The sequence below is a fragment of the Triticum aestivum genome, chromosome 6B (genome assembly GCF_018294505.1).
Source record: "Triticum aestivum cultivar Chinese Spring chromosome 6B, IWGSC CS RefSeq v2.1, whole genome shotgun sequence".
Classification (NCBI taxonomy): domain Eukaryota; kingdom Viridiplantae; phylum Streptophyta; class Magnoliopsida; order Poales; family Poaceae; genus Triticum; species Triticum aestivum.
Genome location: NC_057810.1, coordinates 55,160,000 through 55,232,088, shown reverse-complemented (window position 1 = coordinate 55,232,088; position 72,089 = coordinate 55,160,000).

The window sequence follows — 72,089 nt, the reverse complement described above, 5'->3', positions numbered from 1 at the left end:
TAAAGAACAATTATCATAATCAAATTCCTTGAAATCCGAGATAGTGGGTCCAATGCTATTCAAAGTTGTGACTTCTCCAATCTTACTTTTACCAAAATTAGCATCAAGATCTAAAAAATCTGAATTCTTGGGATGCCTTCTTGGCAAAGTTGATTCATCATCAGTCACATAGTCATCAAAATTCATATTGCAAAACATAGATCTAATAGGAGACGCATCAATAACTTTAAGATCCTCATCATTATTTTCATAGAAACTAGAAGAACACGCTTTTATAAAGCTATCTTTTTTAGCATGCAATCTAGTGGTTCTTTCCTTACACCCATCAATGGAAATTCTCATTGATTTGAGAGACTCATTGACATCATGCTTAGGAGGAGAAGATCTAAGTTTAAGAGAATCAACATCAAGCGAAAGTCTATCATCGTTCCTAGCCAAATTGTCAACTTTGAGCAATTTTTCTTCAAGCAAAGCATTAAAATTCTTTTGAGAAAACATAAAATCCTTCACACTATTCTCAAAATCATAGGGCATCTTATTGAAATTACCATAAGAATTATTGTAGGAATTTCCATAATTATTAGAGGAATTACTAGGGAACGGTCTAGCATTAAAGTTTCCTCTATAAGCATTGTTTCCAAAACTATTCCTACCAACAAAATTCACATCCATGGATTCATTATTATTCTCAATCAAGGAAGACAAAGGCATATCATTAGGATCAAAAGGAGTGTTTTTAGTAGCAAAAAATTTCATAAGTTCATCCATCTTTCCACTCAAAACATTGATTTCTTCTATAGCATGCGCTTTTTTACTAGAAGATCTTTCGGTGTGCCATTGAGAATAATTAGCCATAATATTATCAAGAAGTTTTGTAGCATCACCCAATGTTATTTACATAAACGTGCCTCCCGCAGCCGAATCTAAGAGATTTCTAGAAGTAAAGTTCAAACCGGCATAAAAATTTTGTATGATCATCCATAAATTCAAACCATGAGTAGGGTAATTGCGAAGCATCAATTTCATTCTTTCCCAAGATTGGGCAACATGCTCATGATCCAGTTGTTTAAAATTCATAATATAGTTCCTAAGAGTGATGATCTTAGTGGGAGGAAAATACAGAGATAAAAGCATCTTTGCACTTGTTCCAAGAATCAATACTATTTTTAGGCAAAGACGAAAACCAAACTTTAGCACGATCTCTCAGTGAAAACGGAAATAACTTCAATTTGACAATATTGTTATCCGTATCTTTCTTCTTTTTCATATCACACAAATCAACAAAGTTGTTTAGATGAGTAGCGGCATCTTCACTAGGAAGGCCGGCGAATTGATCTTTCATAACAAGATTCAGCAAAGCAGTATTGATTTCACAAGACTCAACATCATTAAGAGGAGCAATTGGAGTACTAAGGAAATCATTATTATTGGTATTCGAGAAATCACACAATTTGGTATTATCTTGCGCCATGGCAACAAGTAATCCAACACACAAGCAAACAGAAAAAGGCAAGCGGAAAAGAGAGGAGGAGATTGGGAAAAAGAGGGCGAATAAAACGGCAAGGGTGAAGTGGGGGAGAGGAAAACGAGAGGCAAATGGCAAATAATGTAAATGCGAGGGAGATGAGTTTGTGATGGGTACTTGGTATGTCTTGACTTGAGCGAAGACCTCCCCGGCAACGGCGCCAGAAATCCTTCTTGCTACGTCTAGAGATTGCGTTGGTTTTCCTCGAAGAGGAGAGGGTGATGCAGCAATAGTAGCGTAAGTGTTTCCCTCAGTTTTTGAGAACCAAGGTATCAATCCATTAGGAGGCTCCTCAACAAGTCCCACGAACCTACACAAACAAATAAAGAACTCGCAACCAACGTGACAAAGGGGTTGTCAATCCCTTCACAACCACTTGCGAAAGTGAGATCTCATAGAGATAGTATGATAAGATAAATATATTTTTGGTATTTTATAATATAAATGCAGAAAATAAAGATGCAAATAAAAGTAGATTGGAAGCAAATATGATAAGAGATAGACCTGGGGGCCATAGGTTTCACTAGAGGCTTCTCTCAAGAGCATAAGTATTACGGTGGGTGTACAAATTACTGTCGAGCAATTGATAGAAAAGGGAATAATTATGATGTTATCTAGGCATGATCATGTATATAGGCATCACATCCATAACAAGTAGACCGACTCCTGCCTGCATCTACTACTATTACTCCACACATCGACCGCTATCCAACATGCATCTAGAGTATTAAGTTCATAAGAACAGAGTAACGCATTAAGCAAGATGACATGATGTAGAGGGGTAAACTCAAGCAATATGATATAAACCCCATCTTGTTATCCTCGATGGAAACAATACAATACATGTCTTGCAACCCTTTCTGTCACTGGGTAAGAACACCGCAAGATTGAACCCAAAGCTAAGAACTTCTCCCATGGCAAGAAAGACCAATCTAGTAGGACAAACCAAACTTATAATTTGAAGGGACTTGCAAAAATAACTCAATCATACATAAAAGAATTCAGAGAAGATTCAATTATTATCCATAGATAAATCTGATCATAAACCCACAATTCATCGGATCTCGACAAACACACCGCAAAAAGAGATTACATCGAATAGATCTCCATAAGAGAGGGGGAGAACATTGTATTGAGATCCAAAAAGAGAGAAGAAGCCATCTAGCTAATAACTATGGATCCGTAGGTCTGTAGTAAGCTACTCACAACTCAACGGAGAGTCAAGGATGTTGATGTAGAAGCCCTCCATGGTCGATTCCCCCTTTGGCGGAATGCCGGCGAAGGCTCCAAGATGGGATCTCGCGGATACAGAAGGTTACGGTGGTGGAAATTGTGTTTCATCCTGCCCCTAGATGTTTTCGAGGTATGTAGGTATATATAGGAGGAAGAAGTACGCCGGTGGCCGCCTGAGGGGCCCACGAGACAGGGGGCGCGCCCTACAGGGGGGGCACACCCTCCTATCTCGTGGGAGCCTCGGCTGTTTCTTAACTTGCACTCCAAGACGTCTAGATCACGTTCGTTCCAAAAATCATGCTCCCGAAGGTTTCATTCCGTTTGGACTCCGTTTGATATTCCTTTTCTTCGAAATACTGAAATAGGCAAAAAACAACAATACGGGTTGGGCCTCCGGTTAGTAGATTAGTCCCAAAAATGATATAAATGTGTAAAATAAAGCCCATAAACATCCAAAAGGGGTAATATAATAGCATGGAACAATCAAAAATTATAGATACGTTGGAGACGTATCACATAGAATATCACATCCACCCTGCAGCTTAGATGCTATGGTGACACGAGTTTTTACACCGTTGGAAGTGAAATCCAATGGCTTGGGAGTAGTCTTTGTAATTATGCGCAATTTCCAAACTCTCCAAAGGTTTTTTTGCAAATAAAACATTCAGGCCTCGTGTGTGCCACTGCATCTTGGATCCAACGCCTCCCCATTCATATTGGGTGCTCATTGTAGCTTAATTACCCGCTATGGTGATATGAGCATCTAGGTCGTATGATCAGTGATCAGATGGCACATGCATACACTAGTAGAAAAGGGGGCATTGGTCCAGGCTGGGTCAGCCCATTAGTCCCGTTTCAATCCAGAACCGGGACCAATGGGGGCATTGGACCCGGTTCGTGAGCCCCGGGGGCCGGCCGGGCCACGTGGTCCATTGGTCCCGGTTCGTATGGACCTTTTGGTCCCGGTTGGTGGGACGAACCGGGACCAATGGTCCTCGCTCCTGGCCCACCACTATTGGTCTCGGTTGGAGGCATGAACCGGGACCAAAGGCCGCCCATTAGTCCCGGTTCATACCACCAACCGGGACTAAAGGGTTGGTCCTCGTTGCGGCCAGAGTTTAGTCCCACCTCGCCAACCGAAGGGGTCTCACACCGATTTATAAGCCCCTCCCTCTCTTCCTTGTTGAGCTCCTCTCAAAGTGAAAATAGATGCCCTTATACAGGGAATTTGACCTAAATTCATATTAAATTTCTCTGAAGTTAGTAGAAATTTATTATGAATTTAGTTCTAATTTTCTCAATAAGCGCATCTATGCTCATTTTTTTAGTAAAGTTAATCACAACTATTTTTTCTTCTATTTATTTCGGAGTAGTTTTTTATATAGTTTTTTTCTTTTCTGCTATATTTATTTTTTTCTATTTATTTCTGAGTTGTATTAAGTCATTAAAAATAAAAAAGATTTTAGTAAAGTTAATCACAACTACTTTTTTCTTCTATTTATTTCTGAGTAGTTTTTTATATAGTTTTTTTTTCTTTTCTGCAATATTTATTTTTTTTCTATTTATTTCTGAGTTGTAATAAGTCATTAAAAATAAAAAAGATTTTAGTAAAGTTAATCACAACTATTTTTTCTTCTATTTATTTCTGAGTAGTTTTTTATATTTTTTTCTTTTCTGCTATATTTATTTTTTTCTATTTATTTCTGTGTGGTAATAAGTCATTAAAAATAAAAAAGAGGCGCAATGCTAGTTAATTCGCTTCAAGCCTTTCGGAATAGTGTAAACTGCACTATACATAGCTCCGTGCAGTCTACCCTATTCCTCAAGGCTTGAAGCGAACCAAGCGAATCAACTAAAAAACAGCTACAGAAAATAAATAAGTAATTAGACGGGTCCAATGGTACCGGTTGGTGGCACCAACCGGGACCAATGCCACTCTTTAGTCCCGGTTGGTGGCACCAACCGGGACCAATGCCCCTCTTTAGTCCCGGTTGGTGGCACCAACCGGGACCAAAGCCCTCTGCTTCCCGCCCTTTGGGCTACTGAAAAGAGGCCTTTGGTCGCGGTTGGTGCCACCAACCGGGACCAAAGAGGGGCATTGGTCCCGGTTTGTGCCATGAACCGGGACCAAAGCCTTTGCTATATAAGGAAAATTTCAGAACCGCATCCCCACTTCGATCTCTCCTCCTCCTCAATCTCCCGACGCTACGCGCGTCGCCTACCACCACCTTGCCGTCGCCGCCCCGCCCCGATGCCGTCGCCGCCCCGCCCCGATGCCGTCGCCGCCCTGCCCCGACGTCGTCGCCGTCCCGCCCTGCCCCGACGCCGTCGCTGCCGCGCCCCGCCCTGCTGCCCCGACATCGCCGCCCCGACGCCGTCGCCGCCCTGCGCCGCACCTCGCCATCGCCGTCGACCTCGCCGTGAGCAACTTTTTATGATTTTTGTTAGAATTTTTAGATTTTTTTGTAGTTTATAGATTTTTTTGTTAGATTAGCTGTTTAGTAATTTAGATATGTAGTTCATAGTATGTTAATTTAGATTGTGTAATTAATTTGTTCATATTGTGTTAGATTTTTTCTGTTAATAGATTTTTTGGTGATATTATTGTTGAATATGCATGTTTGGTGATATTATTGTTAATAGATTTTTTTGGTGATATTTAGATTGTGTTAGTAAGTACTAGTTTATTTTTTTGGTAATATAATTAGTTAGAAAAATACTAGTTAGTTAGAAAAATACTAGTTTATTTTTAGTAAGTACTATTTTATTTTATTTATAATAAGTGCTTCATATATAGTTGAACTAGCTAGTTGATTTAATAAACTAATTTATTTTACTATATATAGAAGTAGTTTGTAGTAAGTGCTACTTTATTTATTTATAGTAAGTGCTACTTTTTTTTAGTAAGTACTACTTTGTTTTTAGTAAGTACTACTTTATTTATTTATAGTAAGTGCTTAGTAGTTGAACTAGATAGTTGATTTAATTAATAAAACTACTTTATTTAACTATATATAGAAGTAGTTTGTAGTAAGTGCTACTTTATTTATTTATAGTAAGTGCTACTTTATTTATTTATAGTAAGTGCTACTTTGTTTTTAGTAAGTACTACTTTATTTATTTATAGTAAGTGCTTACTAGTTGAACTAGATAGTTGATTTAATTAATAAAACTACTTTATTTAACTATATATAGAAGTACGTATTTCCCGCGTCGACGTCGGCGATGCCTATCCCACATCCTCATCGTCGTCGACTCGGCGGTGGAGGCCTGCTTGATCAGGGCCATGTTCGGGACTGGGCTCCGTTGGGCTGGTATTGGGAGGTGCTACCTTCTGGGGGACGTAGGTTGGTGAGGAGGCAGCCAGTGACGGTGCTGAGGCTTCCGGACACCACGGAGGTGGTACGTCACCGTGTCAGCGAGGAGGACGAGCACGTCCGTCGCTACATGGTTGCGTTGGAGGGCAGGTTCGACAATACCTGGCAGGTTCTTCAGGGATCTCACTGGAGCTATGATCCTGTGATCGTTCCTTATCTTTCGGTGTCCACCGCCCGCGACGATACCCGCCAGGCGCTACGGTTCTAGCTATATTAATTAGTGATGCTATATGTATGATAGTATTCGACGATGTACGGACACAAGAGATGATGTACTTTTGGTTATAATTGAATGCATGCTAATTTGAATACTACTTTATTTTATGATTTGGTTTTGCTTATTGAATGCTCATATTGGAAAAGTACTCCTACTTTGAATGCTAAAATTGAAGAGCACTCTATGCATAAATCTAGGAGCCCCCTCCATCATCCACGCCGTCGTGGGGGTAGCTTCTCCTTCATTCCCTTGTGCTAGACAATTTGTTGTAATAATGCACTCGGGAATGAAAGGAGGAGCTACATACCATCACCGATAGTCAACCCATGATTAATAATAATGATCTAATTTAGGTTTTTTAGTACATATATTTAATATTTGAATTATGAACTTAGGACGGAAATGTCATACTCGGAGGATGAAAACCGCCCGGGGGAGTGCGACTGGTGCCACGACGACCGAGGTATGTGCGGCAGTTTCATAGAGCTGGACGAAGATCGGCGCTTCAGCATTAAGCTCGAGGAGACCTTCGATGTTCATACGGTACGCAACAACGACAATAGTTTTTTTCGTAATTAAGCACGACTTCAACTATTTTAACGTGTATTTTCATCTTTTCCAATTCGACTAGCTTATCCCATGCTTTGCAAGACGCTATGTCTTGGAGAGGATGGGTTTTGAAGACCATGAAAGTATGGAAACAAAAAAAAATTATCCTAAGTACCCATCATGGTGTGGATTTTCAAGTAAAGCTGTACAATTCTCAGAGTGTAATCCATTTTGGTTGCAAAAACTGGGAAGCACTTTGCAAGATGTATGGTTTTGATGAGGGTATGCTTGTCACCATGGATCTTGGTGATCCTACAATCGCGCAAGAGAGACCTTCGATTTTCGTCCTTGTGGATACACCTCCAATTCTTCCCCCATGTGAGCTTAACATAGCTATTAAGTAATTTATATTGTTTATTTCAAAATAGTTGACAACTTATTTCCATTGACAGCTTATTTTCATTCTTCAAAGAATATGCGGAAGATGGTAGACAGAACCTACTACACCGAAGGCTCCGAATTAACTTATCAGGAGAAAAATCATCTGGTCACATTTTGTACTGATCTTGAGAATTACAATATCTACAATCAAACTCCTCAACATTATGGTCAATACGTGCCACTAGTGCACGTGTTGAACTACGGTAACTACCATGGAGATACCCTGGTAAGATTTTTTACTATTACGACATCCGTGCATCTTTTTTCACACGTCTAAAACTAGTACATCATTGCTAACTAAGAAGTTATTACTATGTTTTCAACAGATAATCCCGAATGATTGTGTGCCTCATATGATGTATACACACGGTAGCCTTCATGTTTTGAATATACAACCAGGTCTTCCTACGAATCTGAACTGTCCATACCGGGTTTCTAAAAGAAGTGGAGACATGACAATCAAAGAATGGAAAAATGTATGGACAGTCGTAAGGAGCTTCTTGGAAGCAACAATCAGCGAAGGGCAAGAATTGGAGACAAGATGATCACCATTCTTCATAATGGAGAGTCAGGGTCTATATTGTTTTATGATATTTTACCTTAAGGGTGTTTAGGTCATGTCCTACCTGATACTGATGATCATGTGCTAAGAACAATTATGTAGGGTTGGGTTCGATGACTATGAGGATGATGATCGTATGACTTATTATTAATAACGAGTAGAAGTTGTATGATGATGCATGATTAGTAGGACTTGTTATTATATATGATGATGTATGATGCAAGCATGCATGAGTTATTATATCAGCGGGTGAAATGAACATATATAGCAGCAGCGTTGGTAAACCAAGGACGAAGATATAAGAGAGGACACTTCTCTCTATTAGCTAGCTAATAACAACCTAAAAATAACCCCCAAAACCACTAAAGCAGCCACTTTTCTAAAAAAACATGGACTTTTGTTCCCGGTTGGTGCCACCAAACGGGACCAAAGGCCCCCTGACTGGGCTCGGCGCACAGGGCCACGCGGAGGCACATTGGTCCCGGTTCATGTTTGAACCGGGACTAATGGGTGGAGGTATTAGTAACGACCCATTAGTCCCGGTTCATGAACCGGGACTAAAGGCCCTTACGAACCGGGACTATTAGGTGTTTTTCTACTAGTGATAGTACTTGTAGTTTCTACGCAATTCCCAAACTCTCTCAACCGTATATTGCAAAAACGTTCAAACCTCCTACTGTGCGCTGTTAGATCTCCGTGAACTCGTATCACCATAGAATCTACGGTGCGGGAGAACCTCATATTCTCTCGTGCGAGAAAACATAAGCTGCTCTCGCAGCTTTGATGCTATGAAGATACGAGCTTCGAGGTCGTTTGATCTGAGATCCAATGGCATATGAGCAGTCTTTGTGCTTGCAAGAAGTGGCTGAACACTTTGGGGGCTTTTCTGCAAAAAACCATTCAAACCACCAAGGAGGTGTTGGGTTACAAATCCAATGGCCCCGGAGAGCTTGTATCACCAAAGCATCTAAGGTGTGGTAGCACATGATATTCTTACATACACGAGAATATGATGTCCTCCTTCATCTTAGATGCTATGATGATACGAGCTTCGAGGTCCTTGGATATGGGATCCGAGGGCATCTGAGTAGTTTTTGTACAAACTATGTGCAATTCTCAAACTCATCAAGGTTTCCTATAAAAATATTAAGACATTATATGAGCTGCTATATCCTAGATCTACAAGCTCCAAGCAACTCATATCGGCATATAGCATCTAAGGTATGGGGGCACATGATATTCTCCCGGGGAGGAGGGGTGGGGGGTGCACAACTAATCGGTCGTTGGGAGGGTGGGGACAAATATATTATAAACAACCCTAAACAGAGCTTCACAATTTTATCTAAGGTCGAGCGGTTGACCCCCGGCAACCATAGCTCCGCCTAAACACAACATTTGCATGTACTGTAGTGCTAGACTTAATATTCATATTTTAGTTTCTTGTTCATTTTAAATATTGAATTGAGGACCATGCATGTATTAAATTTTACTCCCTTCATTCCTAAATATTAGTCTTTTTAGAGATTTCAAATGGACTGGCACATACGGATGTATATAGACATATTTTAGAGTGTAAATTCACTCATTTTGCTCTGTATGTAGTCACTTGTTGAAATCTCTAAAAGACTAATATTTAGGAACAGAAAGAGTATTTTTGAATTCGTGTCATACATGCATGGTTTGGAAAAATAGATGCACTATACTTATTGGATTGTTGTTGTGTTCGTGTCTCTCTGTGTGTGTGTGTGTGTGTGTGTGGTCATATGCTTGATACATACAAAGTTTTCTCACCTCCATATTGTTCATGTTTTAAATTTTAATTTGCATTGAAAAACTTAAAAGGGATACCATGAAATGTGAAATCCATGTTGAGATCACTATATCACAAACTCACTCTAATTCAACAACTCGTCATAAATCAATTCCCACATTGAGATTAGTATTTGCAAGGAAAATATGGGCATTGTAATACAAATTGGTTCGTTCGGCAATTTAAAAGGTTCCTTTCGTATTCTCGAATGGTAGGACCCAATGGCGTACCAGCCAGACCTTGGCTCGTGTTGATCCTAAAAAAAATCGGGCTCGTGTCCTTCTGGTGGCGTGCGTGGTATGCACATTAGGCAACCCCAACTAGTCGAGCCTCCATGTTTTGAGTCGAAATATCTGGCGGCTAGAATTCCAGCCCTAGGAAATTCCCCTCATGTCCCCGGTCCATAATGACTAGCGATGAACAACGGAGGGATGCTTTAGTAACTAGACAATGTTACCTACCATGTCGAGCACGGTTCAATTCCCTTGGTCGCCGCTCGCCAAGGTCACCTGTCAAATGCATTGCCTAGTACTACTACTACTACACCAGGATGAGCACAGAATTGAGCATGTTTGTTCGTACCTAGTACTTGAGTTAATATATCAGGCAATGCACTGGTACGGAGGGATTATCCTTTTACTCTGGATATATAACTTGTCTGAAGTCTAACTAAGCAAAATGTTTGACCAAATCCTTTCTTAAGAAATACAACAGGACAAATGTATGGCTTGAAAATTTATTGCATGATGCAGGTTATGATATTGTTTCGAATCCTGGATCTTAAATTTCAGAAAATCCAAAAGTGACCATAAATTCTTGAAACTGAGCATGGTCACATGATATGGCACAAATATTACTTCGTAATTCTTTTCTTCAATTTGAGACAAGCTGCTTATGACAAGTTGCACAAATGAAGAGCCAAGGTATTTTGGAACAAAGACGTGTCACATTAAGGCGAACGCTTTCACTATTGAAACCGTGGGCGTTTACATGCCGCCACGAGTCCCTCTTCTCATTGGCAGGTGCCGTCCGAGCAAGCATGTGAGTCGACGTGAGGCGTGCGAGCAGACCGCTGTGCAGGCTCACCGGGAGGCAAGCCCTTTGACCAGGCTCCGCCGCCCACCTTCGTCCCAACTGCTCCCACTTTTAATGTTGCCGGTGCTGCAGTTTAAAATCAACCCCGCACTACGCGGTATCGCTACAATCTTCTCTCTTCCTCTCTGATTCTCCTGTCGTCTACCTCCAACCAGCCTGTCCTAAACATACGCCATGCCGGATCATGATGCTCTGCCCTTAGTCTTCCAGTTTCCTGAGGAACACACCCAGCTGGAGTCTCAAGAACATAAGTTGCTTTGGGACGAGCTTGAACTGGCCTTGCGGGATGACACCGCTCCTGTCCCCGCTCCCGTTATGGCTCCCGTCGCCCCGACTGTGGCAGCGCCCATCCCCGTGGCATTGATGGGTTGGGATCCGCACATTGTCGCCGAGCTTGATGCCACGGGATTGCACGAGGTCCCCGCCGACTTTCACGCGCCCGTGCACCTGCTAGCGCATGCGCCTGCGCGTGCACTGACACGCACGCCCGTGCCGGTGCATGTGCACCTCCCAGTGCATGCACCTGTGCATGCACTGACGTGCGCGCCCGTGCACACGAATGTCTCCACCGTGCCGTTGACAGCGCCTGTCCCCACGTGGGTGCCATGCCCCCCTCAGCAGCATTGATGGACGCAGTTGACCGCTTCCTTGCACCAACGCCAGTCGCCTCCTCCCACCAGTTGACTCGTTCCGAAGTCCAGAACAATTTCGCCTTCCTTGAAGCTAGGCCAACGTCTAGGAGTACGCCAACAACGGCACAAGACGCCACCATCGCCGTTGGTTAATGGCCCGACGACACACAGAGCACGGCAGAGGAGCCGCTTCCCACTGCAAGACGCCCCCGCCGCCGCCGCGTAATCTAAATTTGCCATGAAAAACGTTCGGATTGTCATGCTTAAAAGCTGAACATTTATCATTTCCGTTTATTTAGGTCGATCGTCGTATAATTTAAAGTCGGAGTCAAACTGCACGAAATATATGGTTTGATCGATCGAATGTTCTGCTAGAGCTATATCAAATTAAATATAAAACTTCATCAAGCCACATGTATTCCTTGTCATCCAACGACCTAGACTGCTTCAACGTCGAGCGCTCAACATGTTTAGTGTGCAGTTAATTTCATGCCAAAAATAGTGCTAATCACATCATAACACGTAAATAATATCCTACTTAATATCCGCATGCACTTAATATACTTCCAAATTAATGTGCATTGCACGTAGTGCCGTAACTTGTGAACGCGTCCAGATATGGTCAACGGCAACATCGCCCGCGAGTTCTTCGTTTTTGCCCATGCGTCTAAACGCAGAAGGGGAGGAGAGAGAGAGAGAGCACATATGGAACCCACTAGTAAGTGAACGTGAATAGTACTAAAAATAATATTACATGTTATCCATTAAATTGGTTGTGGTAATATAAAAACATTATGTGAACAAATGGGGGTACAACAAATATTGTTGTTCTATGTATGTTGCCTATTGGCGTGCGGCTTGAAGGCACTGGTCGCGTGGTCGATCCTGTCCTTTATTTTTTAATTTGTATATGGGTCCAAATTTGTTTCATGACATGTGGGCCCCTCGGTGTGTAGTTTGGAGCACTTTAATTTGTGGGTCGAAATTTGTTCCATTCCAAGTGGACTATCGGTGTGTAGTTTTGTAGCTTATTTGTAATAATTAAAGAGAACAACAGAGTCTCTTGCAATAATACCATGGTGTGACGTTGAAGGCAAGAAAGGACGTGCGAGAGAGGGATGACCGAGCTAGAGGGAAATCAACTTGGTGAGGTGCGGGGGTTGCAACGGTATTTGGAGTAGTTGTGGGCTGAATGCTACGAAAATATAATCTAAACCGACCGGAATAAATGCCTACACAAATTAATCCAAGGTTGGAGTGCCTCTCGCAATGTAAATAGCTCCGGCTTTGCGAGGGATGGAGAGGTAGCTTCAATGTGTGGAAGATACGGCATGAGAAAGCGAGGTCAATCGAGAGACATATAGATAGAGAGACAAAGTGAGTGTGGTCTGACATTCATTGAACAGATATATATGCTCTGGAGAGATATTGTCCGATTGAGCTTTTGGCAAGGGTGAGGGTTGTAAGATAGAGCTTGAGAGATGATCCAGTCATAGACGTGTAGATATATTTTGTGCGTGGGAGGAAGCAAGGTCAATCGATCACATAGGGTCTTCGTGCGATCGAAAGAGTGAGACGGGTTGGAGAGAGGGACCTAGATAGACAATGTGCATGAGAGAGTATACAATGTGAATAGGTCAAATTGGGCTCAAACATGGTGATATATCGTTTTTGACCGAGAAAGAGCAAGTTCAATCGAGACATACAAAGAGAGAGAGAGAGAGAGGGAGGGAGGGAGAGAGAGAGAGAGAGAGAGATTGAGCGAGCATGGCCCGCCATGAGGTCGAAGGAGTGGGGGCGGCTTGGATGGACTGACCTAGATAGACAATCTGCATGAGAGAGTATAGAGTGTATCGATCGAGGCCCGAACAGGGAGATATATCATTTGTGTGTGAAAGAAAACGAGGTTAAACGAGACTCGTATAAAGAGAGAGAGATTGAGTGGGTGTGGCCCGCCGTGCGGAAGAAAGACTGAGACAGACTCGAGGGAGTGACCTAGATAGACAACGTGCGTGCGTGCGCACGAGAGATTGGGGGGCTAGATAGGCAATGCATGTATTTAGTGCGAGAGGGTGAGAGGGAGAGGAAGAGAGAGAGAGCTTGGCGTGGGGTGCAATGGTGGGTGTGTGAGGTAAATACATTTGGTAAAAGAATGGAAAAGGGGGGTTGTATAGTTGAGAGAGTTCAAGATCGAAACATGGAGAGAAAGAATGAACTTATGTTGGAAACCGAAAGCTTCCTAAGGTGGTTAGGAGAGGAAGATTGACCGATACAAGAAGTATGTAGCTTGTGTGCGGGGGGGGGGGGGGGCTAAAAACAACATTTGAATGTGTCGGTGGGAAATGGCACCTATGGGATCACAAGGATCCCTTCTACGGTTGCGGGGCGCGGGATCGTGAAAAGGGCAGGATTAGTAATCAGCACAAAGGCGATTTACCCAGGTTCAGGCCGCAAGGATGTGTAAAACCCTACAGTCCTACTTTGGTGGTTGTATTCAGTGTTCTTGAACTCTCGAACTAGCTATGGGTGCTGCCTGGTTCCAAAGAGCCGAAATCCCTTTCCAGTGCGCCATGGGCCTCCTTTTATAGGCGAAAGGGGCTGCCACAGTGGCACATAGGAGGTGGAAAGTTCTACAGTGTTGTGGTCTTCTCGCTCGTATTACAGGACAAGGCGCATTTAATGCGAGGCTTAGGTGTCCCTTCACTTTATTGGGGGCGGGGCGAGGCCCATCCCGTCCGTCACCGCTCCTCCTCGCTTTGACACGCGCCCTGGCCAGCGATGCATGTGGTGCCATGTAGGCAGGCAAGCAGCTGAGGTGGCGCGGTGGTGGAGCCTCCACGAAGGGTTGCATGCTGCCACACAGGTGCCTGCCCAGCTGGTTGGGTCGGCAGCTGCATGTGGATGACGGTGGAGATTTGGCCGATGTGGGCCTGGCAGTGGCCCCGCTGGCGTCCTTGGCAAGGGTCTTGCCGGGTGGCCCGGCAAGGGTCTTGTCGTGGCGCGCTGTTGTCCCTGGCAAGTTCCTTGCCAGGGGTCTTGTGGGCCTCTTCGGCAAGAACCTTGCCGAGGATCGTTGCCTTCCAATCCTTATCTTATCTTGAACAATCTTTGTCTTCACAAAGATCTGCATGCCATCTTGGAGGTGCCTCCCAAGCCCTGTCCCCACATAGTTGTTGGTGTTGGAGACTATGGGCTTTGAGGGTGTCTCACTCTGTTGATATGGGCGAGCTGCCCCGGCAAGGATCTTGCATGGCCGCTGGGGCTGCCCCCGGGAAGGGTCCTTGCCAGGGAAACCTGCTTCGTCCGTCTGATCTCTGTGGCCTTGGTCCTTGACGTTGTTTTGTTTGTCTTGTTCCTTCGGTTTCTCTCCGACTTCCCTCCCTTGCCCTACTATGCGTGCCTATGGCGGGTGGCTCCGACTGCCCGTGCACAAGTAAAGGGGTCAAAAGGAGAGCCCCTACTTTTGCACACCGACAGAATGTAGATAGTACGAGACTTAATATTGATGTTTCAATTCGGTGTACATTGTAACATTTGAACTAAGGACCATGCATATGGGTAATTATTTTGAATTCGTGCCATAGTAGGTTTCGAAAAGTTGACATCGACTCGATTTGTTGTGCTATTTTGTAGGTCATATGTTTGAATCCATCCAAAAGTTTTCTCACTACCATGGTGTTCATCATATACATATGAATTTGTATTAAAACAGTAGTGTGGATACAATGAAATGCAAAATCCACGTCAGAATTGGAGACACACACTCTAATTCAAATAACTAAGTATGTGACACACACTCTAATCCACGTTAGCGTGGATACCGTGGATACCGTTCTGATTTTTTTTTCAAGTAACTCCTTATTAATTAATTTATAGTATCTTGTTTCGAATGACTAATTATTGCAAGGAAAACACGGGCATGGTAATACATACAGATTCATTTGCAAATGGAAGGAGATTCGTTTGCATTTTTAAATGTAGGCGCACCAGGCAGCCCACGGTCGTGTCGTGGTGGTCGCGTGTGTCGGACGGAAGCTTAACACCCAGCCACCCACCCCTTCCCTCCCTCCCCCCTCCCCCTCCCAAAAAAAGGACGACGACAAAATAAGTTCACGCTTCCATGTTTCGGATTGAAATATATGGCGGCCCCAATTCCAGCCCTACAAAATCTCCCTTCTCCACCGTCCCCTTCCGCGCCCAGATTGCTCAAATCCCTAATTCGCCGCCAACCCAAGAAAAGTTCGAATCGCCCCTCGTCCCGTCTCTTTCCCCACCTCTATGCCGGACGACGACGACGAAGACAATGGTCACGCTTCACCACCGCACCGGAGCTGCCTCATCTACGCCCTCGTCCACCGCACCGGGTGGTCCACCTACAATGTCGGCCGCCGCAACCGGCGTGCCTCACAGACACCGACTTCCACCGCATTAGGTGCGCTTCACCGACACCGTCTCCCAGCTCACCGGGGCTACTTCACCGAGCACGTCGTCGCACCTCCGCCCCCCGAGGCCGTTGGGGCTTCACCAACGGTCTCGCCCACCGCATCGTAGCGCTCCGCTTCCACTCAAGATCTGCATCCGTGCACGGCCAGCCAACGCATCACCCTCAACGGCTCTGAAGTGACCCGCACTCTAGCTAGGCGAGCATGCCCAAACGCCGGCCCGAACTAGGTATCCACACATCACTCCCTTTTGCACTATTCCGACGATGTTTGGATATCCTTTCACTGCTCTCTTAGCTTACACGCCTATGCAACTCTGACTTTACTCTTATTTCTTCTGGAGATATCATCTGAAACAAGCAAAACCATTTTTTTAGCGAAGCATGATGGCCCTATGGGATCTGGTACACATCCTGAACACCCGTATAACCTTGTAAGTATGTGTCCTCCGGTACAACAACAAGGTCGATTCCTCTTATTTGATCAACCATTCATCGTGTCAAAAATGCAGAGGGGATGCAAGGGGCACAAGGCCTGCACATCCAAACAAGTGGTAACATGGAATCGTACATGAAACATCCCAAGCGCAAGCAGAGCTGTAGTGAGCATGTACAACGAGCTAGTGTAAGTCCGTGCATTTCATTTAATTCGTACTAGCATTTGTGTATGATTTGTGTGAAGTGACGGATCCATGAATTAAATTTACCAGGGGCGAACATTTAACTTAAAAAATACAAAGGCACTTGCACTCCAAAAATCAACATAACTTGAGAAATGTGAATCTACATGCACTTTGAAAACCAGCTAATGATCCAGAGTAGTTCAGATTATAAACACTAAATGATGCAAGCACCAAAAAACACAAAATGCAACATGGTGTACAAGGACAACAAACATGGTCTGTACCTGCTTGAATGATTCATTCTCTGGCTGAAAATATCAAAGTGTAATTGCACCTATAACCAGTGTGCAAACTGCATATCAATATATCTATCCTACACAAGAATGCCAATAGTTTCACACAACAGATTAGAAAAGTATTTATGCTATGTTTTCATATGCCACGAGGACTTTCTAGTAGATGGCCTCGACGTTTCCTCAAGCCATGAAAATGCACTATAATTTGCTTGTCATCAATGCCTGCAAATCTCTATGTCTCTCTCAACATAGCAGATCATCATTAGACACTAAATCCTTCAATGGGAGCTTGCAAAATGCTTGCATTAGATCCCTCATTAGACACTATATGTTCATCACCAGGAGCATGTAAAATGTTTGCATCAAATCCTTCATTAGTTGTCTGTTCATTAGACACTTCAGGCTCAAGAACAACATGAGCTTGTATGTTTGCACCGGAAACTTGATTAGATACATCAGATTCAGTCGGTTCAGCATTGATTGGTGGAGTTATAAAATAAGTAGAAATTGGTTTCATTTTCTCATAGATTCCCTACATACAAGCAGTTTTACAACACTGTCAGGTTTAACTATTGGCCGGAAATTGAAGAGTTGAATTAGATATAATTAGGGATGTGATGTACCTGCTCGTTGCGCATGCTACTGTTGCAAGCTGCGACTGTCCGTTTGTGCAAGCTCGATGCCATGCCCGTGTTGCCGCCGCTGCCTCCCACGCAGGCCACACCCAGGGTTTGATCTTCATCTTCTTGTCCTTCCGTTCGCTTGAAGCCCGGCGACTGCCCTCCAATGAGGGCGCGAGGAATTGCTATATCGGTCTGTCCAGCGACGGCTAGGTTAGGAGCAAACCAGACTGGAGGCTAGAGCGAATGAATTGGGATTTTTCCTGCTGTCAATCGATATGGGAGGCGCTTGTTTGGGCCACGAGCCTCCTATAGGACCTGCCTTGCACTTATGTTATTGGCCCATCCAAATTGAAACATTTTTCTTCATTTTTTACATTGCCTGCTCATGTGTTGGGACGAACAAAACTAGCCTGGGCCAACCTGGACGACTCAAACTAGGTGCACACTTTCCAGCCACCCGAGGCGGCCGCCCATACCAGCCCCTATGGTGGCGTCGCCCCTTTTTGCATGTATGATTGGGGTAGTGAAAAATATTCCAGTGGCGCTTTTGATTTACCCACAGAATGGTTGAATTTCTTGTTTCTATGAACTGAGTTCGCCAATAATGTGAAGGATGCCAGTCTTTTTATAGATTGCTTAGATCTCGATATGCCAAAAGTAATCGCATGAAATATACATTAAAAGCTAGTGTGATGTGTGTGGCTACAACTAGTCTGACTACACATCCTCATATAATATATCAAGGACGCATCATCTTTCCAGATTAACCATTCGACTTACTAATGCAGTGTGGGAAGAAAGAAGCATTGGGACTGCGTATCCAAGCCATTGATGCCATGGACTCCTTTGTACAACCTTGTAAGCTAAAAATAAGTTGTAGTGTGCCTATACAAAGAGCTAGCGTAAGTTCAGTTACCTGCTTCTCGAAATTTTAGTTAGCCACTTATTGCAAAAATGTTCAATTACGTTGCTTGGCTTAATTTAGTTTGCTACTGATTACATAATGGCACAGCCTGTTAATCCTATTATAGATTGCGCCTATCTATGTGTTTGATACTTACTTTTAAGAATTACCTGTTTGCCTGAACATAAATAGCTACTTGTTTGTTTAACTACTTTGCTACTGCAACAACGGGTTACAATGATGTTAATAACTACTTTTCAGCATCCAATTGAAACTCTTTAATTCCTTGTTTGTTTAAGTAGTTTGCTGTTATAACTCCCAGTTGAGATGTTTTGCTAACTTCAACTTTTCTGAATCCAATCGGAACTTTAATGGAAAAACAGGTTAGCCCAAGATCAAACAGCGACGTCCCCATGGACGTTGTATCATCCCACAATAGTGGCACCGGCCCAATCGTGCATTATGAATTGCCAACTGTTGGTGCTCTAGAGGCTAAACTAGTGGTAGAAAGAGATTCTGCTTCTGCACTTAGAGATGAAGTTGACATGTTGAGGAAGCAAACAGCACAATCACAAGCAGTACTCAAGACAACCATTAAATATTTGGTGGGTTTCAAAACAAAGCAAGTTGAGACTGACCACATTGTGAAGGTCCTGAAGGAAAAAAGGAAATTAAATTCCCACTTAGTAAATCATAGGTGAAATGTTCTTTCGATCGTTGAATAACCTTTGTCTTGCTTGTTCATGTAATCAATAACCATTTGTTTTAGAGATCATGTAATAATTGTTTTCTGTTTTTTGTTTTTTGGTTTGTAATTTTATTTGAGCACAAGTCTGTATTAATTGGTAAGACTCGGAGACATTTCATTTTGATTGTTGTGCCAGACCTACAAATATGCCAATCGGGCTGAACGTGCATTCAACATTAATAATAGTATAGATGGACCATAAGTGGAACGCATCGGAAAGGGCCAAGATGTTGTAGTAGCTTGGCTAAAAAAATATGTTGTTGTAGCAAAAAAAAAGTACAGCGGCCTGGCTTATGTATGTTAATTGATATTATTGATCCATATACTCTATAAGTGTTTATATGTCTGTTCGTTCTGTACATTCTTGGTTGATTGACTCGGTGTTTGAATCTTGATACATCGCTTGTGTACATATCTAAATGGGAGTACACATTATGCTACATTTGACATTTGAGTTGGACATGAAGTGTTCCAAATATTCGAATTCACCTTAAACTGGATTCTAGCTTCTGAATTTGAGTATCGGCATTTGTAAACCATATCAATATATGATAGTGGAATACATCTTTGTCGTCCTTTTGAAGATATATAAAAACACATAGAATGATTTATAAAGATTCATATAGGAATACAAAATGGATTTGAATTTAGTTGCCATGGTAAACGTGGATGCTTATTGTCCCAAAATTTGAAAGAAGCGGCAAAATGTCCACTCCCACGTCGACTGCCCAAAGCCAAGTGTTTGGGAGATGGAAATTACTGTCTACCCATTACACGGACAATGCATCGGTCCGATTTCCATTGCTCTAAATAGGGGTAGGTTAGTAACTTCAATTAGACGTGACATGGCCGCCTCTGAGCTCATTCCAACACGGTGGGTGCCAAACATGGGAGGCAAACGCATTTGATTCAAGCTCGTCCGAAAGACCTCTATTTCTCCCTCCATTTCCCCATTCATACACGGTTGGCGGCAAAACAAACTCGAATCGACCAAAATTGATGTAGGCAAATTTTTTCAATAGGGGCAGGTTTGTAACTTCACTCAAACGTGACACAACCACCCTACCTGTCAGCCCCGTTCATACACCGTGGGCGCCAACCATGGGCGCCAACTACCCTCTCCTCGCCAGAAATCGGTCTGTGCAAATATTGGCGAAATGCGAGATTACCGTCGTATCCCCAACCGACGAGACATCCAAATTTTAAACGGGGGCTAAGTTCGTAACTTTCCCATATTTCAGACAGGCACGTCCCAAAAACATGGTTCATACTAAAGATAATAAACCTAAATATTCCTCAATGGGATTGTCAAGCAGGCTGTAGCAGCATCATGCAAGCCCATGGATTCGAGCACGTAGCACAAAAAAATTTCAGCAACAACATAGCCTCCAGATATCTCGCCGAAATAGTAAAGGGGTAACTCCGATATCTTCCAAATCACCACTTCACGACCAGCCTAGAGAATTGGTGAATATGAATTTATGTTAACCAAACTATATTAAGTACTAGCCCGCGCGAAGAGCGGGCCACTTTGCTAGTTAAAGAAAAGCGCTTGTTGGGAGACAACCCAATATTTACCCTTACTATTTTTGTGTGTTCATTTGATTAAGCTACTATAGTAATAATGTTTTATAGCTTTTTTTAATAAAATACCAAGTAAGACCTTTAGGATAGCTTGCAGTGATAGTTGTGTTGATCCTGCTGAAAATCAGAAACTTTTGCGCTCAGTAAATTAGTTTTGATAATTCACATAAACGTACTATTGATCTGATTCTTTTTGCTCTGGATTAGTACACAACTTTATCAGGTTTTCCTAATTTGGATAGATTTTAGGAGTTACAGAAGTATTCGAGAGTGGCAGACTACTACAGATTGTTCTGTTTTTGACAGATTGTGTTTTCTATGTGTTGTTTGCTTATTTTGATGAATCTATTAGTAGTATCAGAGGGTATGAACCATAGAGAAGTTGGAATACAGTAGATATTACACCAATATGAATTTAGAATGAGTCCACAATAGTACCTAAGTGGGGATTTTATTTTCTTATACTAACGGAGCTTACAAGTTTTTTGTTGAGTTTTGTGTTGTGAAGTTTTCAAGATTAGGGTAAAGATTCGATGGACTATGGAATAAGGAGTGGCAAGAGCCTAAGCTTGGGGATTGTTGGGGAAAACAGACACCTATGGGATCACAGGAATCCCCTCTACCTTCGGTGGGGGGGTCAGCTGCACGAAGAGCAGGTCCAGTAGTTAACACAGAGGAGATTTTTACCCAAGTTCGGGCTGCACTGGTGCATAAAACCCTAGTCTTGCTTGTGTGTATAGATGCATTCTTGAGCTTTTGAACTAGCTGCAATGTCTGCGCCATCCAAAAGTCTGAATCCTCTCTCTGTATGCCTTGGGCCTCCTTTTATACGCTTAGGGGTCGCCCAAGTGGCACACAGGAGGTGGAAAGTAAGCTACGGTGATCGAGCTTATCGCTCGGCAATGTAGGACAAACGCATTTAATGCACTACCTACGTGTCTTGTTACTTTATTGGGGACGACAATAGAAGCTATCTCGTTCGTCGCCGCCTCTCCTTGCTTTGACACACGTCCAGGTCGATGAGGCATGTAGTACCATGCTGGCTAACTAGCTGTTGTGTTGGCATGATAGTAGAGCCTCCATGAAGATCTACATGCCGCCACACAGGTGCCTGCTTAATTGGCACACTAGTCGCCGCACTGGAGTGGTGGTGAGTTGGCAAGTTCTTGCCGAGCGTGGGCCTGGTCGCGGCTCAGCAATCGTCCCCGGCAAGGCTTGTCGGGGGCCCTTTGGAGTCGTCCCCGACAAGGCTTGCCAGGGGGGCCTTGGAGTCGTCCCCGGCAAGGGTCTTGCAGGGGGTCTTGGTCTTCTGGTACCATGTGGTGTTGCAGGCCGCCAATCTCTATGGAGATCTGCATACATGTGTTCCCAAATCTTGTCCCTAACATTGTCAATGATGTCAGAGCTCTCAACCTCAAGGGTGATGGCCTTGTTGGTTTCTTCACAAGCTTCCCTGGCGAGGAGCTTGCCCGGGGCCTCGCAGGCCGCTCTGGCAAGGCCTATTGCCGGGCGAGGCCCTGCTAGCCTTCCGTTGCTTGTTGTCTTGAATGTTATCTTTGACAATCTTGTTTCTGTCTTGCCTACTGTCGTCCTCCTATGCCTTGCCAAGCCCTGTCGTAGGTGTGGCTGCGACCGCCCGTGCACAAGTAAGGGGTACATAAGTACCCACACTTTTGTACACCGGCAGGAGACCCTGGGCCTGGGCCACACATAAGCGCAAGGCGTAGTTGGGCTAGGCCCAAGGCAGTGTGCGGGCGGGCGTGGCAAAGATGAATAGCCACGATCTTTCTGGCAGTTGTGCTTCCCCATGAACCAAGTTGAGTGCTTGACATGGGGGTCATGCGTGGGACGGGCGTGGCACGCATGCGTCACCCTGCAGTAAATGGCAAAGAGGCGGCCCACGCCTTCCTCATAAAGAGGAATCTGCAGGGGCGCCGCTCATTTATCTAATGGATTTGGGTCGTGGCCTGCATGGCGCCGCACCCTAGGATCACGGGGTAAAACGGTCGCCCCACTTGTCTTCATGCTTCTGGCTTGCTCACCACGTGTTCTCCATGCGTCGGGAAGAGCAGGTGGCGGATGCGGAGGGTGTGAGTATTAATGCCGAGGCGGAGAATCAGGCGTCGCTGATTGGGGCAGTGGGTCGGTCACGATTCCCTGTGCCCCAGGAGGCCGCATCGGTCGAGCGGGGTGGCCGTCCCTGGGCTGGGAGGCCATGCCCCGGCCCTGCCCTTCTATACACAGGGGAGAGGGGCGACGTCTTTTTGCATTCACTTCCTCATTCTCCTTCTAGCTTGATAATTTTCTTCCATTCGCCATGGTGACGAGGCATGCTGGCGCTTCAACGGCGGCGACGAGGACTTCTGCTCGATAGCGTGTCCCCCTCGTCCGGAGCCTCTGGTGGAGGAGCCTGCCGCGAGGGGGACAGGAAGGAGATGAGGCCGAGGTCGCCGCGACACTCGGGGAGGAGGTGGACGGGGCGGTGCATCAGCTGCTCCTCCGCTGGTGGCCCTTCCTCCAATGGGCGGCCATGTTGGAGACTACCCCTACAAGTTCTTCATCAGGCTGTACAAGCCCGTGTGCAGTAGTCTATGTCTCCCGACCCCGTTCGCCCGGGAGATGGAGCAGGACCTACCGCAGGCCTTGAGGCTTCATATGAGAAGCTGCGGGAACAGCAGCATGTGGGCTGATGTTGACTTTCCCCACCCATACGTCATGTACCTTCGCCAAGGGTGGAAGAATTTTGCACGTGCCCACAGCTTGTCAGAGGGGCACGTTCTCCATTTCAAGTTAATGAAGAGCGGCCTGCTCTCCGTCAAGGTCTTCGGGAGCTCAGGAATCCGCTTAGGGTGCGGCGTGGAGTGTTCCATTAACGACGAAAGCTCCTCCTGTTGCGATAGTGGCGAGGAGGACAGTGTCAGCGGCAACGAGGACAGCGGGCGGGAGGACGACGACTCCGACTCCAACTAACCATCAGTTGCCGCACCATCATCTGTCCCGCCTCCTCCCCTGGCAACACGCCTTGCCGGGAGCTTCGTCATGTTGTCTCTCGCGAGGTGGTCGGTGGGCTTCCCCACAAGCTCTCTATCGCCCAGTTCCCCATGCCCGTCACCTTGCGCGGCATGCCATACCTAGAGAGTAATAGGGCAAGAACGGGGATTACGGGGCACTTATCGTGTTTTCAATATGTAGGAACTTGCCAAATCTCATATTTCTAGAAAATGTAATTGGAAATGTAATTTCACGAGCCCATGCTTATGTTCTGCAATATTCGTACATGTATCAGCATATCAATGAAAAAGATGAGCTTTCGCCAGAAACTCACGCATAGGAGAAACGCCTTTTACTAATGAGTTTTTTCGGCAAGCCATCTTGCCGGCGCCCCTTGTGCCTGCCGGAGAGTCACACCTGCCAGGTTTCAGACAAAAGGCCCAGCCCCCTGCCACTCCCTTTTTACTAAAGGTTACTTCGACCATTTCTGACCGAAGCAGTGTTCTGGTCAGGATGGTAGCACCTAGTTTCAAAAGGGCGGCAAGGGTTTCTAATGCACAAGTCATAAGTTACGAACATAAATGAACAAGAGGTATCTGCTTAGTATGTCGGGGACGACGTGTCGGGCGGTCTTCTCAATTTCTTTCGGAGTGTTGTCACTGCGGCCTAAAGAAGGAGAGGACGGGGGCACAAAACCTTGACGGTTGCCTAGTACTTGCTAGATTCTAAGACAACACAATATCCTGGACAAGCATGCATGCATACATATATGTATATATAAACATGAAAAACTAGCGGGAAACTACATATACTAAAAACTATTCAGTTGTGCATAGGATGTGCGCCTGGCTCTGTACACAGGGTTACATGCCTTGTCGGCAAGGCTAGTACAAAAGGTGGTTGCTGAGGCTCCCAGTAACCGCGCCTTATGGGTAAAACTTGCGAAGATGTTCGATATTCCAGGAATTGCTTACTGGAATTTGCCATCTTTGGTCTCCAGGCAGACTGCGCCGGGCCTGGTGACTCGTATTACCCGATAAGGGACTTCCCACATTAGTGTCTACTTGTTTGAATTCTTGGCGGACGGAATGCGCCAAAGAACAAGGTCACCTTCCTCAAGGCTTCGGGCATGAACCTGGCGGCTATGGTAGTGGCGCAAGGCTTGCTGGTAGCGAGCAGCTCGCACAGCAGCCCGAAGACGATCTTCCTCAAGGAGCGTTGCATCATCTTGGTGCAACTCCTCTTGCTCAAGCTCATCATAAGCGAGCACTCGAGATGACCCGTAAATGAGTTCCGGGGGGAGAACTGCTTCTGCCCCGTAGACCAGGGCAAAGGGTGTCTGGCCAGTGGCTCAATTTGGTGTCATTTTGATTGACCAAAGAACTATTGGCAATTCGTCAATCCAGCGCCTTCCACACTTGCGCAGCCTGTCGAAAGTCCTTATTTTGAGGCCTCGCAATAATTCAGCATTTGCCCTTTCTGCCTGGCCATTGTTTCTAGGATGAGCAATAGAAGCAAAGCAAACTTTGCTGCCAAGGTCTTGGATGTATTGCATGAAGGTGCGGCTGGTGAACTATGTGTCGTTGTCGGTGATGACTCTGTTTGGCACACCAAAACGGCAAACGAGTCCCTTGAAGAACTTGACGGCCGACTATGCTGTTACTTTTCTCACTGGCTCCACTTTCGGCCACTTTGTGAACTTGTCAATCTCAATGTACAAGTACTCAAAGCCCCCGACCACACGTGGAAAGGGGCTCAATATTTCGAGCCCCCAGACCGAAAATGACCAGGAAAGAGGAATCGTTTCTAGGGCTTGGGCTGGCTGATGAAGCTTCTTTGAATGAAACTGGCACGCTTCACACTTGGTTACTAGTGCCGTTGCATCCTGGAGGGCTGTGGGCCAGAAGAAACCTTTCCGGAATGCTTTGTCGGCAAGGTCTCTTAACCCTATGTGGGAGCCACATATGCCTATGTGTATCTCTGCCAACAGCTCCAGTCCATCCTCCTGAGGAATACACTTCAATTTCACACCGTTCAGTCTCCTTCTGTACAGGACATTGTCCACAAAGTAGTACAGGCTAGACCGACGGGCTACTTTATCTGCTTCTTCCTGATCCTCAGGGAGTTCCCCTGTTTGGAGGAAACGAATCGTACATTGTGCCCATGCTGGACCCTGAGGCTCGACGGCAAGGACTAAAGGCATGTCTTCTGCCACAGGGGTGGCTGTCTCTATGGCAAGGACCTGGGGCCCTGCCGAAGGCTGCCGCTCCTCGGCAAGCTTAGGATACCGGTCAACCTCTTTGTCGGCAGCTCCTGGGAGCTCAGTGGGGAAGTACTTGCCGGGGCCTGTCTTCCTTCGCTTGTTCTGCCCTGCTGATGGTTCGACGGATGGCTGAGTTAGCTGAAGCACAAAGGTACCTGGTTCCACAGGTAGCTTGAGGGCAACGCGCTTTGACAAGTCATCGGCAATGATGTTCTCTGCTCAAGGAACATGCTCTGCTTGCAGGCCGTCAAAGTGCTCTTCCAACTTCCTCACTTCATCCATGTAGGCCTCCATCAACGGGCTCTGATAATCCTTGTTAACTTTCTTGACAACAACTTGTGAGTCTCCTCTGACAATAAGCTTCCTAATTCCAAGGTCTGCCGCGATCCTGAGACCGATAAGCAACCCCTCGTACTATGTGGTGTTATTTGTTGACCTCTCTCGGGGAAAATGCATCTAGACTACGTACTTGAGGTGCTCTCCGGTGGGCGTGACGAGTAGAATGCCGGCACCACCACCTTGTAGCGAGAAAGCTCCATCAAAGTACATAATCCAATGGCTACTTGCCTCTTTGTCGGGGAGAGTGGATTCTTGAATTTCTTAGTCGGGCGTGGATGTCCATTCCGCTATGAACTCCACCAAGGCTCTGTTCTTGATCGTCGAAGTGCTCTCAAACTTAAGGCCAAAGCTTGATAGTCCCAACACCCACTCCACAATCCTCCTAGTTGCATCTGGTTGTGCAAGATCCATTGCAAAGGGAGGCATTTGACGATGGTGAACTCATGTGCTTGGAAATAGTGATGCAGCTTTCTCGAGACCATAAGGAGGCCAAAAAGCAGCTTCTGCATACCGGAATACCTTGATCTAGTCCCCTGCAAGAGGGAGCTGACAAAGTAGACTGGGTGCTGCATCACCTTCTTCTTCTGTTTTACCTCGCTCGCTTGCGCAGACACTGCCTTGTCGGGATCGGACCCTGTCGGGGGCTCTCCCTTGCCGGGTTCATGTCCTGCCGGGGGGCCTCCCTTGCCGGAATCGGGCCCTGCCAGCCCCGGTTCTTCATCTAAGGGCCTGACCGCTACTGTTGCCTCTTCCTCAACTTCTCTTTGCACTACTAGCACAGCACTGACCACTTGATTTGTCGCCGCCAAGTACAGCAGCAATGACACTTGTGGCTTGGGCGCGACCAGTATCGGCGTAGAGGAGAGGTATCTCTTCAAATCTTGCAGTGTTGCCTCTGCATTCGGTGTCCATTTCATTGGACCCGCCTTTTTCAAAATCTTGAAAAAGGGGAGGACATGCTCAGCAGATTTAGAGATGAACCTACTCAGGGCGGCGATGCAGCCGGCAAGCCTTCGGACATCTTTGACTTGTTTTGGTGCCTCGATCTGCTCAATTCCTTTGATCTTGTCGGGATTTGCTTTGATTCTGCTTTGGGACACAAAGAACCTGAGAAGTTGACGGATGGGATGACAAACACACACTTCTCTGGGTTGAGCTTGAGGTTAATCTTGCGCAAATTCACAAAGGTTTCTTCCAGGTCCTGCATGAGCGTAGCCTTGTCTTTCATTTTAACCACTATGTCATCCATGTAAGCTTCCATATTTCTATGGAGCTGGGGCTCAAAACCAATTTGGACTGCTCGAGCGAACATTGAACCTACGCTCTTCAACCCGAAAGGCATTCGTACAAAACAATACGTGCCACATGGGTTGATGAACGCGGTCTTTTGTTCATCTTCCTTCTTCATAAAGATATGATGGTATCCTGAGTAGGCGTCAAGGAATGACAGCAAGTCGCACCCGGTAGTGGAGTCCACTATCTGGTCAATATGTGGCAATGGGAAAGGATCCTTTGGGCAGGCTTTATTGATATCAGTATAGTCAATACATAACCTCCACTTTCCATTTGCCTTACGTACTACCACTAGATTGGCCAACCACGTTGGGTGGAGTACTCCCTTGATCAGACCTGCCGCCTCCAACTTCCTGATCTCCTCGATGCTGAACTCGTGTTGTTCCAAACCTTGCTTTTTGATCTTCTGCTTGACAGGTCGCGCATGGGGACAGACAGCAAGGTGGTCCTCAATCACCTCCCTGGGAACACCGGGGATGTCAGATGCTTTCCATGCAAACACATCGACATTTGCCTTCAGGAAGGTGACGAGCGCGCTTTCCTATTTGCTATCAAGGGTGGAGCTTAGGTAAAAGCTCCGCTCGTGCCATCCTCCTTGACGGACACCTTCTTGGTTTTTGGTGGGGACGCCTTGGATTCTTGCTCTTGCCGGTAGAGCTCCCTAGGACGTCCTCAACGGGAACACAACACTCCAAAGAGGAGCGTTTGTCGGAGTGGGTGCAGGAACCCTTGGCGGAGCCGATAGTCTTGTCGGCGGCCAAAGGCTTGCTGGTCTTCTTTTCGGTGGCAGGAGCATGTGCCTTGGCGGTGGACGCCGCAACCACCTCTCGGTAGAGCTGATCAGCGCAGATGAGCGCATCCTTCCTGTCATAGTTGATGGTGATGATGCCCATCGAGCCAGGAATATCCAGCTTGTTGTATGCATAGTGTGACACCAGCATGCACTACTAGGAAAAACCTAGCAGTAGCGCTGGTTTTGGGCCTATCAGTAGCGCGGGCAAGCGCGCTATACTGATAAGGCGCTATAGCTAAAGCTTAGTAGTAGCGTCGATGAGCATGCGCTATTGATATATCTTCTTAGTAGTAGTGCGTTCCATGCCAATCGCTACTGGTAATTACTAGTAGCGCTTTTGATAACAATCCCTACTACTATTATTCCATATTCCATTTCTTTTGGTTTTCAGGTCGTATTCACACACCTGTATACAATTTTTCATATAGTAGCAATTTAGAGATTGTCTTAACATCATAATGAGTTATTAAATCACTAGGTGAAAGAGCCTTGGATTAGTTTCAAGTGCATGGATCCAAAGTAACTAATGGTCACTTTGGATCCATCCATTTGAAACTAATCCGCGGTTCTTTCACCCAATGACATAATAACTTATCATCATCATAATAATATCATTAACAACTTATCATCATAATATATCATTATCATATAACTCCTCGTAAGCATCCTTTTCGTCCATGATGAGACATCATATAACAACTTCGTCACTACTTATAATAACAACTCCTCCTCATCATCATCATAGTAATCATAATCACTACTCCTACTCAGCATCACCGTCAAGTCTAAGACATTGTAGTCATATATAATCAACACTAACTAATTGTTCTTAATACCTAGGACCTACTCCTCTCTCCTAGCTAAAATACCATAAAACAAATAAACCGGTCCTTCACCATAATGAAGAATGGACATAAACCTATCTCCAACTTTTGGCTTGCGCATGTTCATTTTGTCTCCAATTATTTGCATATGCGCATTCATCACTTTGCTCCATTCTTTGATTTTAAGCCTTCCATCATTTGAAGAAATCGAGTATGCAGTATGGTAAGCCTCTGAAGGTGTTTGTCGTAAGCTAACCATATGCATGTCACCTTCAGTACATAGCATGTCAGGCACAACCTGCTTCGGGAGCCTCTGTTCAAAAACGAAATAGTAAGATATATAGTTAGCAATGTAGTTTACTTAAGAACTAGCGGTGTGCCCCACGCATTTGGCGGCTAGATTAGCACGTCGTTGTATTTATTTATTTGCATTTTATTATGTTCATAATTGTAAAATGTTATGTTTGTTTATGTACACATAGAAATTCCAAATTTTATAAAATCTTATGATCATATTACCACATGACAACAACTTATCTGCCACACATGTATTACCACATGACTATTAAGTTTTTTGTCTCACATGATCTACTGTCCTATTTAATTTAGGTGCACAATTCGATAATCTATTAACTAATCAATAGTGATGTTGTTGTTTAAGAATGGATTTCAAAGACCAGTGGATTGCGATGCAAAAATAACACTTCCATACTAATATGTATCTTTCACCTTACGCTCTTGGTCCCTTTGTTCCCTTTTAAGAGAATTTCTGCGTAAGATTGAGTAGCATTATTTCCCTTACTTTGCCTTATCATTAGCTATAATATATTTGTATCGTCCCTCTAGATGTTTCTTGCATTTATTTGCGGGGGCAATATTTATTATAATTGTTTGTCACTTGTCCGTATGAGGTAATGTAGTCTCCCTTCGTTGTACGTTTTTCCACAAAAAAATTGTAAAATGGCGTGGTATGGGTCTTCCCTAGTATTTTTGTTAAAAACAGATTTTTCATACCTTCATTCGTGATCACTCCTGGAGTGCCTTGCTCTTGTTGATCATTTTCATGTTTGTTTTTACATGGATTTATTTCGTTAGAATATTGGCATGATTTTGTTTATCGGCGATATTGTTTTTCAATCATGAAATTAATACACTTGCCACATACTTAATTAGGATATTGTCATTGTTTTTAGTCACCCAATGTCATCCATATCGTGTACTATCTGATTCTTGTCCTTTTACTACTTGAGGTATAATCTATCACCTCTGCACCCCCTCAATTTTGTGAACTCCGGGAATGATCGATGGTTCACACACGCTTAGTGTCGTCTTACTATGTGTACTCACCTACTATTCCTACCTTGTCTCTATGCATTTATCTATTTATAAAAAAACCATGCATGTTGATAGATATATATTATTGGTCCCATTACTATATATATTGCATGCTGCCAAATCCAGATTATATTGTCAAATTTATTTCAGTTTTCACCCAAGACTCCAAGATTCTTCTTAGAATTGTATTTTGAATCTAGCTATTTACAATGTTCAGATGGAGAACGCATAAAATAGTGTATTCAAATGTATATGTGACAAAACAATAGATCACGAATTTACATCACTTCCTTATCATACATAGTTACATTTATCACTTCCATTTTTTGGTGAATGTGCTTTCTTCTAAATTATCACATTTTTTCCAAATAACAGTCTACCACTAAGCGCTAATACATACATCCCTCCATTGAATATAGTGTGTATATCTCTCTTTAATCGCGTGTAAATTTTTTATAACCCGCAACAGTTCCATGTTTCAATTTTGGTGGGCCATATTCTGTTATACTCATATGATGCATGGATGTACACACGGCCTATAATTCAATTCAACTACATACTGATGTCATGCATGAATAGCCAGAATTGCTATTTTTCTAACCGACCCATACTGCACCTGTATTAACCGACTGATATTTTCTTCTCCTTGTTCGTTAACAGCCAACATATCTTCTATTTTTTTGTGGATGTCCTGAACTTATCATCTCGAGCGTTATAATTATTAGTTTTCCAAAACCGACGACGAAAGTAACGTTGTGATTTATTTGTCCTTGATTTAGTAACATAATATATTAGACATATAATACGACTCCATAGACTTCACATATAATATATTGTGACCGTTTTTTTTTGCAGGAATATATTCCGAAAGTTATATAGCTTCATATATGTGCGTCGCACGTAAATTATGTTTCTTTTACTGACGCAAGAGGTCACCAATTTTATTTTATTTTGACATCAAGTTTTGCTTTTTTAACTGCTTGCCTTGATCATATCCGTTTCACCAGGTTAGCTTTGGGAGGAGTAGGTTTATATGCAAGTCCGTGCATTGCTGCGTCCTAGTTTTGTAAGGAAAGGATGGCTTTGTCCTTTTCCCGTTTGAATTTGCTACCGGAGACTAACCCCAGAGGCCGTTAGATGTCCTATGCTTCTCCATGTTTTTGGCCGGATAGGCTCTTTTTTTCTCTCCAGAAAACTGATCTAGTCCTTTTGTGTCCGATGACAAACATTCCTATTTTTCTAACCGAGCCGTACAACTCCTTTATTAACTGTTGTTCCGATCCAACTGCTATTTTCCTTTCCTTGTTCTTTAACGCCTGAATATTTTTTTGAGGTAACGCCTGAACATATTATGTGAAGCGTGACAGGTTGAACATGATTAAAGTTGTACGTAACTTCTATTAGACTTTATATCTCAACCATTATTATTCAGATCAATGGTTCATATATTTTAAACCTATGTGGATCAACGTAATAGCTTGTTTGTCTCTTTCTTTAATTATATAATAGATAGATAACGTCTGTAATGAAGTTACCATCATTAACAAAATCTTACCATGTTTTTGGCAATGAAGTTACCATCAAACAATTTATGGACTAGTGGCACGTATCTAGTATAATTTAGGCTGATAGAGTGACTGGTTTTGAAGGCCTCAACATCATCTATGAATGAGACAAGATAACCTTTCTCCTCACAATTAAGCTTGGAGTCATAGCTGTAGTATGTGTTGTCTACTACCTTCCGAGTATTTCTTGAACATAAGAAATAAGCTGACAATCATAAATAAATAAGTTTAGTACGGATGAACACCAAATATTTTTAAATTAACAACATAAATTACTGAACTTAATAAATTAGTTTGACAAACTCACATCTAGGTAAAACTGGAGGCATATCCACATCCACCCAGATATCGATATTATCATTATCATCATAATCTTCGGGACGAATATCAAATCTTACTCAAATCTTATAATGTTTAGTTCTTAAGTGATCCCTCCTCATCTCCACATTCCCAAAGTCATCTAAACCAAAACCAAGCTTCTCCAGTACATATGGTCTAGCATGGCACGGGATGTACTAGTCGAATTGAAAAAAAATCCATAAATTACACGTTGAACAAAAGAAGCACAAGTGATGATATTTATTATGATGAAATGCTTGTCGTTGCGTACCATACAAACATCGAAGGTCTCTTCCAGCTTCACGGTGAAAAACCTATCATTTTGCAGGTGAGGAAACCTATCGCACACACCACAGTCATCGTAGCAATACCCGCACTCCGGGATCCCATCGTCATCAGACACCTGTGTTCAAAATTCAAAGATTATAACTCGACGGCAAAACCCAAAAAATCCGGCATGACCTTTGCTAAAAAAGGACATATCGAGCGCCTGAAATTTGCCGCAATGGAAATTAATCAACACTCCGGCAAAACATAGGCCACTTATCGATGGTCACTGCATTTCAATGGTTCAAAATATGAAAAAAAAACATTTGAAAATATCATATATAATCCTAACACTAAATAAATTAGTTTTATTAACTACTTACTAAATAGACTAGCTTTTTTAACTACTTACTAAATAAACTAGTTCTATTAAGCACTTACTATAAATAAACTAGTTCTATGAAGCACTTACTACAAATAAACTAGTTCTATGAAGCACTTACTAAATAAACTAGTATATTAAGCACTTACTATAAATAAACTAGTTCTATGAAGCACTTACTAAATAAACTAGTCTATTAAGCACTTAATATAAATAAACTAGTTATATTAGTCACTTACTAAATAAACTATTTCTATTAAACACTTGCTAAAAATTCTACTACCCTAGTTCTACCCTAAATTTTCTTACTTCTATTTTATTCAAAACACCTACGATTTGCAAGAACAGAGACAAGGGAGGGAGGGAGGAGAGAGGAGGGGGAGGGGCGGCCGGAGGAGGAGGAGGAAGGGCCGGCCGGAGGAGGAGGAGGGAGGGGCAGTGGAGGTGGCGGAGGGAGGGGCGGTGGGAGGAGGGATGCCGGCGGAGGAGGGAGGAGGGGCGGCTGTAGGCGGAGGGAGGAGGGTGCGGTGGGAGGAGGAGGAAGGAGGGCACGGTGGGAGGAGGAGGGACGGAAGGAGGGAGTACCTCGGTGGCGGACGGGCGGCAGCGGCGGCGGTGGCGGCCGGGCGGCGGCGGCGGCGACGACGCACGACGGCGGTTATCGGCGTGGGCAAGAGTGACTGAGAGGGGGAGAGTGAGTGAGAGAGAGGGTCACGCACGTGGGGATAAGGTAGGGTTAGTAGTAGCGCGTGTACCAAAATGCGCTACAGCTAATGAGAATAGCAATAGCGCTGTGCAGGGTTGTACGCTACTGTAAGTTGGACTATTAGTAGCGCTTTGCTACTAAAAGCGATACTCGTAAGTGTAAGCATGCAAAAATACGTCAATGCAAAAATACATTGGCCATCAATGATCTTTTTATGTACAATCTGAATTGTCAATATGAGTCCTCTCCGGTAGGAACAGGAGAGGACTCATATTGCGGCCACAAATTCTACACATAGGGTTCAGTGAAGACCAACTGTTTGTGATAGTTTCAGAAGTAACATATTTAAGGTGGTAAACACCCTGTTCGCGGAGCAAGGTGGGACTAAACTTGTGGGGTGAACTTAGCAGTAGCGATTTTTGCAGAAGTGCGCTGCTGCTAACATCTATAGCAGTAGTGCGGTTCATTATAGGGCGCTACTGCTATAACTAGTTGGACGGCGAGTGAGGGAGTCCTGGATAAGGGGGTATCCGGACAGCCGTACTATATTCATCGTCCGGACTATAGAAGCGTCAAGATGCAAGACTCAAGACTTCGGCTCGTGTCCTGATGGGACTCTCCTTTGCGTGGAAGACAAGCTTGGCGATTCGAATATTATGTTTCCTTCCTTGTAACTGACTCCATGTAAACCCTAGCTCTCCGGTGTCTATATAAACCGGAGAGCATGGTCCTTAGAAGGCCGATCACAATTACAATCATACCATCATAGGCTAGCTCTTAGGGTTTAGCCTCTACGATCTCGTGGTAGATCTAGTCTTGTATTACACATATCTTCAATATTAATCAAGCAGGAAGTAGGGTTTTACCTCCATCGAGAGGGCCCGAACCTGGGTAAACATTGGGTCCCTTGCTTCCTGTTACCATCAGCCTAAGACGCACAGATCGGGACCCCCTACCCGAGATCCGCCGGCTTTGACACCGACAGCGAGGTCATGGCAATTAGAGCAGTAGCGTGGTTTAGAGCGAACGTGCTACTGCTATTTTTCTTTCAGCAGTGTGTTTTGCTTGCACACGCTGCTGCTAAATAACAGTAGCGTCGTATTTTGAGGAGCGTTGCTGGTAAGATTCTGTGTATAAGGTTTTCCCTAGTAGTGATGAACTTGGCCAGTGTTGGACGGCCAAGGATCCTGTTATATGGCAACGGGATCTCGGCAACATCAAAGACAAACCCTCTTTGTCCTGTAATTCAGGCCGCCACCAAACGTGACTGGTAGCGTGACCTTTCCCTTGGGCTGGCTCCTCCATGGATTGATCCCTTGGAACGTACCCATTTCTTCAAGATCTTCGTCAGGGATCTGCAGCCTCTTGATCACATTCGGTGAGATCAAGTTCAATCCAGCCCCACCATCCACTAACATTTTCGTCACCTTGAGGTTGCGTATCGTTGGTGAGACCAACAATGACAAGCACCCGACTGCAGTTGTGCGATCAGGGTGATCCTCGGCGTCGAAAATGATGGGCCTGTGGGACCATCCTAGTGGCCTCTGGGCATCGGCCATTGGTTCCGCTGCATTGATCTCACGCGCCCACTGTTTAAGTTGGCGTGGAAAGAATGCAACGAGGCACCCCTGTCGACAGCAAGCACGGTCTTGCCCTTGCGCTTCATGTTGCATCGCCAGACCTTCTTTGCCGGGGCAACGACGTCTTCATCGTCTGAAACACTTCCCACGTCGGCATCCTTGCTGGGGTACTTTCTCCCTTCCTCTGCTCAGGCACATCTGTCGGCCAGAACATAAAGTTCAGCAACATCTGCAACCTTGTTCATTGCCAGCTCCTCGCGCATCTTACGATTGCGCATGTTCTGATGAAACACGCTGATGACAGCGGCGGGATGAACATCAGGGATGTTGTACTACACACGGACGAATCTTTGAATGTACTTGCGCAAGCATTCACCGTCCCTTTGAGGAATCACATGCAAATCGTTTGCCTCACTAGGAGCTACGTGGTCGTCTGTGAAGGTGCCAACAAACTCGTGGCATAGATCGGACCAAGATGAGATGGAGTCTATCGGCAAATGCATCAACCATGACCTGACGTTGGGTTTGAGCGCCAATGGGAAATAGTTGGTGAGTATGTTGTCATCTCGAGCCCCCACTACTAGGGAAAACCCTAGTAGTAGCGCAGATTTTGTGCCCACTAGTAGCGCGGGAGACCGTGCTACTAATAAAGCGCTACAGCTATTACTTAGCAGTAGCGCGTGCATACACGCGCTACTGCTAAGACATATAGCCGCAGCATGTGTCCTCTCCCGCGCTACTGCTAAGACATATAGCCGCAGCATGTGTCCTCTCCCGCGCTACTGCTAATCTAGCTAGTGGCAGTGTGTTTACTATCCGTCGCTACTAGTATTCTTTTTTTGAGTGTATTTATACGCCGTTATACAAATATTGGTACAATACCAGTTATGAGGTTTATATCATTATGTCCATAACATTGTGTCAAATGAAAGTGGATTAGGTTCAAGTGGAGGCAATATGTGGTGCATGTCAAAAGTATACTACGAATCCAAACTTGATCTAGTTTGGACTAGTAGTACTTTCAGTGTGCATCACATGTTGCCTCCACTTGAATCTCATCCGCCAGCACAAGGTATTTAATCATCATCATAGTCATAACACCAACAGTAGTTATTTAATCATCAGTCATAGTGTAGCACATCATCATCTTCAAACTCATTCTAGCTAGCTAATCACCACCAACACTAGTTGCGGTAGCTATCTAATAATAATCATCATAGTCATTACCACCAACACTAGCTATTTAGTCATCATAGTCATAGTGTAGCACATCGTCAGCTTCAAACTCATTTCTAGCTAGCTAATCACTCCCGCTGATCTCTCTCATGTAAAATAACATAAAACATGTGTAGCACTCCTGCTTCATCAAGTTGGAGCATGCAGATGAACCTGTCTCCTAATCGTGGGTTGCGCTTCTGATTACTACCCCCTAATACTTCTCTGCGATCGTTCACAATTTTGCTCCAGTCTTTCACTATTAAGCATTCCTTGCTATTAGAAATCTTGAATGCACTAAAGTGCATTGTAGGATATCTTGTCCGTAAGCTAACAGTTCTCATGCGACCTTTAGTCTCGATCCAATGAGGCACAACATTCAGCGGGAGTCCCTGTGAAGAACATCGTATAGTAACATACTTAGCAATAAAGTTTAGCTTAAAAATAATGTATGCAAAAGATGCACTAAAGGACAAATAGTAAAAATCTTACCATCTTTCCTAAATAGATGTGACCGTCATTCAGTACGAACACTATTGGTCGCACGTTTTGAGTAGTAAGATTTTTAAGTCCAGAAAAATAATTTGTCTTGACAGTATGAAGATCCTCAAGCCATGAAACATAATGATTTATCTCCTTGCAGTTTAGTTCAGCCCGGGGACAGTAGTAGGTCCTGTCTACCAAGCGCTGGACATGTTTGCTTGATTGGAAATAAGTTGTCAATAGAAATTAGTTGTCAACTATTTTTGAATAAACAATATCAAAGAGATAAATATGGTTGAGAAACTCACATAATGGTAGAACTGAAGGCGTCTGCACATCGACCTAGATGTCAATATTACCTTCAATATCATCTTCCGGACGAATATCAAAGGTGATAACCATATCAGGCTCAAATGCATAAGTGTTGCATAGTGCTTGCCAAGTTTTGCATCCAAAATAGGTATAGGAATCTCCGTTGTGTAATTTTGCGTGGAAAATACAACCATGCTCGGTCTTCAAGTAAACTCTCTTTACCTCCATAGTAGTTTTCATAGGAGTGAAACCTATCTTATCAAAGACAAAAACTCTTGCATGGCAGGGGATACGCTAGTAGAATAGTAAAAGATATATAAGTTGAAGCAAATGAAGCAGATGTCATGCTTAGTTATGAAAAAAGACTTGTCGTTGTGACTTACTGTATCCACTTCGAAGTTCTCGTCTGGCTTGATGCTGAAGCGCCTATCATCATCTAGGAAGATTCTGTCGCACCGGCCACGCTCATCTTCGCAGCATTTGCAAATACTGAAATCGTTTTTGTCGTCAGACATTTCCTATGTTCATAGTTGAAACATTAATTGAAAATCGATCGAAGACAACTACCAGGATACTCAACATACAAATTCGGGGCACTCGATATTCCCTACATATTTTGGCACAAGTCATGCCAAAATTCATGGAAAAATCTGGCATGACCTTTGCTAAAATAGGGCATATCGAGCGCCTGAAATTTGCCGCAACGGAAATGAATCAACACTCCAGCAAAACATAGGCCACTCAGAGGTGTAACCTGCAAACATGACCGGCCACTTGGGTAAGCATGTATCCTATTTGAGTAACAAAAGATATACATTTCAACATATCTTATAGGACTCTTATTGACATGAGCATTTAATAAGCAAAACCAAATCATAAAATAAATAAGTATTCAAATTAGCATGCATTCAATAAGCAAAAGTAAATCATCTCTTGTGTCCGTACATCGTCGAATATTATAACTAATACATCCCGAATAGTATCATACATATAACATCACTAATACAACTAAAACCCTAGCGAAAACGACGGGCATCGGCGCGGGCGGTGGACACCCAAAGAGAGGGAACCATCATAGGATCATAGCTCCAGTGAGATCCCTGGAGAACCTGCCAGGTATTGGAGAACTTGAGCTCCAGTGCAAACAAGTAGCGACGGACGTGTGCGTCCTCCTCGCTGACACGGTGACATACCACCTCAGCGGGGTCCTCAAGCCTCTCGACCGTCACTGGCCCACGCGAACGCCACCATAGAAGGTTCGGGTCAATGACGGGATGACTTCTCACCAAGCTGCGCCCCCGGTAGGTAGCGCCTCCCAGTACCAACCCAGCGGAGCCCGGTCCCGGACATGGCCCATCTGGTCAAGCAGGTGTCCTCCACCGACTCGACGACGAGGATGCGGGATAGGCATCGTCGATGTCGATGCGGGAAAAATTACTTTAACTAAAAGATAACAACAAATGTGACATGTTCAACTAGTTCTATTAATTCATCTACTTCTTACTAAAAATAAATTTACTATAAATAAAAATAAACTAGTACCTAGTTCTTACTAACTAATTAGTACCTAGGAACTACTGCCCTAATTACCATCTAATTTGATGAACCTAGGGGTGGAAAGTGGTAGCGGATATTCCAATTATCCAACTTAAAAGTGAAATAAGTGCTCAAATTTTACTCATTTTATGATTAATCTTAGAAATTATTATGCATTACGTCGGTGTACAAAAGTAGGGGCTCTCCTTTTGACCCCTTTACTTGTGCATGGGCAGGCAGAGCCACGCGCCAAGACCATGCATAGCAGGGCAAAGGAGGAAAGCCAGAGAGTAGCCGAAGGCACGAGACAAACAAAGCAAAGACCAAGGCCAAAGAGATCAGATGTACGAAGCAGGTTTCCCCGGCAAGGACCCTTGCCGGGGCAGCCTCAGCAGCCCCGGCAAGACCCTTGCCGGGGCAGCTCGCCCACACCAATGGAGCAAGCCACCCTCAAGCCCACGGTATCCAGCGCCAACAACCACGTTGGGACAAGGCTCGGGAGGCACCTCCATGATGGCATGCAGATCTTTGTGAAGATGAAGAATATTCAAGATCATATGAGGATTGGAAAGCAATGATCCTCGGCAGGGTTCTTGACGAGGAATCCCACAAGACCCCTGGCAAGGTCCTTGCCGGGGACAACAGCGCGCCACGGCAAGACCCTTGCCGGGCCACCCGGCAAGACCCTTGCCAAGGGCATCAGCAGGGCCACCGCCAGGCCCGCACCAACCAAATTACCACTGCTGCTCACATGCAACTGCCAGCCCAACCAGCTAGGCAGGCACCTGCGTGGCAACACGCAGCTTCCAGGCCGACTCAGCACACACCTGCGTGGCGTCATCCAGATCTTCATGGAGGCTCCACCACTGCACCACCTCATCAGCTTGCCTGCCAACATGGCACCACATGCATCGCTGGCCAGGGTGCGTGTCTAAGCGAGGAGGAGGAGCAACGAACGGGACGGGCCTCGCCCCCGTCCCCGATAAAGTGGAGGGACACCTAAGCCACGCATTAAATGCGTCTTGTCCTGTAATACGAGCAATAAGCTCGTGAGACTGTAGGCCTTTCCACCTCCTGTGTGCCACTGTGGCAGCCCCTTTCACCTATAAAAGGAGGCCCATGGCACACTGGAAAAGGATTCGGCTCTTTCGAACCACGCAGCACCCATAGCTAAATCGAGAGCTCAAGAACACTCAATACATCCACCAAGCAGGACTAGGGTTTTATGCATCCTCGCGGCCCGAACCTGGGTAAACAATCTTTGTGCTGATTACTAATCTTGCTCTTCTCACAACCCCGCGCCCTACAACCGTAGTAGGGATTCTTGTGATCCCATAGGTTTCGTTTCCCACCGACATCTTTGGCGTGCCAGGTAGGGGGCGCAATTGTGAGAATCTGGCCTGGTAGTTGGCCTAGCCGTTCTTCATCGCCATGGCTCCTAAGAAGAAGTCGACTGCGGCGATCAGTTCGTCCGGGGCCGAATTGCCAGTACCAGTGCAGACCAGTAGCGGGCCAGTCGCAGAGAGAACCCATGGCACGGCCCGCGAACATCCACATCGCCCTGGCAGTCCAGGCCTGGTGAGCGGCGTCGCTCGTACACCAGGCGACGAGCCACGTATCGCAGGCTCCAGAGACGGAGCCGGGCCCCCCGCAGGCGGCGCGGGGCCCTCCAGGGGCGCTGTCCTGCCGCTAGATGGCGGCGCGGCAACCTCCAAGACGCCAACACCAGCACCCACGGCACGCTCTTCTCAGGGTGTGTGCGATGAGCAGCGCCGCCCTGCTGGTGACCCTGGGCGCCGCCCTGGGAAGAGTCCCATGCGCCCATCACATGATGAGAAGGGCCAGCATGTGCACCGAGGTGCCGACGGAGGTGGCGAACGGCTGCGGGGCCGTGACGGGGCTCCTTCTAACACAGTTAGAAGTCAAGGCACATCGCGGTCCACATAGCTTTTGCCGCCGCCCACGCCAGCAGAAGCCCTAGCACACACGTAGCTGCTCCTCGATTTCCCTCCCGCTGCGGAGAAGCTTGACGAATGGAGGGCCACCATCCGGAGCCTCGTCGGCATCGCCAACAACGATGAGTTGCGGCCGGCGGGACCCGTAGGCCGTCGCTCCATCGAGCCACCACAAGCTAGTGGAGGCTGGGCCGGAGGCGATGCGGCCATAGTGCATTCCCCTCCTCCATCCCGGCCATAGAGAGTGTCAGTTCGTTGCGACGACGCTCGTGATGACATCTCTGTAGCATCGTCTGACCCGCGAACCATGCGCGACCAACGCCAAGTTCTTCGGGAGCAAGTTCATGAAGACGCTCGAACCACCATCAAGCGCCGGCGTGACGTGCGCCACCAGTCGGACAGGCGGGCAGGGCCCACTACGGACCACCCGGCGCCGGGGGGGGGGGGGGTACGGTGGCCTACACTACGAGGTGGGTTGTCCGGCCTTCACCCATGAACTGCGGCAGTTCCAGTGACCCTCCCACCGCATGTTCAAGCCCGACGTTGGCGAGAAGTACAACGGCAAGACTCACCTGTCGGAGTTCCTCAGCATCTACACCATCGCGATGCAAGCTGCTGGGGCTCGCGAGGATAAGGTGCTCGCCAACTATTTCCCATAGGCACTTAAGCCCAATGTTGTGTCATGGTTGATGCACTTGCCGGTAGACTCCATTTCTTTTTGGGCGGATCTGTGTCATGAGTTTGTTGGCGCCTTTACCAGAGGCCACCAAGCTCATGGCCAGGCGAGTGATTAACATATCATCCCCCAGAAGGAAGGAGAAAACTTGCGCAACTACATCCAAAGGTTCAGCCCAGTGTAGTACAACATCCCCGACGTACATCCTGCCGCAATGATCAGTGCATTCCACTAGAATGTGCGCAATCGTAAGATGCGTGAAGAGCTGGCGATGAACAAGGTCGGGGATGTGGCCGAACTCTATGTTCTGGCCGATCGGTGCGCTCGCGCTGAAGAGGGAATGAAGTACCCCGGCAAAGAAACCAACTCCATGGATGATGTCGCGGCGCCAGCAAAGAAGGGTCGGCGCCGTAACAGGAAGCGCAAGGGCAATACCGTGCTTGCCATCAAGCGGTCCGACGATACCGGCGCCACCAAGAAACCCAAGGCGAGTGACCCTGGCAAGGAGGTTGCCGGGTGTGCCGCTTGCCGGGCCTTGGCAGCTGCCGATAGGCCAGGGGGCTCCAACAAGCAGTATTCCAAGATCCTTCGCACCAAAGGCCATGACCTCCAGAACTGCCGGTAAGTGGAGCTGCTCGCTGAGAAGCAGAAATCCGAGTATGAGCGGCAGGATAAGGAGAAGGGCCAAGAGGGTGCTGAGGGATCCGACAAGAAGCGTGGCAGCCAAGGAGGCCGCGCGGCAAAGATAGTAAGCAGGAGAGGCCCACCCGGGGCCACGACAAGAAGCAGGAAGATGATGATCATGGCGAGGATGATGAGTCCAGCGACCACGAGTTCCAGAAAGACATGGAGGCCATGTGCATCGATGGTGGTGCCTCACTGCATACATCCCACCGCCAGCTCAAGCAGTGGGCGCGTGAGATCACAGCGATGCAGCCGTCACTCGATCCACGGAAGCCGCTGAGGTGGTCTAGCAAGCCTATCATCTTCGACACTGACGATCACCCTGACCGCACTACTACGGTCGGGTGCTTGCCATTGTTGGTCTCACCAACAATCCGCAACCTCAAGTTGATGAAGATGCTAGTTGATAGCGGGGCCGGTCTGAACTTGATCTCGCCCGTTGTGATCAAGAGGCTGCAGATCCCTGATGGAGACCTCGAGGAGACGGGCACGTTCCAAGGGGTCAACCCAGGGAGGAGCCAGCCGAAGGGAAAGGTCATGTTGCCCGTGATGTTCGAAGGCGAGCTGAACTTCAGGAAGGAGAGGTTTGTTTTTGATGTAGCCGAGATCCCCTTGCCCTACAACGGGATCCTCGGCCGCCCAGTACTAGCCAAGTTCATGGCGGCTTCACATTACGCCTATAACATGCTGAAGATGCCCAGACCGATGAACATCATCACCGTCCCCTCCGACAAGAAAGATGCGTAGATTTGCGTCGACCAACTCTACCAGGAAGCAGTTGCAGCCGCTGCCGCCAAGGCACCTGCTCCTGCCGATGGAGCCCCGGATGGGAAGAAGACCAACGAGACCCCTCACACCCACTCCGGCAAGCGCACCTATTCGGGGTTTTGCGCTCCCATTGAGGACGTGCCAGGGAGCTCCACCGGCAAGATCAAGAGGTCCAGAGCTGCACCACCAGAGACCAAGAAGGTGCCCGCCAAGGAGGACGGCACGGGGGAGCTTTTACCATAAGCTCCACCCTCGACAACAAATAGGAAAGCGAGCTCGTCACTTTCGTGCGGGCAAATGTCTGTGTGTTTGCATTGCAAGCCTCCGACATCCTCGGCGTTCCGAGGGAAGTGATTGAGCACCATCTTGTTGTCTGCCCTCATGTGCGGCCCGTCAAGCATAAGGTCAGGAAGCAAGCTCTGGAGAGGCAGGAGTTCATCACGGAGGAGATCAGAAAGCTAGAGGCGGCAGGCTGGTAAGAGGAGTACTCCACCCGACGTGGTTGGCCAATCCGGTAGTGGTGCGCAAGGCAAACGGAAAGTGGAGACTATGTATTGATTACACAGACATCAATAAGGCTTGTCCAAAGGATCCCTTCCCGTTACCACGCATCGACCAAATTGTTGAATCCACGGCTGGGTGCGACCTGTTATCATTCCTCGACGCCTACTCAGGGTACCACCAGATCTTCATGAAAAAAGAAGATGAGGAGAAGAAAGCATTCATCACCCCATGTGGTACGTATTTCTTTTTACGGATGCCTTTCCGCTTGAAGAATGCTGGATCAACCTTTGCAAGAGTAGTCCAAATTGGTTTTGAGCCACAGCTACATAGAAATATGGAAGCTTATATGGATGACATAGTGGTCAAAACCAAGAACAAGGAAACACTTGTGCATGATCTGGAGGAAACATTTGCAAACATGTGCAAGATCAACCTCAAATTGAACCCTGAGAAGTGTGTCTTCGGTGTCCCGTCCGGCAAGCTTCTCGGGTTCTTCGTCTCGCAGCGCGGGATTGAGGCAAACCCAGATAAGATCAAGGCCATCGAGCAGATTGAGGCACCCAAACGGATCAAGGACGTGCGTCGGCTCACTTGCTGCGTTGCCGCCATGAGCAGATTCATCTCTAAATCTGCGGAGCGTGCCCTTCCCTTTTTCAAGATCTTGAAGAAGACGGGCCCAGTGGAATGGACCCTAGAGGCTGAGGCAGCGCTGCAAGACTTGAAGAAGTACCTCTCCTCTGCCCCAGTGCTAGTTGCGCCCAAACCACAAGAACCGTTGCTGTTATATCTAGCGGCAACGAATCAAGTTGTTAGCGCCGCACTAGTAGTGCAGAGAGAGGTCGACGAAGAGGCAACGGCAGCGGCAGAATCAACGGATGGCAGGCCAGAACCCTCTGCAGCAGGGCACGGTCCCAGCAAGACTGGGTCCCCGGCAGAGGCTGACGCCAATGCGGCCGGGCCCGCACGGCCTGGTTAAGTGGCGCAAAAGAAGAAAATGGTGTAGCACTCGGTTTACTTCGTCGGCTCCCTCTTGCAGGGGGGCTAGGTTGAGGTACTCAGGTGTGCAAAAATTGCTCTTCGGCCTCCTCATGGCCTCAAGGAAGCTGCGTCATTACTTCCAAGTGCACGAGATCACCGTAGTCACCCGACTCCCGTTGCAACGGATACTGCATAACCCAGATGCAACGGGGAGGATCGTGGAATGGGCCCTGGAGTTGTCGAATTTCGGTTTAAAGTTCGAACGTACCTCGACGATTCAGAGCAGAGTCTTGGCAGAGTTTGTAGCAGAATGGACCTCGACGCCTGACGAAGAGGTACAAGAGACCACTCTCCCCGGCAAGGAAACGAGCCGCAACTGGATCATGTACTTTGATGGAGCCTTTTAGCTGCAAGGCACCGGTGCTGGTGTGCTGCTTGTCGCACCCACTGGAGAGCACCTCAAATATATGATCCAAATGCACTTTCCCGGGAGATGTCAACCAATAACACCACCGAGTACGAGGGTTTGCTTGCCGATCTCAGGATTGCGGCGGACCTCGGAGTCAAAAATCTCATCGTCAGGGGCGACTCGCAACTCGTCGTCACGCAGATCAACAAAGATTACCAAAGCCTGCTGATGGAAGCTTACGTGGATGAAGTGAGGAAACTAGAGGAGCGCTTTGACGGTATACAAGCGGAGCACGTCCCTCGGGCGGAGAATGACATTGCTGACTACCTGTCAAAGTGTGATGCCCTCAAGCTACCTATGGAACCAGGTACTTTTGTGCTTCAGCTAACTCAACCATCCGTCAAACCATCAGCTGGGTAGAACAAGCGGAGGAAGCTAGGCCCCGACAAGTACTTCCCCACCGAGCTCCCCGGAGCCGCTGGCGAAGATGTTGCCGTGGATGCCGATCCTGCCACAGGGCAACCGACTCCGGCAGGGTCTCAGGCCACGGCCGTAGAGACGGCCGCTCCCGTGGCAGAAGAGATGCCTCTGGTCCTTGCCGTCGAGAAACAGGCTCTGACATGGGTGCAGAACATGGTCTGATTCCTCTAAATAGGAGAGCTTCCTGAGGAGCAGGAAGAGGCAGAGAGAGTAGCCCGTCGGTCTGCTCTCTACCAATTCGTTGACAACGTATTGTACAGAAAGAGACCAAATGGGGTGAAATTGAAGTGCATCTCCCAGGAGGAAGGACTAGAGTTGTTGGCAGAGGTACATGGAGGCATATGTGGCTCCCACATAGGGTCGAGGGCCCTTGCCGGCAAGGCTTTCCGGCAAGGTTTCTTCTGGCCCACCGCCCTCCAGGATGCGACGGCACTAGTAACCAAGTATGAAGCATGACAGTTCCATTCAAAGAAGCTTTGTCAACCAGCTCAAGCCCTTCAAACCATCCCTCTCTCCTGGCCCTTCCCGGTCTAGGGGCTCGACATATTGGGCCCCTTCCACCGTGCCGTCGGGGGCATTGAGTACTTGTACGTTGCAATCGACAAGTTCACAAAGTGGCCAGAGGTGGAAGCAGTGCGGAAGGTGATAGCGCAGTCAGCCATCAAGTTCTTCAAAGGACTGGTTTGCCGTTTTGGGGTACCCAACAGGATCATCACCGACAACGGCACATAGTTCACAAGCCATGCCTTCATGCAATACATTGAGGATCTGGCAGCAAGGTCTGTTTTGCCTTCGTGGCACAACCACGGAGCAACAGCCAAGTGGAGAGAGCAAATGTTGAAGTTCTGTGAGGCTTAAGAACGAAGACTTTTGACAAGCTGCACAAGAGTGGAAGGCACTGGTTGACGAGTTGCTGGCGGTTCTTTGGTCGATCAGAACGATGCCAAATCGAGCCACCGGCCAGACACCCTTTGCCCTGATCTATGGGGCAGAAGCAGTTCTCCCCACGGAACTCATACACGGGTCACCTCGAGTGCTCTCTTATGATGAGCCTGAGCAAGAGCGGCAGTATGACGCGACGCTCCTCGAGGAAGATTGTCTCTGGGCGGCTGTGAGAGCAGCATGCTACTAGCAAGCCTTGTGCTGCTACCATAGCCGCAAGGTTCATGCCCGGAGCTTTGAGGAAGGCGACCTTGTTCTTTGGCACGTTCAGTCGGCTAAGAATTCCAACAAGTTGATGCCGAAGTGGGAACTCCCTTATCGGGTAACACGAGTCACCAGGCCCGGCGCAGTCCGCCTGGAGACCGAAGATGCCATTCCAGTGAGCAACTCCTGGAACATCGAGCATCTTCGCAAGTTTTACCCATAAGGCGCGGCTGCCGGGCCTCTCGGCAAGCCACCCTTTTGTAGAAGCCTTGTCGGCAAGGCATGTAACCCTTTGTACAAAGCTAGGCGCAGACCCTGAGCATAAATAAACAAAGCGCTGGCACCCTAAGTTATAGCATGTGTCGGTGTCAAAACTGGCGGATCTCGGGTAGGGGGTCCCGAACTGTGCGTCTAGGCGGATGGTAATAGGAGACAAAGGGCACGATGTTTTTACCCAGGTTTGGGCCCTCTCGATGGAGGTAAAACCCTACTCCTGCTTGATTAACATTGATGATATGGGTAGTACAAGAGTAGATCTACCACGAGATCAGAGAGGCTAAACCCTAGAAGCTAGCCAATGGTATGATTGTTGTTCGTCCTACGGACTAAAACCCTCCGGTTTATATAGACGTCGGAGAGGGTTAGGGTTACATAGAGTCGGTTACAATGGGAGGAGATCTACACATCCGTATCGCCAAGCTTGCCTTCCACGCCAAGGAAAGTCCCATCCGGACATGGGACGAAGTCTTCAATCTTGTATCTTCATAGTCCAGGAGTCCGGCCAAAGGTCATAGTTCGGCTATCCGGACACCCCCTAATCCAGGACTCCCTCAGTAGCCCCTGAACCAGGCTTCAATTACGACTAGTCCGGCGCGCAAATTGTCTTCGGCATTGCAAGGCGGGTTCCTCCTCCGAATACTTCATAGAAGATGTTGAACACAAGGATAGTGTACGACTCTGCAAAATAAGTTCCACATACCACCGTAGAGAGAATAATATTTGTACAAATCTAATCTGCTGACGTACTCTGTAGTGTGACATCATGCCACAGCCAAGCCTTTATTCGAATCTTTTTACTGTCCCACCTCAGCACGTTTAGTGAGGCGGTTTCCTTGGCACGTCTTGTCAAAGCAGAGATCATGTCCCCTTATTCCGGGATTCTCATCAATACGGGTGTCAGTAACCCAACTGTGCCATTAATCATGGCGCTTGGGAGATAAGCGAGTTTTACCAGGCTGGCGGGGGCACATAGTTTCGGCCGCCCATATAAGGGGATAAGAATCCACCCTTTCCATATACGCCTCCTTCCTCCCTTGCTTATCCATTTCCGCGCACTCGAGCTCCAGCGCCCAAGTCCGCACTTCCCACCTCAACCTTCTCCAACAATGTCCGGAGCGGGAGGCAGGTGGATGGCCTCCTCCGTCATGGAGAGGCACATCAAAAAGTTGAGGAAGGCCGGATACCTGTCTTACGACATTGCGCACCGGCTCCCAGATGAGGGGCAGCTCATCCCCACCCCCAGGCCCTATGAGAGGGTGGTGTTCCTCCCCCATTTCCTCCGTGGACTGGGCTTCCCTCTTCACCCATTTGTCCGGGGGCTCATGTTCTACTACGGCCTGGATTTCCACGATCTGGCCCCGAACTTCATCCTCAACATATCGGTGTTTATCGTCGTGTGCGAGGTTTTTCTCCGCATCAAACCCCACTTCGGCTTATGGCTAAAGACCTTCAACGTCAAGCCGAAGGTTGTGGGCGGCCGGTAAGCAGAGTGCGGAGGCTCCATGGTGGGCAAGATGGCCAACGTCACATGGCTCGAGGGCGCCTTTGTGGAAACCATCAAAGGGTGGCAATCGGGGTGGTTCTACATCACCGAGCCGCGTGACCCTGAATGGGAAGCGGCCCCCGAATTCCGATCTGGCATCCCCACACGGCTCACCTCATGGAAAGGGACGGGCCTATCGTGGAGTAATTCGGCAGAGCTGACCGGACTCCAAACCTGCGTCAAAGACCTGATCGAGAGGAAGGTTAAACTTGTCACCGTAGTCCAGGTCATGCTCTTCCGCCGGATCCTCCCATGTCAATGACGGGCTTTTAATCTATGGGAATTCGACCTGGCCCAGCACCAAACTTTGTCCAGACTCTTCGACACAACGCACGAAGATGCTTGGAAGGTGCTTTTCAAGAGCTCCGAGGTTCTCCCTCCCATTACCGAGGATCGCGGATTCTGTGCGAAGCGCCAAGCCAGCGCGGTAAGCTTGGTTTACCCATTGCAGGGTACTTGTTTTTCATAGTTTGACTCTATGCGGGATCTAAACTCCCATTCTTTTAACAGGACTGGCAGAAGAAGGCCGGACAGATCAACTATCCAGCTCCTTTGCCCGAAGGCCCAGCAGACACCCGCCTGGCGAAGATGCTGGCTCCGGCACCTCACGTGGTGCCGAAGAAGAAGGCCAAGAAGAAGGCCACGGGAACTCGAAGAAGCTCCCGGCGCCTGGTGGTGTAGGACTCATCGCTCAACGACCCCGAAGTGCACTCTTCCTCCAAAGACGAGGAGGAGGAAGAAGAAGCCTCTCCCCCTCCAACGGGGGGAGGAAAGAAAAGGAAGGCCGCCCAACTTGGGAGGCTAGAGGGTCCAAGAAGGGGAAGACCCTTCTTCCGGACTACGCCTCCGATGCCGACGACGACGGAGAGGAGTGGCCATCCAGGGCCAAGCCCCTGGCAAAATCGTAAGTATCCGGATACCAGAATAACTCATGGCGTTCCTTTATTGCATAGTACCTTCTAACACCGAACATAATCATGCAGTCTGCCCAAGGCTCAGCTCGACGATTCGTCGAGCGGCTCCCTGGATCCGTCGGTTGTGAATAGTCTTTCACTCCCGACTGCTACCTCCCCTCGCCCTACGGACGATGCCGAGGTAGAGTCCCAAAAGGGGCTAAGCCAGGAGGAGGTGGTCCTGGAGGCACCGCAAGGCGACCTCCCGACTCCAGGCCCAAAGGGGGTAAAACCCCAGAGGGATCTAAGTCCAGCCCTGGGCCGGACACCGCACCAGAACCTTCAGTGGTTCCGGAGTCCGGCAGCCGGCCCCCTCGCAAGAAGGGCAAGCCTACGACGCCAGCGGCCCCCGTCCAACCGGAGGCGCAGGACAATTTGCTGGAGGTGCTTAACGGCGCCTCCATCAACGAGGAGCACCGCACTATTATGAGTGCGGTGATCCAGAAGGTTCAGTCCGCCAAGAGCGGGCTGACAGAAGCCTGTGCCAGCCTTCTAACAGGCTTCGAGGTATGTATTTAAAACATGTAAAAATATTACCGCATAGACAGTAGCCCATGATGCTCAGTTTTGTGTTCGGAAAGAAAAGCCGGACTGAGGATCTAAAATATATATGCAGGAGTCTAACATAAATATGTCAATTTGGGAATGCAGGCTACGCTGCTGACCTCTGCCGCATTGACTGTGGAGGTCGATGCATTGAAGCAAAGCCTCGAGTGGTCCGAGAACGATCTCGGCCGTGCCAAGAAGCAACTCGAGGACAAGGAAGATAGGTAGTACCTTATATAAGTATATAAAAATACCTGGTTGCAAATAATGACAGGAACAACGTGAATGTTACAGGGGCCACAACCGAGGTGGCGACCCTGAAGGAAGCGTTGTCCAAGGCCGAAGACAACGCGGCCGTGGAGCGCACCGAGCGAGAAAAGCAGGAGGCGCGGGCGGAGGAGGTGCGGCGAGAGCTGCATGATCTTGTGAAGAAACACGAGAGATTGGAGCTTGACTCAAAGACTCGAGAGTCCGAGCTTGCCTCGGCCCTTGAGAGCGCCAAATCCGCCAAGGCCGAAGCCCAAAAGGCCCTCCAGGAAATTGAGGCGATGAAGAAGATAGCGGTGGTAAGGCATTCTTTATGCAAAGCAAGCACATGAGAGTAAATTACCTGTTACTTACCCGAGTCCTGAGCTCTCCAGGAGCATTCGCAGATCTGCCCTGCAGTGTGTCTGATGCCGCCGCATTCTACCGGGCCGAGGAAGGGAGCTCGACGGAGAAGGTGTTCTGGTCCCAGTATGCTGAGGCCGTACACCTGGTGCCCCTGAGCGACCAGTTGAAGCAGCTGGTCGAGCTCCATAAGGCAGCCGAACAGGCCATGAAGGGCCTTATGTTGGAAATATGCCCTAGAGGCAATAATAAAAGTGTTATTATTATATTTCTTTGTTCATGATAATAGTATTTTATTCATGCTATAATTGTATTATCCGGAAATCATAATACACGTGTGAATACATAGACCACAATATGTCCCTAGTAGGCCTCTAGTTGACTAGCTCGTTGTGATCAACAGATAGTCATGGTTTCCTGGCTATGGACATTGGATGTCGTTGATAACGGGATCACATCATTAGGAGAATGATGTGATGGACAAGACCCAATGCGTAGGGATAGCAGCCAGCCCCTAGTGGGCTTGGCGCCCCCCCCCCTTGGGCCCATGCGCCTAGGGTTGGGGAGGGAAAACCTAAAGGGGACGCACCCCCCTTGCTTGAGGGGCAAGCCCCCCACCCCTTGGCCGCCGCCCCCCCTAGGGTTTTCCCTAGAGGGCCGGCCCCCCTTGCCCCTTCCCCTATATATAGAGGGGTGAGGGGAGGGCTGCAATACACCACAACTCAAGGCGCAGCCCCTCCCCTCCCCAACACCTCTCCTCCTCCGTACATGCTTGGCGAAGCTCTGTCGGAGTACTGCTGCACCAACTACACCACGCCGTCGTGCTGCCGTTGGAGCTGCCTTCCTCAACCTCTCCTTCCTCCTTGCTGGATCAAGACGAAGGAGACGTCTCCCGTCCCATACGTGTGTTGAACGCGGAGGTGCTGTCCGTTCAGCACTTGGACATCGGTGATCCAAATCACGTTCGAGTACGACTCCATCATCACTATCCCCTTGACAAGCTTCCGCTCGTGATCTACAAGTGGTATGTAGATGCAAACTCTCTCCCTTGACTCGTTGCTTAGATGAACTCATAGATTGATCTTGGTGAAACCGTAGGAAAAATTTTAATTTTCTGCAACGTTCCCCAACAGTGGCATCATGAGCCAGGTTTATGCGTAGTTCTCTTTGCACGAGTAGAACACAATTTTGTTGTGGGCGTGGATCTTGTCAACTTGCTTGCCTCTACTAGTCTTTTCTTGCTTCAGCGGTATTGTGGGATGAAGCGGCCCGGACCAACCTTACACGTACGTTTACGTGAGACCGGTTCCACCGATTAACATGCACTAGTTGCATAAGGTGGCTGGCGGGTGTCTGTCTCTCCCACTTTAGTTGGAGCGGATTCGATGAAAAGGGCCCTTATGAAGGGTAAATAGAAGTTGACAAAGTCACGTTGTGGTTATTCGTAGGTAAGAAAACATTCTTGCTAGAACCCAATTGCAGCCACGTAAAAGATGCAACAACAATTAGAGGACGTCTAACTTGTTTTTGCAGCGATTGATCATGTGATGTGATATGGCCAGAAGTTGTGATGAATGATGAATTGTGATGTATGAGATCATGTTCTTGTAATAGGATTCACGACTTGCATGTCGATGAGTATGACAACCGGCAGGAGCCATAGGAGTTGTCTTTATTTTTGTATGACCTGCGTGTCATTGAAGAACGCCATGTAACTTACTTTACTTTATTGCTAAACGCGTTAGTCATAGAAGTAGAAGTAGTCGTTGGCGTGACAACTTCATGAAGACACGATGATGGAGATCATGATGATGGAGATCATGGTGTCATGCCAGTGACAAGATGATCATGGAGCCCCGAAGATGGAGATCAAAGGAGCTATATGATATTGGCCATATCATGTCACTACTTTATATAATTGCATGTGATGTTTATTATGTTTTATGCATCTTGTTTACTTAGGACGACGGTAGTAAATAAGATGATCCCTTACAAAATTTCAAGAAGTGTTCTCCCCTAACTGTGCACCGTTGCTACAGTTCGTCGCTTCTAAGCACCACGTGATGATCGGGTGTGATGGATTCTTACATTCACATACAACGGGTGTAAGACAGTTTTACACAGCGAAAACACTTAGGGTTAACTTGACGAGCGTAGCATGTGCAGACATCGCCTCGGAACACGAAGACCGAAAGGTCGAACACGAGTCGTATGGAAGATACGATCAACATGAAGATGTTCACCGACGATGACTAGTCCGTCTCACGTGATGATCGGACACGGGCTAGTCGACTCGGATCGTGTAACACTTAGATGACTAGAGGGATGTCTAATCTAAGTAGGAGTTCATAATTTGATTAGAACTTAATTATCATGAACTTAGTCTAAAAACTTTGCAAATATGTCTTGTAGATCAAATGGCCAACGCTCATGTCAACATGAACTTCAACGCGTTCCTAGAGAAAACCAAGCTGAAAGATGATGGCAGCAACTATACGGACTGGGTCCGGAACCTGAGGATCATCCTCATAGCTGCCAGGAAACAATATGTCCTAGAAGGACCGCTAGGTGACGCTCCCATCCCAGAGAACCAAGACATTATGAATGCTTGGCAGTCTCGTGCTGATGATTACTCCCTCGTTCAGTGCAGCATGCTTTACAGCTTAGAACCGGGGCTCCAAAAGCGTTTTGAGCATCACGGAGCATATGAGATGTTCGAAGAGCTGAAACTAGTTTTTCAAGCTCACGCCCGGGTCGAGAGATATGACATCTCCGACAAGTTCTATAGTTGTAAGATGGAGGAAAATAGTTCTGTCAGTGAGCACATACTCAAGATCTCTGGGTTGCACAACCGTATGACCCAGCTGAATATTAACCTCCCTGATGAGGCAGTCATTGACAGAATCCTTTAGTCACTCCCACCAAGCTAGAAGAGCTTTGTGATGAACTACAATATGCAGGGGATGGTAAAGACCATTCCTGAAGTATTTTCTATGCTGAAGTCAGCAGAGGTTGAAATCAAGAAAGAACATCAAGTGTTGATGGTCAATAAGACCACTAAGTTCAAGAAGGGCAAGGGTAAAAAGAACTTCAAGAAGGACGGCAAAGAGGTTGCCGCGCCCGGTAAGCCAGTTTCCGGGAAGAAGTCAAAGAATGGACCCAAGCCTGAGACTGAGTGCTTTTATTGCAAGGGGAAGGGTCACTGGAAGCGGAACTGCCCCAAATACTTAGCAGATAAGAAGGCCGGCAACACCAAAGGTATATTTGATATACATGTAATTGATGTGTACCTTACCAGTACTCGTAGTAACTCCTGGGTATTTGATACCAGTGTCGTTGCTCATATTTGTAACTCACAGCAGGAGCTGCGGAATAAACGGAGACTGGCGAAGGACGAGGTGACGATGCGCGTCAGGAATGGTTCCAGAGTCGATGTGATCGCCGTCGGCACGCTGCCTCTACATTTACCTACGGGATTAGTTTTGAACCTTAATAATTGTTATTTAGTGCCAAGTTTGAGCATGAACATTGTATCTGGATCTCGTTTAATACGAGATGGCTACTCATTTAAGTCTGAGAATAATGGTTGTTCGATTTATATGAGAGATATGTTTTATGGTCATGCTCCGATGGTCAATGGTTTATTCTTAATGAATCTCGAGCGTAATATTACACATGTTCATAGTGTAGATGCCAAAAGATGTAAAGTTGATAACGATAGTCCCACATACTTTTGGCACTGCCGCCTTGGTCACATTGGTGTGAAGCGCATGAAGAAGCTCCATGCTGATGGACTTTTAGAGTCTCTTGATTATGAATCATTTGACACATGCGAACCATTCCTCATGGGAAAAATGACCAAGACTCCGTTCTCCGGAACAATGGAGCGAGCAACCAACTTGTTGGAAATCATACATACCGATGTGTGCGGTCCAATGAGCGTTGAGGCTCGCGGAGGATATCGTTATGTTCTCACTCTCACTGATGACTTAAGTAGATATGGGTATGTCTACTTAATGAAACACAAGTCTGAGACCTTTGAAAAGTTCAAGGAATTTCAGAATGAGGTGGAGAATCAACATGACCGAAAGATAAAGTTCCTACGATCAGATCGTGGAGGAGAATATTTAAGTCACGAATTTGGCACACACTTAAGGAAATGTGGAATCGTTTCACAACTCACGCCGCCTGGAACACCTCAGCGAAACGGTGTGTCCGAACGTCGTAATCGCACTCTATTGGATATGGTGCGGTCTATGATGTCTCTTACCGATTTACCGCTATCATTTTGGGGATACGCTCTAGAGACAACTACATTCACTTTAAATAGGGCACCGTCTAAATCCGTTGAGACGACACCGTATGAATTATGGTTTGGGAAGAAACGTAAGCTGTCGTTTCTAAAAGTTTGGGGATGCGATGCTTATGTCAAGAAACTTCAACCTGAAAAGCTCGAACCCAAGTCGGAAAAATGCGTCTTCATAGGATACCCTAAGGAAACTGTAGGGTATACCTTCTACTTAAGATCCGAAGGCAAGATCTTTGTTGCCAAAAACGGATGCTTTCTGGAAAAAGAGTTTCTCTCGAAAGAAGTAAGTGGGAGGAAAGTAGAACTCGATGAAGTACTACCTCTCGAACGGGAAAGTGGTGCAGCTCAGGAAAATGTTCCTGTGATGCCCACACCAACTGAAGAGGAAACCAATGATGATGATCAAGGTACTTCGGATCAAGTTGCTACTGAACTTCGAAGGTCCACAAGGACACGTTCCGCACCAGAGTGGTACGGCAACCCTGTCCTGGAAATCATGTTGTTAGACAACGGTGAACCTTCGAACTATGAAGAAGCGATGGCGGGCCCAGATTCCAACAAATGGCTAGAAGCCATGAAATCCGAGATAGAATCCATGTATGAAAACAAAGTATGGACTTTGACTGACTTGCCCGATGATCGGCGAGCGATAGAAAACAAATGGATCTTTAAGAAGAAGACGGACGCGGATGGTAATGTCACCATCTATAAAGCTCGACTTGTCGCTAAGGGTTATCGACAAGTTCAAGGGATTGACTACGACGAGACATTCTCTCCTGTAGCGAAGCTTAAGTCCGTCCGAATCATGTTAGCTATTGTCGCATACTATGATTATGAGATATGGCAGATGGACGTCAAAACGGCATTCCTTAACGGGCATCTTAAGGAAGAGCTGTATATGATGCAGCCGGAAGGTTTTGTCGATCCTAAGAACGCTAACAAAGTATGCAAGCTCCAGCGATCCATTTATGATGCAGCCGGAAGGTTTTGCTTTGATGAGATGATCAAAGCGTTTGGGTTTATGCAGACTTATGGAGAAGCCTGCGTTTACAAGAAAGTGAGTGGGAGCTCTGTAGCATTTCTTCTATTATATGTGGATGACATACTCTTGATGGGAAATAATATAGAATTTCTGGACAGCATTAAGGCCTACTTGAACAAATGTTTTTCAATGAAGGACCTTGGAGAAGCTGCTTATATATTAGGCATGAAGATCTATAGAGATAGATCGAGATGCCTCATAGGTCTTTCACAAAGCACATACCTTGATAAGATTTTGAAAAAGTTCAAAATGGATGAGTCCAAGAAAGGGTTCTTGCCTATGTTACAAGGTGTGAGATTGAGCTCAGCTCAGTCACCGACCACGGCAAAAGATAAAGAAGGGATGAGTGTCATCCCCTATGCTTCAGCCATAGGATCTATTATGTATGCCATGCTGTGTACCAGACCTGATGTAAACCTTGCCGTAAGTTTGGTAGCAAGATACCAGAGTAATCCCGGCAAGGAACACTGGACAGCGGTCAAGAATATCCTGAAGTACCTGAAAAGGACAAAGGACATGTTTCTCGTTTATGGAGGTGACGAAGAGCTCGTCGTAAAGGGTTACGTCGATGCTAGCTTCGACACAGATCTGGATGACTCTAAGTCACAAACCGGATACGTGTATATGTTGAATGGTGGAGCAGTAAGCTGGTGCAGCTGCAAGCAGCACGTCGTGGCGGGATCTACATGTGAAGCGGAGTACATGGCAGCCTCGGAGGCAGCGCATGAAGCTATTTGGGTGAAGGAGTTCATCATCGACCTAGGAGTCATACCCAATGCGTCGGGGCCAATCAAACTCTTCTGTGACAACACTGGAGCTATTGCCCTTGCCAAGGAGCCCAGGTTTCACAAGAAGACCAGGCACATCAGGCGTCGTTTCAACTCCATCTGTGAAAATGTTCAATATGGAGACATAGAAATTTGCAAAGTACATACGGATCTGAATGTCGCAGATCCGTTGACTAAACCTCTCTCGCGAGCAAAACATGATCAACACCAGACTCTATGGGCGTTCGATTCATCACAATGTAACTAGATTAGTGACTCTAGTGCAAGTGGGAGACTGTTGGAAATATGCCCTAGAGGCAATAATAAAAGTGTTATTATTATATTTCTTTGTTCATGATAATAGTCTTTTATTCATGCTATAACTGTATTATCCGGAAATCGTAATACACGTGTGAATACATAGACCACAATATGTCCCTAGTAGGCCTCTAGTTGACTAGCTCGTTGTGATCAACAGATAGTCATGGTTTCCTGGCTATGGACATTGGATGTCGTTGATAACGGGATCACATCGTTAGGAGAATGATGTGATGGAAAAGACCCAATCCTAAGCATAGCACAAAGGTCGGTTAGTTCGTTTGCTTGAGCTTTTCCAATGTCAAGTATCTCTTCCTTCGACCATGAGATCGTGTAACTCCTGGATACCGTAGGAATGCTTTGGGTGTATCAAACATCACAACGTAACTGGGTGACTATAAAGGTGCACTACACGTATCTCCGAAAGTGTCTATTGGGTTGACACGGATCGAGACTGGGATTTGTCACTCCGTGTTATGGAGAGGTATCACAGGGCCCACTCGGTAGTGCATCATCATAATGAGCTCAAGGTGACCAAGGTGTTGGCCACGGGATCATGCATTATGGTACGAGTAAAGTGACTTGCCAGTAACGAGACTGAACAAGGTATTGGGATACCGACGATCGAGTCTCGGGCAAGTAACGTATCGATTGACAAAGGGAATTGTATATGGGGTTTGATCGAATCCTCGACATCATGGTTAATCAGATGACTTCATCGAGGAGCATGTGGGAGCCAACATGGGTATCTAGATCCCGCTGTTGGTTATTGACCGGAGAGTCTCGGTCATGTCTGCATGTCTCCCGAACCCATAGGGTCTACACACTTAAGGTTCGGTGACGCTAGGGTTATCAGGAAGACAAGTATGTGATTACCGAATGTTGTTCGGAGTCCCGGATGAGATCCCGGACGTCATGAGGAGTTACGGAATGGTCCGATGGTAAAGTTTTATATATGGGAAGTTGTTAAACGGGCACCGGAAAATTTCGGGGTCATACCGGTATTGTACCGGGACCACCGGAAAGGTTCCGGGGGTCCACCGGGAGGGACCACCCCTCCCGGGGGGCCACTTGGGCTGCGTAGGGATAGCAGCCAGGCCCTAGTGGGCTTGGCGCCCCCCCCCCCCTTGGGCCCATGCGCCTAGGGTTGGGGAGGGAAACCCTAAAGGGGGCGCACCCCCCTTGCTTGGGGGGCAAGCCCCCCACCCCTTTGCCGCCGCCCCCCCTAGGGTTTTCCCTAGAGGGCCGGCCCCCCTTGCCCCTTCCCCTATATATAGAGGGGTGAGGGGAGGGCTGCAATACACCACAACTCAAGGCGCAGCCCCTCCCCTCCCCAACACCTCTCCTTCTCCGTACGTGCTTGGCGAAGCTCTGTCGGAGTACTACTGCACCAACTACACCACGCCGTCGTGCTGCCGTTGGAGCTGCCTTCCTCAACCTCTCCTTCCTCCTTGCTGGATCAAGACGGAGGAGACGTCTCCCGTCCCGTACGTGTGTTGAACGCGGAGGTGCTGTCCGTTCAGCACTTGGACATCGGTGATCCGAATCATGTTCGAGTAAGACTCCATCATCACCATCCCCTTGACAAGCTTCCGCTCGTGATCTACAAGTGGTATGTAGATGCAAATTCTCTCCCTTGACTCGTTGCTTAGATGAACTCATAGATTGATCTTGGTGAAACCGTAGGAAAAATTTTAATTTTCTGCAACGTTCCCCAACACCTTATAGGCCGGCTGTGGCTTGGGGAGGCCACGCCTGGGAGCTACTTTGTGTTGGTGAGGCGGCTGGTGGATGCCTGTCCACGGCTTGAAGTCATCAAGCGCTCCGTATGCATCGAAGGCGCCCATAGGGCACTTGCCCGTGCTAAAGTTCATTGGGGCAAGCTGGGTGCTGAGAAGCTGGTGAAGGATGGGCCACCAGAGGGGAAGGAGCATCCCGAGCCCGAGTTGTATTATGAGGGCGTCCTAAAGGGTGCCTGCCTTGTGGCGAATGAGTGTTCCAAGGATTTAATTTTTGAGTAAACTCGCTCGTGTTTATCATGTGCGCTGAAAACTTTGTTCATATGCGCTAAGCAACTCTTTTTTAATTTAAAATATTACCTTCTGTGCGGCCGTTTATTAAATCTAAGAGATGCAAGTCGTCGGCTTCTACCCCCATGCCACGAGTGCTGGGGTGTTCGGGATAAACCTGAGTGCTCTTGTTCCCATTCTTGGGTCCTTCGAGGGAGGCGCTCAGCACAACGAACAAGGCAATCGGACTTATAATCCTTTTATCACTCTCACTTAGCCATACAATTCTATAATTTTAAATTTCGGTGAAGCCCCTAGTATTCGGAAGACCGAGTTCGGGGCGCTATCCACGCCTAGGACGGACAAAGCCAGCTCCTCGCTCTAAGCGGCATAAGTCTTTAGGGACTCGAAAAACCTCTCGAACAGCGACCGGCTCTCACCCTATCATGACGGTCAATTTTAGCTTTCTCTACTGAGGTGTTAACCCAGCTCAACTGGGGCACAATCGCAGTAGTTCTCCCAGCGCTACCTTAGCCGATATAGCGGAACGTAAGGTACCAAAACATGGGAGCCGGGCAAACCCAACTATTGACCCAAGACATGATTCGGAGCCGATGCATATAGTGCTATAAGTTCGGGGTGCCGCACTCATGAGAGTGTTTGGTCTTCTCACACCGTATTCTGGGGTACTTAAACCCCTGGTGTATTGGTCGTACCAAAGTGTACGGTTGCATAATGTCATAACTGAACATATTTATAAAAAATGAATGCAATAATAGACAAGAGCTATGTATTGTTTAATAAAGGGATGCTATGAAAGCAGAACGATACAAATAGTGCGATAAGCAAGAGATGGGATAATTTGACATGTCCCCCTCCAGGGGTAAGCTGCGAGACATTAAGTAAGACAGGTATTTAGCTCTTTATAGAGACCACCTGGACATTCGACGTGGCTTGCTGTCTCCCTGGCTGTTGCATCGTGTGTTCGGCGATGTACTACCGGACAGGCCTTCCGAATAGTGGAGTCCTGAAAGTAAGAAAAGAGAAATGACAAAATCGGGAGCCCCTGGTGCGGTTGAGCCGCATTCTGGGCATGTCGTGGTTGTACCCCTCCCCTTATGCCCATGGTATTTCCAGAGCGTAATTATGTATGCGTGGTACTGGTTTCGCGAGTTTGCGAGGGCTGGGGTTGGGGCCGCACTGCTATGCTTGCTCGGAACGTGCCAGACGGTCTTGTTGTAGGTTACTCCGGGCGCGCTTGACTGTGTCCAGGCGTTTAATAGCCGGACTGGAGAGTTTCCTTGAGAGGCTACTTTGTACTTCCGCCGCGAGGGCCGCCGTGTGCTCCACTGTTCGGAGAGAGCGTTTGGTGTTTCCATTGACCGTAAGGACTCCTCGAGGGCCTGGCATCTTGAGCTTGAGGTATGCGTAGTGCGGCACCGCATTGAACTTTGCAAATGTGGTTCGCCCGAGCAGGGAGTGATAGCCACTGCGGAACGGGACTATGTCGAAGATTAACTCCTCGCTTCGAAAATTATCCGGGGATCCGAAGACCACTTCGAGTGTAACTGAGCCTGGACAGCTGGCCTCTACACCCGGTATGACGCCTTTAAAGGTCGTCTTTGTGGGTTTAATCCTTGAGGGATCTATGCCCATTTTTTGCACTGTATCCTGATAAAGCAGGTTCAGGCTGCTGCCGCCGTCCATGAGGACTCTAGTGAGGTGAAATCCGTCAATGATTGGGTCTAGAACCAATGCGGTGAATCCACCATGACAGATGCTAGTGGGGTGGTCCCTTCGATCAAAGGTGATCGGGCAGGAGGACCATGGGTTGAACTTTGGGGCAACTGGCTCTAACGCATATACGTCCCTGAGTGCATGCTTCCTCTCCCTTTTGGGGATGTGGGTTGCGTATATCATGTTCACTGTCCGCACTTGTGGGGGAAAATCCTTCTGTCCTCTGTTGTTCGGTGGCCGGGGCTCCTCCTCGTCATCGCTATGCAGCCCCTTGTCTCTGTTTTCGGCACTTAACTTGCCCGCCTGCTTGAACACCCAACAATCCCTGTTGGTGTGATTGGCTGGTTGTTCGGGGGTGCCGTGTATCTGGCACGAGCGATCGAGTATCCGGTCTAAACTGGACGGGCCCGGAGTATTTCTTTTGAATGGCTTTTTCCGCTGACTGGGTTTAGAGCCTCTAAATCCGGCATTAACTGTCATATCCTCAGTATTGTCGCCGTTAATGCGGCGCTTGTGCTTGTTGCGACGCGACCTACCATTGTTGTCCTTAGTATCCGAATTACCAGGGCTCTTGGTCATGTTATTACTACGAGCTAGCCAGATGACTTCTCCCGCGCAAAAGCGGGTCATGAGTGTTGTGAGGGCTGCCATGGGTTTCGGCTTTTCCTGTCCTAGGTGTCGGGCAAGCCATTCATCACGGATGTTATGTTTGAAGGCTGCAAGGGCCTCTGCGTTCGGACAGTCAACTATTTGATTTTTCTTCGTTAGGAACCGTGTCCAGAATTGTCTGGCCGATTCCTCTGGCTGCTGAATTATGTGGCTTAGGTCATCAGCGTCTGGTGGTCGCACGTCGGTGCCCTGGAAATTGTCGAGGAATGTGGATTCCAGGTCCTCCCAGCAACCAATTGACTCTGCTGGCAAGCTGTTAAGCCAATGTCGAGCTGGTCTTTTAAGCTTGAGTGGGAGGTATTTGATAGCGTGTAGATCATCGTTGTGGGCCATGTGGATATGAAGGAGATAATCCTCGATCCATACCGCAAGATCTGTTGTGCCAACGTATGATTCGATGTTTACGGGTTTAAACCCCTCGGGGATTTGATGATCCATTACTTCATCTGTGAAGCATAGTGGGTGTGCGGCGCCTCTGTAGTGGGCTATATCGCAACGTAGCCCAGATGAGCTTTGTCTGATGTGTTCGGCCTGGCCGTATTTGCCATATCCGGCGTGACGGTTATCGTCACGTGTCGTGGGGCGCCCACGCGATCCGTAGATCGATCTTGTTTGCCTTGCCTAGTCCTCTAATATGTCTCACAGGTCTGGCGCGTTTCCCCGTGCCTTGGTTCGTCTTTGGAGGGAGGCATGTAATTATCGTCCTCTACCTCTCTGTCTGCCGCTCTCTTATGCGGGCTGGCTTCTCCATCCTCCTATGCTGAGTCCTGCTGGAGGGGGTTGTCTTCGGCACTGTCCGGGGTATTATAGTCTCCGGTGTCGGAATCGCCATTTTTGCTTTGGCAAGATTTAGAGCGGCGCCGCTGACGCCGGCGCTTAGGCTGTTTCTTGGAGGGGTCATCCTCCGTTGTTCCATCGCCATTCCCTTCTTTTGGGGTGTCCACCATGTATATGTCATATGACGAGGTCGCTTTCCAGTTCCCTATAGGCGCTGGTTCTTGGTCGTCTCCTTCATCGGCGTCCATACCGTCGATGTCTTCGGAGTTGAAGTCGAGCATGTTGGTTAAATCATCGACAGTGGCTACGAAGTGGGTGGTGGGTGGGCTTCGAATTTCTTCGTCGTCCGCATCCCAACCTTGCTGACCATAGTCCGGCCAGGGCTCTCCTGATAAAGAGAGAGACTTTAGTGAATTCAGGATGTCGCCAAAGGGCGAGTGCTGAAAGATGTACGCGGCGGTGAACTCCATGATCGGTGCCCAATTGGGTTCGATCGGAAGGGGTGTGGAAGATTCGGAGTCCGGAAAGGAGTCCGACACCTTGGAGTCACGAGCTTCGCAAAGGACAAGGCTGGTATTCGGCTCGATCACCGTAGAGATTGCAGCCAACGAGGCGGTGTCCAACCATCCGTCCTAGATTGGCGCAATCGGCTCCGAGCTAATGGTCACAGTGGACACCTGAGCGGCCTTCTGGACACTGTCCGGTGGCAGAGCTAGATCATGCCCATCATGATAGTGCAGCGCACTCGGCTGTGGCTCGAATCCGTCGAAGATCAAGTCTCCGCGGATGTCAGCCGTGTAGTTCAAACTTCCAAATCTGACCTGATGGCTAGGGGCGTAGCTTTCAATCTACTCCAGATGGCCAAGCGAATTGGCCCGCGGTGCAAAGCCGCCGAATACGAAGATCTGCCTGGGAGAAAAGTCTCACCCTGGACCGCATCGTTGTTGATGATCGAAGGAGCCATCGGTCCTAAAGGTGATGACACATAGGAACTCTCAATGGAAGCACCAATGTCGGTGTCAAAACCGGCGGATCTCGGGTAGGGGGCCCCAAATTGTGCGTCTAGGCAGATGGTAAAAGGAGACAAGGGACACGATGTTTTTACCCAAGTTCGGGCCCTCTTGATGGAGGTAAAACCCTACTCCTGCTTGATTAATATTGATGATATGGGTAGTACAAGAGTAGATCTACCACAGGATCAGAGATGCTAAACCCTAGAAGCTAGCCTATGGTATGATTGTTGTTCATCCTACGGACTAAAACCCTCCGGTTTATATAGACACGGGAGAGGGTTAGGGTTACATAGAGTCGATTACAATGGGAGGAGATCTACACATCCGTATCGCCAAGCTTGCCTTCCACGCCAAGGGAAGTCCCATCCGGACACGGGACGAAGTCTTCAATCTTGTATCTTCATAGTCCAGGAGTCCGGCCAAAGGTCATAGTCCAGCTATCCGGACACCCCCTGATCCAGGACTCCCTCAGCATGCATGCTAGGTTAAGTCTCCTCCTCGGTTAGGGTTGATAGTGCTTGGCGGTGGCTAACCCCTAGCTTAGAGGTCGAGTGTGCATCTCTCTGTTCTTCTCTGTCCTCTTTGGTTTGCAGGGAACATAAGCATTTCTGCCGAGCTGTTTGGAAGGAAGGAACGGACCAGTGCCCTGACCCCGACAAGCCAAAGCTGCCAGGGGCTGCAAATACAAGGATCCAACCACGGCAAGCCAAAGTTGCCGGAGGCTGCCGATCTAGATAAGTCGTTTATCTTCTATCATGCATTTCGTTATGAACTGGGATATGTGAAACCTCGTTTTGTCTCTAGGCTACTGTGATCCCCTCTTTTCGTACCCAAGGACTATCTCCTGGGTCTGGATTTGATCGTAGTCACGGCGGCAAGGAGATGGAATGAGGAGCCTAAACCCACCTCTTCCATGCCTCCACCAAGAGCATGAGGAGGGTCGAGCAAAATGGGGGGACGGCAAGGCCTATTGCCGGGCGAAAAATGTTTATCTTAAACAATAACAAGGATTCGCTCCTTGTTATGGGTTTCACCCGCGAACGAAAAACCTGGCAAACATCCTTTTTTCATTAAAAACATCCTGTACACGTACAGTCCGTATGAAATGAAAAACATGAGCAAGAGGATTACAAGTTCTAAATTTAACAAAGGCCCGAAGGCTTACAAGATTAAAAAAAGATAAGGTGTCCTTAATCCCTTTCTTGTCCCTCTCCTCAAGAAATGAAACAAGAAGGCAAAAGGGCAAAAGGGGCGCCAAGGCAAGGTACAAGCAGGAGAAGGCACCAGGAGAACATCCCGGTGGCCACCCCGAAGGAGGCTGGTGATGATGATGACAGGAGAAGAGATGGAAGACGAGGCGGCAGGACCGTCAATACGCTACGAAGGCGTCGGTGCCATCGTACTCCGACTTGACAGCCCGCCACCCGCCTTCTTCACCTTCTCCGGCCTCCCCATGCCAGCCTACCAAAGAGGCGACCCCGAGAAGTTCAAGGAGCCGGCGACACGAATGATGGGGTCATCGGTGTCGCCTCGGAGCAGCACGCCTGACGCCTAGTCGGACCCATCATCCTGCCGCCCGCTACCCTCGTCGTTGTTGCCGCTGTCCTCCTCGTCACTCTCGCTCGAGGAGGAATCTTCATCATAGGAGGAGCTCTCCACGCAGCACTTTAGACGAGTGCCAAGGTCTCCAAAAACCTTGACGGAGAGCAGGCCGTCCTCCATCAACTTGAAGAAGAGAACGAGCCCGGGCGTCAAGCTGTGGACACGGGCGAAGGTCTTCCACCCACGACGGAGATACATGATGTGAGGGGCAGGGAACTCGACATCGGCCCATGTGCCATTGTTCCCACAACCCCTCATATGCAGTCTCAGCACCTCCGGTGGGTCCAGCTCCATGTCCCGAGCAAACGGAGTCGGGAGACAAAGACGACGGTGCGCCGGTCGGCGCAGCCTAACGAAGAACTCGTAAGGGTTGTCCCCGATGTGGCCCTCCGTGGGAGGAAGGCCTGCTGGTGGAGGCGAGGCTAATGCACTGCCCCGTCCTCCTCTCCCCCGAGCACCACGGCGGCCTCGGCCCGCCCTCTCCCTCTTCCCCTCGCAGCCGGCTCCGCCGCCACAGGCTCTTGGGAGGGAGCAACGCGCTGTCGAGAAGAGACCATCGCCGCCACCGATGAAGCGTCGCCACACCCCCTCGCCATGACAGAAGGAAGGAGGACGCAGGAATGGGGAGAAGCGGATGACGAAGGATAGAGAGGCACCGTTCCTCCTCCTCCCCTCTTTATAAAGGGGTGGGGACGAGGCTCGGCCGCCCCTCTCTACCGGCGGTGCCTGTATTACACGGTGCTTGTATACAGTGCGGTTTTTGCAATATAACTTTTCTAGCTCATGTGTCCGAATGATCATCAGTCTTTTGCCGTCGTCTGATCGAGCGAGGAACCAGTTGTGCTTCCCTATTTTTGGCAAAGGTGGTGTAATTACAAAGGGCAGTAACTGTAGGGACACTACATCATATCAAAAAGGACATGTGTTGTTAATGTAAGATCAGCATTGTTCAGAGTATGAGTAGGATAATGCAAGAAACAACATTGATATGTCCCTGTTGGAACTGGGAGGAAAATACAGGAAATGTATAATGGGTTCAAAAATATAGAAGTGCCATGCATGGTTATACTCATGTTATCTCGCAATCGATTCTTCACAGGAAACTACCATGTCATGCATGTTATGTAATCATGTTTTGTCCTCAGAAACAAATTCTTCAAGGTAACTAACAGAACATGCATTGTTATATACTCGTGTCCTATGGGCAAAATTTTTGTGAGGATATTATTCTAGCCATTGATTGCTGAAGGGCGAATATAGGTATGTACACATGGTAAGCATTGCAGGATTTCACTACTTCCAAATATAGAGTTCTCCATATGCACATTTACTTCCCTAATGTATGGTTAGATGCAGTGTGGTGGATGTTTCTACATCATGAAAATGAGGAAACTAACATGGCCATTGATACACACTCATATTTAGTAGTAGTATATAGATTACTGTAAAATAAGGATAATATCTATATATTCCTAACCGTTTCATTATTCAGGGTACAAATTGGATGTAATGACATGGTCACAATCACATGAATTAACTCATTCCAAATATAGCTGATTTACGGCGTCTCTAGTATATTGCCATAGTTCTACTCAAATTCTGATCAAACAGGGATATGCCAATCATCACAAAAAGTTCAAACAGTGTCATGGCGTCATCATTAACATGAGACAGAAACAACTTACACGCGCCGTCCCAGCAATACGTGGTGCCATCTGCTTTGTCGATCGCGTAGATGATGTCATTGTGTTCAATAGCATCACAGAGGTGTGTATCAGCTATGACAATGATCCACTGCGAGCCGAGTTGTCTCCAGCTAAAAAAGGCACCGGCATGAAGATAAGCGAGTCCATAGTCGAACAAGGCAATTAGCTTAAAGTCTGCGTAATTCGCATGTCGTGTGGGTACTTGGAAGATTACAATCTTCTGCAAAACAAGGTCCGTCCAACTGACGTAGTAATCTAGATCACTTGGACCGCGATGGTAATACTCTATATAATCCAACGGAGGAAGGATAATCTCATGGGAGGTCTGGAAGTTCATGAGCACCAACTTTTTACCGTCTTCTCTGAAGGAAGCCATCCAGTGGGAGTTCATGCCGACCCAGTACATACCTGCCAAGAAGTTTCGGGCGATGGTGATCGGATCGATGTCGAGGGAAATGATGTACAGCGACACACTACATATCTGCAAAGAAGTTTCGGCTAATGGAGATCGGATTGAAGTCGAGGGGCATCATGCACGCCTCCGTATCATGGTGAGCCGATCTCACAAGACCAGATAGTAGCAAGCAGGGTGTCTTGAAAAGCTTAGGCCTCTCTTCGATGACAGCCGTGTGCATGTCCCTCGAGCATGCAGCCAGCCGCAGGGAGGTCAACATATCCATACACGAACAACAGAGGCCGAGGATGTCACCAGGGAGATTTCTCCAATTGCGGCTCATATGGATGCTGCGCGGTTCGTGTTCGGCCATGGTGGAGTTTGGATGGGGGCTTGATTTATGGGGGAGAAGGATGTCGGTGCTGGAGCGGCTAGCGAGGGAATAGTGGTACTGGCGGAGGCGAGTGAGGTGACGGTACACGGGGGCACAGTGAGATGGAGACGGAGGCGGAGACGGAGAAGGAGATGGAGATGGAGTGGTGCTATGGGAGCGGAGAGGGAGACGAGGCGAGGCGCCAATGTGCTGTACAGCGGCGGTGACAGACTGCACAGTGCACAGGGTGAGGCTGACTTTGGTAACCCGAACACGCTGCCTCTCCTGGACTAGTGTCAGGCGCAGGGTGTTGTCACTTCACTGTGAGGACTGGATGAATAGTGTTTTGACCATCAAGTGTACCACAGTTGTACTACTACTACTACTACTAGTAGTAGGAACATGAGTACTCCAGTATTGTATAGCGGAAATAGGTCTCCCGTGCTAGCATGCATGTTCACTTCATCGTTCAGGTATCATCCATATTGCGAGCAGAACCAAATTCTCATGCATGCCCAATCAACGCCCTGACGTGATGCATGTTGTGGTCGTTCTGGTGCATTAAGGACGGCATGCAGATCGTTCCACACTTGAGAAGAGGAAAAATGGAAAGGTAGAACTCGGCAGCAGAGGAAGAGAATGCTGGCTAACGAGGCTGGGACGGGATCGAGCAGGAAGTTAATGCTCCACGCCTAAAGGTTTTGGGAAAACCTGATTTTCATAAGGTGACTTATACTCACCTAAATGGAGGGAGTATTCCTTAACCAGAGAATGTTGCGTCTCCCACTCACGCGCTCAAAAAAAAGCAACGACAAATTTTTTATCTGTTTGCATAGGTCCCACCTATCAGGAAGGATGGGCACGTACACGAATAGGTACGACTCCTCAGTCTACCTGCATAGACTTTTCATTTAGTCTACCTAGCCGTCTAATCAACTACCTGCACGCCACTTCTCCCATTTACTTCTCCATCGGGAACCGATTCGCCTCGGCTTCTTCACCTCCCCTTCGTCTTCATTTGCATCCAAACCCCACTGCGTTCACATTGTTTTAACCTCTTTAAATAATCATCTACTACTTCAGTTAGACTAGCCATCTAATCCTAATTATCCAAACCACGGCCCTCCATTCCAGCGGTTCCAAATGGCGAAAGAGATCGAGATGCAGGTTTTTAGCGCCCAACATGTCCTCGTCGAAGGCTCGATGCGCATAGTTGCCACCGTCACCGTCAACACAAGGGTTGTTTGGCAGTGGATCAACAATGTATCCAACTCCCTTGAAAAGGTAGAGACGAGTGTCATCGGTCTCGACGCAGAGTACACGGAGCGTGCCCCTGGGAAGATCCAGCGCGCTGCCGTCCTTCAGTTGTGCCTCGAAGATGATGTTTTGATGTACCACATACACTTTCCCTCCATACCAGGTGAGCTTCACGATGTCTTGTCTCGGGAGGACGTATACTTCTGTGGGGCAGCCATCGAAGGGGACAAACAGAAGCTGGAGCCATACAACCTTGATTTGAAAAGCATCGCTGACCTACAAACCAGAATCAAAATTCATGTAGAAGATTGTGCTAAACAGACACCATCCCTATTCGACGTAGCAAATTTTGTGCTCGGTACAAATCTTCAGAAGGGTGATGAGACAGTGGCATTAAGGTCGTCTGGATGGGAGAATTATCCCTTGACGTACGAGTGGATAAAATATGCTGCCCTCGATGCCCGTGTGAGTTTCGAGATAGCTGCAAGGTCCAAGGAGCTTGTTGCGAAGCCGTCTCCCATAGAGAATGAGAACAAGAAGAAGAAGACGAAGAAGAAGAAGAAGAAGAAGAAGAAGAAGAAGAAGAAGAAGAAGAAGAAGAAGAAGAAGAAGAAGAAGAAGAAGAAGAAGAAGAAGAAGAAGAAGAAGAAGAAGAAGAAGAAAACGCTGCACGAGCAGGAGGGCATTATGGATGGATGAACTATTTCCTCTCTTGTAAAAAAATGTATTCCCTCTCGGTGTATATTGATATAGATGGACTATTTCGATGGTGTGCATGTCTTTGGAACAAAGTAGTAGCATGGATCCGCTTGACTATAAGGAACTATTTATCCGCATATATAGCTTTCTCTGCTACTCCTTCCAGTGATCGGTATGCAGTGCATGTGTCCGTAGACATGACAGCTTGTCCATGGAAGTTCAACTACGGCGACCATCACGTTTCATCTCACGATTCCCACGACGCCTCTCCAACCCACGGCACCACGCCCCCCGACATGCGCCTCACCCCTCTCGGCCGCACCGCCCCTCTTCCTTTGTGTGCATGACATGTGGGCCACCTAAAATGCGGCGAGCATCAAGTTTCTACCACAGCCACCCGCGATTCCCATGACGCCGCTTGAACCCATGAAACCACACGTCCCCTGACCTGTGGCTCACCCCTCTTGGCCCCACTGCCCCTCTGCCTTCGGGAGCATTACATGTGGACCAGTCACCTATCGGGTCCACATGTTATTGACTCAAAGGTAGGTGTAGTAAGGCGCTGAAGCTCAGTCCCAACGGCCCTAAGAGGGAAATGTAACTCCTGCGCCAGGGCTTGTGGTGCTCCCACAGCACAAACTCATGCCAAACTCGAGATTTGTTTCTTTACTATACATGCATGCAATGATTTAATGGACATTATAATCTCAACATGTGATGGGGAGATCTAAATTTGAATTTGAAACTTATAAAACGAAAAGATTCAAAACAAATAAACTAGGAGAGAGGGAGTATATCGTAGGATGTGTCCCATACAAAATAAGTCCCCTGGTTTGTCACCGCGAAGATGCGGTTAGAAAGGAGCACAACATCTTCCTACTCGTATGCAACAAATCGGCCGCAGACAGCATGGTCCGCCTTTGACCGCCATGTGCAAGGTTCGTGCTATCTTTTATTAAATCTCACCGTGGTTCCATCGTACCAATTCATGCGGTGGCCCATTGCATGGCTGATCCCAATGTTGGACAAAGGTTCTACGGGAACGGTGTCACCATTGTAAATGTTGTGCAAATTGATGTTGGTACCCTACCGTACATATGCAAGCCAATCTCCACTCGCACCGAGCCTAGCCTGTGAAATAGTGGGCAGGGGGAGAATTAGGAAATGGACAAAAAACTAGTCTTTAGAATACATTTACTACGTGATCAAACTCATCTTACCTGCTCATCGGAGAAAATCCGAGTGCCCCTCAACGTCGGCATCTCAAGGGGCGTCAACTTGCAACTACGAACACGTCGTGCTGGAGAGACCCCCAAGGAAACATCCTCGTGCATTCCACGGAACATCAAGATGCATTTGTATGAGTAGTTTATCTTGTGAGAGAAAAGGATGAACGAGGGAAGGCCTCTAGAGATAGAGATGGACACAACTACTACCAATGTGCTGGCCCGTGCGTTGCAATGGATCCAAACTAGTAGAATAATACTTGTTCACGTGCTTGAAATATAAACACTCTAGTTTTGATATACATGTGTCAGCAGACACGACAGCTTGTCCAAGGAAGTTGAACCACGAGGACCATCACGTTTCTTGTTTCAACCAGTGCCACACCCACACACGATTCCCACGACGCCGCTCCAACCCACGGCACGACATCCCCCGACATGGACATGGATCCTCTGACGCATCTAGCACTGCCTTGCCCTGCCTTTCCTTCGCTGATAGGTGGGACCCATGCTTATGCGTCCCACATGTCAGTGACAGAATGGTCGGATTGTTCGTGCCCCTCATCCCTCTCGGCCCCACCGCTCCTCTGCCTTTGTGTGCATGACATGCGGGCCAGCTGAACTGCGGCGACCATCAACTTCCTACCACAGACACACCCGGTTGGACGCGGTTTTCCTGCTCCGATCCTGTGCTCCGATCCGTACTCCCGCACCATCGATTTTTCATCCAGCGGTTGTGACACATTTTCATCCGTACTCCGGCCAGTTCATCTCGAATGAGTGAGTCGCGAACCACGCCACCACCATGAGAATGACATGTGGGCCAGCCGCATTTAAGGTCCACATGTCATTGACTCATATGCCGGGCACTAAGCCACTGAAGTTCGGTGCTGTCGGCCCCGAGAGGGAAATGTAACTCCTGCGGTAGGCCTTGTGGTGCTCCCACAGTACGAGCTCGTGCCAAAACTAGAATTTGTTTCTTACTACTACCAATTAGTACTAGTAAGGTACACGTGCATTGCACGCATGAGATTCTGGTGGTTTGTGCATTATGCTTCTACATGTGGAGTTTTCTGGATTCTAACATGTGGCAAAATCTGGTGAAATGTAAGGTTAGGCAGTTTGATTAACTTAGGTGAGTGTTTGGTTCAAGCCACACCTTAGGCAAGCCACACTAAGACCCCACATGACATACACACAAAAACGTGGCAAGCTTCCCTTAGGCTTGCCAACTTGTGGCTCTCATTTTGAAGAACTAATAACTTTGCCTAAGCTTAGTTGTGGCAAAGTTAGTCATGAATTAAGTTCAACCATGGAGTCTTCTAGATTATACATGTGGCAGAATCTGGTGGATGATATCCAATGGCCAGTAGTGCTCGGATTTGCCATCTTTGTACCGTCGGATTGGCTTCATCCAACGACCAACTTTCAAAGTTTTTCACACACTATATAGAGGGTATAGATATAGATGTGCCGGTCCGTTGCAATGGATCCAAAGTATATCTATTTAGTGGAGTGCACTCTAAACACATTATCTATTTATTTTTCTCTAACCTTCCGTAGCCATGCAACCAAGCCACATAAGCTTCATGGGTGCCCCACACATCATATTATTCATACTACGTTGATTGGAAAAAAGATAAATCACCCAAAACAAGATCTTCCCTTTTTTTGTTCCTACGATGTTGTGTCGTGCACGCATCTACTAGTAGTTGTGTAGTGGTAGTACTAGTAATATAGTATTAGGAGTACAAACTTGGTAGTACTAGTAGGAGTAG